General features: G+C 54.0%; 2 protein-coding genes across 2 annotated transcripts; both read right to left on the bottom strand.

Moving 5' to 3' along the window:
• Nucleotides 1–25,925: 25,925 nt before the first annotated feature.
• Nucleotides 25,926–30,939, bottom strand: LOC138398822 (neuroblastoma breakpoint family member 4-like). Its single transcript, XM_069493278.1, has 6 exons — nt 30,859–30,939; nt 29,715–29,883; nt 28,561–28,730; nt 27,907–28,146; nt 27,042–27,210; nt 25,926–25,983 (listed from the first exon to the last, which is right to left on the bottom strand). Exons 2-6 carry the CDS (start codon nt 29,789–29,791, stop codon nt 25,926–25,928), a joined length of 714 nt encoding a protein of 237 aa, XP_069349379.1. The 5' UTR covers nt 29,792–29,883; nt 30,859–30,939.
• A 28,011-nt stretch (nt 30,940–58,950) lies between these two features.
• On the bottom strand, nt 58,951–68,748 carry LOC138398821 (putative neuroblastoma breakpoint family member 5). The gene is made up of 7 exons (XM_069493277.1): nt 68,613–68,748; nt 65,333–65,533; nt 63,399–63,501; nt 62,257–62,471; nt 61,292–61,343; nt 60,038–60,195; nt 58,951–59,123 (listed from the first exon to the last, which is right to left on the bottom strand). The coding sequence occupies exons 1-7, from the start codon at nt 68,746–68,748 to the stop codon at nt 59,068–59,070; spliced, it is 921 nt and encodes a 306-aa protein (XP_069349378.1). The 3' UTR covers nt 58,951–59,067.
• Nucleotides 68,749–70,302: the final 1,554 nt, after the last annotated feature.

The raw sequence follows: 70,302 nt of genomic DNA, 5'->3' as shown, positions 1-70,302 counted from the left end.
CCTGGCTCCGATTCCCTGTTGTAGCAGGCAGGACTTGCAGGTCAGTCTGTGGCCTCAAACCTGAGCCCCTGACCAGAGGCGGCACCAGCATGGAACAGAGCATGGCATGAGCCCCAATTCTCTCCTCGGACATCGCAGCTCAGACCCTGGACCATCGCCTGGCATGGTTGGGTCCTTCCACGCATCATCCTGGAGCTGCACCCACCACGTGCAGGACCTGGGATGAACCAGGGGATGGGGAAGGACATCCTCAGGCTGGGAGAGTCCCTGGAGGTCAGCAGCTGGGGTGGATGGGGCCGCCTCAGAGCAAGACAGAACGAGGTCTGTTGCTACCAGCTGGGCCATCTCCCTGCTGTGACTCACCTGAGCGCCAGCCATGGCAGGGGACTGGGGCAGGTTTGTTCCCACAGACCCCAGCTCCACGTGACCCTGAGGAGTGACTGTGAACATGGGGCAGGGAGGACGGTGGAGCAGAGACCACGTGGAGCCTCCCCCGGGTGCTTCAGGGGACCCTGCAATACTCCGTGTCACACCCCTGGATGGTCATCCTCCTCCACAAATAGGAAGGGTGACAGCAACATCCAAGGAATCCAGCTTCTCAACTCCAGAGCCTCGCGCGGGTGGCCGGCTTGTCTCCTCCATCAGATGAGCACAGGGGGACGGACTCCTTCTGCCCCGGAGTGGAGCGGGAGGGAGCTGTCGCCTCAGCCCTCTGTGGAAAAGCCTGGAAATCCCACTGGGTTACACGGACCTTCTCTCTCCCGCCTCCCGCCGACACGGAGCTTTGTAAGATTTATTTATTTTTAAGGTTCAGTTTATGAAGCATTTACTTCTAGAAAGCACATTTCCCCCAATCTTTAAATGCTGCTATGCAACTAATAAATCAAACCACACAGTTCATGAAGCAATTGACTGCAGTGATTAAATGCTGATTTCACACTTAGGCAAGGTCTTTTTTTCATTGTGGGAAAGTATGCGTAATATCGATCGTGTGACCCATTTATATGTAAGTGTACAATTCCGTGACGTCAGAACATTCAGAACATGTTGAACCATCACCACTATCTGTACCCGAAATTGTTCGTCACCCGACACAAACTCCAGGCCCATCAAACACTAACTCCCCAGGGCCCCTCCCCCAGCCCGTGGAACCTCATTTCCACTTTCTGTCACTATGAATTTGCCTGCCCCAGGTCGCTCACAGAAGTAGATTCACACAGTATTTGTCGCTCGCTGTGTGCCTCACTGAAATGTGGCTTTTTGATGATCTTGGCCCTATGAGTAGAACATCACATTAACCACAAAGTGTCACATCACTGGATCCCATGGCTGAAGCCCTGCTGAACAGAGAGACCCTGGGGACGTGAGCCTAAGTTCCCTTCCGTCCTGCCCTGGACATGGCCTCGGCTCATGGCTTGTGTCCATGCGTGACACAGTCCCTGGGCCAGGCCTGTCTCCTGCCGAGCAGCCCTCCTGCCCTGCCCTGGCCCCAGCCCACTTTCCTGCCTTTTTTGCTATTTGAACTTGATTGGGCTCCACGGAGTTCCAGAAGCCCCCCTCAGTGATGGCAGAGACCCCTGACATCCTTGGGAGGATTAGCTCAGCGACCCACTGACCCTGAGCAATTAGGAGCATTTGCCCAGTCTGTGAACCCTCCCTCCCTCGGTGGACCCCGGAATCCGCTGAGGGCGCCCTTGGCTGCAGAGCCAGGTGGGATTTGGCTGTTCCTGGTGTGGCCTGGAGTGTGGCCTGTTCTAAGCACAAGGGACCTAGACAGGGTCCCTCTCTCCCTGTCCCCTGTGGTTCTTTTTCTTCCTCTCTGTGCTTGAGTTGGAAGGTTGCAGTTCACATTTGTGTGAAAGACCCATTTAGTTTTCTTCTTGTTTTTACTTGTGGGCAAAATAAGATTCTGCAAGAGCGCTGCTTTCCTCCCCGAGTAGCCTCCCTATGACCTTTATGGGTGCCCTTCCCTTAAGCGTGTGCAGGCGTGGTGGGCCAGGCTGCAGTGAGAGTGGGATGGAAACACTTCTTTGATATCGGAAGCCTGTTTTCAGCCTGCTGTTTTTTTTTTTCTTTTTTTTCAAACAGGATCTGGCTGTATTGTTGGGCTAGAGTGCAGTGGTGTGATCATAGCTCACTGCAGCCTCGAACTCCTGGGCTCAAGCGATCCTCCCGCGTCTGCCTCCCAAAGTTCTGGCATTACCGTCATGAGCCGCCATGCCCAGCCTGTTTTTGTCCATAAAATTGCATTGGTGCAGGGCCACATGCATTCATTTACATGTCATCCATGCCTGCTTTCTCAATACAGCAGCAGAGCCGAGTCATTGTGAATGTCCCATATTAAACCTCCTTCTGTTAAAAGACCTCAAATGGTTTCTGTTTCCCACCTTGATCTTTGGCTGATACGCTTCCTGATGACACATAATGAATTGATCCATCCAATTGCAGCCGCGCCAAAGCCGTGGTAGGCTGAATAATATCCCCTCAAAGACATCTATGTTCTACTCTTTGGAACCTGTGAATGTTATCTTACATGAAAAGGGACTTCGCAGATGCGATTACCTTAAGGATCTTGAGATAACGGGTCAAGAATTCTGGAGTATTGGATGCGTCCTAAGTGTAACCACAAGAGAGAAGCAGAGAGAAATTTGAGGAAGAACCAGGAGATGCGATAATACAAGTTAAGAGGGTTGCAACAGGAAAGGGTCATGAGCAAAGGACAGACACTTGGACAGGCAGGGACACAGATTTCCCTCTACAGTCTCCCGAAGGAAGCAGCCCTATTGACACCTTGATGTGAGCCCGACGACACTCACTTTGGACTTCTGGTCCCCAGAACTATGAAAGATGAATTTTGTGTTGTGTTAAGCCACCAAGTGGGTGGAGATGTTTTACTGAAGCCATTGGAAACAGACACAGCTGTCCTTTGCTTTTGGCACCAGCCTGATGTCTCTGCAGATGTCTCATCTGTGTGAGATGGCACCGTGATCCACTTAGCCATCCACGCCCCTGCTGGACACTTGCGGTGTCTCCCAGTGTCGCCTCATGTGACAATTAAAAGCGTTCCATCACAGTGTGGCATGAGAGTGTTCATTAACAGCATTTGTCTCTTTCCCACTTCATGACTGATTAAAAATGACTCATGGGCATTCCTGCTGAAAAGAACCGGGGGGATTATCTGGATGTCCCCACAACCCCACTCCACTCACACAGCAAGGCGGCTGTGGCCAGTCCCAGCCAGAGCCCCCTCCTCCTCTACGCTGCATTTCCTCCAAGACCAAGGCTGGGACAGTTCCCCAAAGGACCCAGGAAGCAGCTCACTCAGCAGATGTTTGGTGATTTCAGAAAACAAAAAGGGTCAGTGGGTCACGTCCATCAGCTTCCTGAAGAGTCCCCTAGGATGGCGCCTGCTGCCTTGCCTAGCCCAGCCAACACCATGGCGACATGGGCTCTCCACCTACATTGTCCTATTAATCACTTCCAGGGTGGGTTGGCTCAGCTTACAAACCACACCAATATTTTCCTGTCGGCATCAAACTTTCCCCCTGGGGAGCCGGAAGCCCAGAGCTGACCTCAGATGCGAGCCGTTGCGCCAGCCCCAGCTGCAGTGAGAGCCCGCGGGGAGCAGGAGGCTGTTAGGATCGTCACCCTCCACAGATCTGGCGTGAGGGACCGACAGCAGGGAAGGCGGAAGAAATGTGGGGTTCCCAGGGTCCCTGGGCAGTTGCTGAGCCAAAGCACAATTGCGATCAGGAGGCCAAATAAGATGTTTATTAAAGAGTTACAGCCAGGTGCAGTGGCTCACGCCTGTAATCCTGGCACTTTGGGAGGCTGAGGCAGGTGGATGGCTCGAGCCCAGGAGTTTTAGACCAGCCTGGGCAACATCATGAGACCCTATCTCTACAAATTTTATATTTTTTAATTAGCCAGGTGTGGTGGTGTGTGCCTGTAGTCCCAACTGCTTGGGAATTTGAGGCAGGAGGATTGCTTGGGTTCATGAATTCAAAGTTACAGTGAGCTATGATCATGCCACTGCACTCCAGCCTGGGTGACACAGAGAGACTCATCTCTTAAGGGAAAAATAAAAGGAATTACGAGGACCTTTGAAGCAAAATGATTTGTGAAATAACATGGTTCCCCTTGCATAGAGAGATAAATAGAGTTTCTCCTTTTGAAACGCCTGTGATCTGCCTGCTGGAGGGCAGACCCACGAGGGAGATGTCATAGCGACGGGAGGAGGGAAGGAACGCTCCAGTCGGCGTCTCGGTGCTCTGTGTGCATCCTGGTTTCCTGAGTGCGACCTTCCCTGCAATCCTTCCTTCACCCCATCCCCAGTGGTCCGACGCCAGGTGCTGTCTGGTCACCAGGGAAGCATCTACGTGAGACTTGGGCCCTCATAGCTGAAGATCCTGTTTCCAACTTAGGTGATGGTCACAGGTTCTAGGCTGGAGATAGGACATGGACATATCTTTTATGGGACATAATTCAACACACTACAGAGGCCAAGATTTCTGTCCCCTGCCACCCCAAAGGCACAAGGGAGGCCTGCCAGCTGTCTCTCATCCCACCAGGGAGGAACCGGCCACACGCCCAGTCTCCAGTGTAGAGTGTCCCAGGTGGACCCCCAGGCGGGACAGGAGTCCGTTAGCCGTGCTCAAGAGAACATCACCCTCGGGGCCGGCAGACCTGGGCTCAGATCCTGGCCCTGTCACTTGGCGCCGAGTGTCTCTGGGCTGCAGCATCCTCATCCTTGCTTGAAATGGCTATGAGAAAAGGAGGAAAAAAAACCTGACGTGATTCATGCCTAGTAAGCGGTCTCCACCCTTATTATGCTCAATACCGATAGCGTTGCTGTTGTGGGTCATTTTCACATCAGAGAGTTGGGGCGCTTTTCTGTGGTCGGCCAGGCCATGGTGGGTTTTGTCTGTCATCTGTCCTCACCCCACAAGCACCTTTGATAAACAGTGAAGACTTCCCCAGGAACGAACCTCAAAACGTTCCGCTGATCGGTGATGTGTAAGCCGGGCCCATGGACAAGGTCCTCATGGACTGGGACAAGGGCCCTGTCGATTTTATTTTAGTTTTTAATTCTTTTTAGAGATGCAGTCTCCCTCTGTTGCCCCAGGCTGGAGTGTAGTGGCAAGATCATAGCTCACTGCAACCTCGAATTTCTGGGCTCAAGTGATCCTCCCACCTCAACCTCCCCAGTAGCTGGGACTACAGGTGGTATGCAGCACCACATCTGGCTAATTTTTAAATTTTTTTGTGGAGATGGGGGTCTTGCTAAGTTGCCCAGGCTGGCCTCGAACTCCTGGCCTCAAGTGATCCTCCTTCCTCGGCCTCCTGAGCCACTGGGTTTACAGGTGTCCTCCCAGACTCAATTTTAAAAGTCAGAGAAAAATTGAAGAGGCAGCAACAAGGAGCAGGGAGCCACTCCAGTGATATGGGAGAAAATCCAAGAGTATTCAGGCCTGGAAGTCAAGTGATGAACACGTATCAAGGAAAAAGTGAGCTGTGTGTCCAACGCTTCTGGTAAATCAAATAAAACCAGCAAGCAAATGGATCATTCATTTTAAGAAATTGTCTATTGGTGAAATCAATGATGACATCAGATACAGGAAGTTTAAGAGTGAGGGCAAGAGCCTGATTGCGAAGGAATGAAGAGAGAAATTGGAGACACCAAGTCCGTCACCAGAAAAATAAGACAGACTCATGAGAAACCAAACCAAACCAAAAAACACTATGCTGGCCAGGCGAGGTGGCTCATGCCTGTAACCCCAGCATTTTGGGAGGCTGAGGTGGGAGGGTCACTTGAGCTCAGGATTTCGAGACCAGCCTGAGCTATAGCTAGACCACTGTCTCTACAAAAAATAAAATAATTAGCCGGGCGTGGTACCAACCTGTAGTCCCAGTCCCATCTACTCGGGAGGCTGAGGCAGCGGGACGGCTTAAGCCCAGAAGGTCGATATTGCAGTGAGCTATGATCATGTCACTGTACTGCAGCCTGGGTGACAAAGTGAGACCCTGTCTCTAAAAAGAAACAAACAAACAAACAACACTATGCTAAGTGAAAGAAGCCAATGACAAAAGGTCACATATTGCATCATACTGTTTAGGTGAAGTGTCCAGAACAGGCAAATCCATAGACACAGAAAGCAGATTAGTGGCTGCCAAGGGGCTGGGGGAGGGGGAGAGGGGAGTGACTGCTGATGGGAACGGGGTCTCCTTTTGGGGTGATGGAATGTTCTGGAACAGGATAGGTGGTTGCACAACCTTATTAATGGACTAAATGCCACTCAATTGTGCATTTTAAAAAGGTTAAAATGCTAATACGATTTTTTTCTGGATAAAAATGGAAACAAACAAAAAACTACTGGAGAGGCTTAAGGATCCGCCCTGGAGTGGAAACTTCGCTGGGGTAGAATTTCCATTCCTCAGGGACGGAGCCCGCCCTGCACAATTCCCTGCTGTCTGTCTCAGCGATGAGTGGAGCACCTCGGCACTTGAGTCATACTCTAGTCAAGGCTCCTTCGTGCTCACACCAAAGTCACGCCTCCCTCGGTGTGACGCACGTGTGATGACAGCTACTACGTGTGGCAGTCCCTGGGCACCCGGTGGGTGGACATCATCTCTCTGCAGTTCACATGGGGAGCCACACGTACCCCCTGTTCCTAAGACCATCCAACCGTGGGCTGTGCCCTTTCTGGGGGCTCACCTGCCAGCACCCACCTGCGAGCTCCCCCGAGGGGCGGAAGCCCAGTGAACCGCTGCGAGAAGCATCCTGCCGAATTACGTGACATCCTCACGGCGTTTTGCACCATCGTGTCCGTTGCACGGGTGAGGCTGGGCTCGTGCCAGGACCCCCATCCCTGCGACCACACAGGGTCAGCTCCGCGTCTCTGGCTCAGGGTCAGTCCCGACCTTCTCTCCGGCCACCCCACTCCTGTCTGCTTGAAACAGCATCACAGAGACCAGCCCCACCTGTGGCCCTTCGGACCAGCCTTCTGGGGGGTTGACAATGGGGACCGGGTCTCCTTTTGGGAGGGGTGAGAATGTTCTGGAACTCGATAAAGGTGATGGTTGCACAACTCTATAAATGTATTGAAAGCCACTGAATTGGACAGTGCCTACATGTGAGCTTTGTGGTATGTAAATTATATCTCAATAGAGCTATATATTTAAAAAAAGGAATGAAATTGTAAAGTAGTATAAAGAAAAGAGGTTGCAGGAGAGGCAGGGGGTGGGCGCTCTGCCCGGCAGACCCGAAGCCCAGTGGAGCTGTGGCAGGTGAGAAGCCGATGGCTGGGGAGGTGGGAATGGGCCAGCCAGGCTCACCAGGCAGTGGGACACTGTGTCCCGGGGTGGGACAAGCCTCGGACTTGATGCAGGGACTGGGGACCTGAGGTGGCAAGGGAGCCTTGGAAGGTTTGCATCAACAAATGATGAAATGTCTTCTCCTGTAAAATGTCTCTCCACGTGGGAGCCAGACCTTCCCGCCCCTGGGCTGCCTGGCCCCTGCGTCCCCAAGCTGTCCTCTGTGGTCCCAGGCTCAGGCCTGGCTTACATTGCAGGGTTCTGGTCCCCGCCACGGTCCTGCAAGGGTAGCCTTGCTGGCAGAGGTTCTGAACTCGCCTGGTTAGAACTGATCTTCCTAAACATTGTGAGCCACTGAAGCTGGGCCAGCCTGGAGTGCTTGGTTCGCTGGCCTGGTGGGCAGTGTCCGCAGATGCTCGGTGAGGGGAGGGAAGAAGGGAAGGAAGGGGTCGCCTCACCTGGGGGCCGTGTCCTGGTGCCCCTCTCCTGGGTCCTGTCTATGCCCATCCACTTCCCCTGGGGCCGTATCCCTGTCTACCTTACCTGGGGGCCACTGCCTGGGGACAAATGTTCCAGGCTTTGTTCCAGCAGACATGAGCATCCTGCAGGGGGACTGAGGGTGGCAAGTCCCCTCCCCAGCGCCCACCCCAGCATGTGCTTGGACCTGCTGGCAGCCCGGTGGCTATTCAGTTCTTTCGTGGCCCAGGTTGTGTCCAGAACATTCCTGGCACTGAGCTGGCATCTTCCCCGGGACAGACGAACCTGGCGGAGCCAAGGCGCACCAGGGCATTCAGTGTGGCACTCTTATTCCCAGTGTGTTACCCACACCCTGCCTGTCAGGGTGCCTATTGAATGGTCTGGCCATCAGTTTGTTCGTCTGGGTGCCGTCGGAGGCCTTGTCTCAGCTCAAAGTTCATGGCAGCCTCCATGAAGGAATGGTCGGGGCTGGGACGCAGCCTAAGGGACGGAAGCCGGTGCTGGCCACCAGACCCCAGTGCCTGGGAGTGTCTGACTCTGAGTTGCACCGAGGGCTCCGGTGGAGGTACAAAGGGCTGCAGAGGGCACCTGCGGTCCCCTCCCAGGACAGACACACACATACCCTGCCCTGCCCCCTTCCTTCCACCTGTGCTGGCCCTGGAGGGACCCAGTCCCCAGTTGAGGTAAGCAGGTGTAGACAGCCATCAGGTGGGGTGAGCAGGGACACAGCCCCCCAGGTGAAATGGGCCAGTGTAGACAGCCCTCTGAGGAGGTGGGCAGGGACATGCCCCCCAGGTGACATAGCCCCCAGATGAGGCAGACAGGTGAGGTATAGATGGACCCCAGGTGAGGTGAACAGGGACACAGCTCCCCCAGGTGAGGGGGACAGATGTAGACAACCTCCAGGAAAGTTGGACCCGTATAGACAACCGCCAGGTGAGGTGCGCAGACACTTGGCTTCCCAGGTGAATTACACAGGCCCAAGGCCAGAGGGGCGGCCACACAGCCTCCAGGTGAGCCAGGCAGGTGCGGACAGCATGTGTCTCAAGGATTCATCTGGTGGCGCAGTCACCCAGCCAAGGGAGCCCCTGAGAAAGGGCTTCACGAAGACGAAGCACCTAGAGGGGACCAGAAAGATGAAAAGGAGCCACCAGTTTGTGGTTCCACGAAGAATGGAGGGCCTCACCCTCAACATAAGAAAACATTGATGGGGCCGGTGGCTCACACCTGCTATCCCAGCACTCTGGGAGGCAGAGGCAGGAGGACCGCTTGAAGCCAGGAGTTCAAGACCAGTCTGGGCAACATAGCAAGACCCTGTCTCTTAAAAAACTACAGAGAACAGTAAGATATAGTAAAATAAAAAGGAAGTGATCAGTTTTGAGTACTTACATCACCTTACATTTCTCTTTTATAGCTAGATATTCCAACTCGTCCCTATAGGTACCAGGGTATATACAAACATGTTTTCAAACACATTTATTAGTTCATATTACATGAGAATTTCTTGCCAAACTCCTGTTTTCAATACACGTTGAGCATCCACAATGCAAAAAATCCTAAATCCAAAAGCGATCCAAAATCTGGAACATTTTGAGCCACAACAGGCCTCTCAAAGGGAACCCTCACTGGAGCATTTTGGATTTTTGGATTTGAGATATTCCACCGGTGAGTACAATGCAAATATTCCAAAATCTCAAAAAAATCCCAAATCTGAAACACTTGTGATCCCAAGCATTTCAGATAAAGTTTACTCAGCTGTATAATGTACTTAATTGCAAGGTTTGTGTAATTTAATTTTTAGTAATGGCTTTGTAAACCCCCCAGCTAGCATGATTCCTGGAAAAGTATCAACCGATTCTTCCAAGTGGTGGGTCTTCTCCCGCGTGTCGAGTGCTTTGAGCCAGGGCCCGGGGGGCCGGCAGGAAACCAGGCGCATACGCCAGCAGAGACAGACAGGAAGCAGGCGTGCACGGGGTAGTAAGATCGTGTTCCGTGTTTGGGCACCGTGCAGAGAGTTAAACTGGATGACAGGCTGTGCTAATATTCCTGCTTTCTCCTAACCACGCTCTTGGTGAAGGAGGAATCTCTGGCTTTCAATAGTGCAAGATGGGGCCAAGCACACGAAATGCCTGATGCTGGACAGATGCGATTGACATACCAGGTCTGTCTGGAAAGCATCCAGCCAAGTAATATGAAAAATTAGAGACATTGATTGAAGACGATATAAGATGCAAGAAACATTGTGCAAAGGAAAATGACACCTCAGTCCCCTTCAAAGTGAGCACCTGGGGACCTCACACAGTTCTCCCAGCGTCTCTTCACCTGACCCGCACGCGTTCAACATCCTCAGGTGGTCTGCTCGTGGCGGGCCTTCCAGGTCGTGGATCACTTTCAACAGATTCTCGACCCTCACTGAAGTGTTCGTGCCACACTTTGATCTGTGGCGCACTCATCGCAGCGTCCCCGAAAGCCTCTGAGTCATCCGAATGGTTTCTGCAGAGGAAGGTTCAAGCTTAATGCAAAATTCCATGCAGATTCGTTGCTCCACTCGCTGTCATTTTGAATGTGACAGCCACCCGGTGCACATGCTCACTCCACGGCGTCTAGCGCCCCACTGACTGGTACCGTGACGTCGCCATTGCTCAGACAGGCGCATCCCAGTCCACTCTCCTTGGCTGCCGGGTTACATCGACGTCACGCGAACTGTTCTCGTTCTATTAACAGTGGCTGGTTACTTTCCGGACAGATCTTGTGTCAGTCAACCTGCAGGGGAGGACACCACAGGCTGAGCAGGGGCACGGGGGAGTTGCACCAGGGAGCAGAGTGAACAAGCGGGGGCTTGGGAGGCCGGCTTTGTAGTAACAAGAGGGAGAGACGGCCCCTGGTGCCCATGGGAGGATGTGATTGGCCTGTTTGAGTAGCGTCTCAGCCGGCAGGGAAGTGCAACCTGGCAGCTGAGGGCCCTGTGTGGGGCAGCGGGTCTGGCTGCTGCAGGAGCGACCTGGGTGGGGAGCAGCTTCTCCTGCTGGGTGGGGGTCACATCTGGCCAGAGCAGGGAGACTCATGGTGAGGACTTAGTGGCTCTTTGAGGCTCAACGGTGTTGTCAAGGCAGCGCTTGAAACTGTAGGCCTTAGGACTCAGTCAGAGATGGCCCCTCTGAGCTAACGCCGAAGGTGGAGGGGAGGGTGGCCAGGGCTGGAGCATCTCAAGCAGAGGGGACAGCTGCCACCTTAGCCTGAGATGGTGGTGGCAGGAGGGGGTCCATGGAGCTGCAGAGGCCAGTGTGGCCAGAGCCGGATGACGAGGGGACAAGTGGAGAGGCAGAAAGCTGGCTTGTGGGCTGAGGAGTGGAATTGGCTTGTGTAGGAGCAAGGTTGGTTGCAGGCACTAGGCAGGGCAAACGCTGAGTATAAGGGGCTCGGTGCTCCCTGGGTGTCAGTGCTTGGCCCGAAGCCTGCGGGGAGGGCCCAGAGGCACCCGGAGGACCCCCATGCCTGGGAGCGGGGAGGGGCCAGGGAACCATCTCTCTAGTCTCCTGGAAGCATCCGAGTTGGCTGGTGAATGAGGTTAGCAGAGTGAAGTGAGAATTTAAGCAAAAGCAGGCAGTGGGGTGGAGACAGGGTGTCCAAGGAGCTAGGCTGAGGTCAGGGCCACCAAAGCCAGAGTTTGGACTTGGTCTCAATAAACAGAGAGCCCTGAGGATTCGGGGAACACCAGAGTTTTAGGAGAGTAGCCGGTAGCTGGGGGGAGGGGCGGAGGGTAGGGAAGGGAGGTTCCTGCTAGAGGGACCTAGGACAGCAGGACCACGGCTGAGGTGGAGACAGGTGGAGGGCAGAAAGAAAGGGGGGTGCCACCCAACCCCTGCATGCTGGAGGGTAAGGGGGATCCTGAGGCCCAGAGGGGGAGGGGAGGGACCTGGCTGAGGGGATCTGGATGAGTGGATGATTAGGGTGGGGAGAGGGGACAAGTGAGGACAGACAGTCTGGAGCCTGGAGCAGCTGTGGGTCTGGAAGGTCTGACTGAACGCCCCAGACTCAGTTTCCCCAAAGGGTCCTCCACTCCTCGGTCTGCTCACACTCCTCTGGATGCCAGGTCCAGGCCAGGGCCCGGGGAGATATGGGCCTTGCAGTGTCGGTGCGAAGTCGGTGCAGAGACTCAGAGGACCCTGGGATGAGGGGTCCCAGGAGAGGGCCCGGGGAGGGGCATTGCGGGTGGCCTCGCAGGTCAGGTCTGATGGGGGGAGGGAGGGAGAGGCCAGAGAGGGAAGGCTTAGAGGTAATGCGGGGGGGGGGGGGGGGGTGAGGTGGGGACAGGTGCAGGGCAGGTGGGAGGCAGGGATACCGGGGTGGGGAGTGGGCGGGGAGTACAGGGCAGGGATGGGAGTGGTCCCTGATGGGGGCGCGCAGGGCAGGTCCAGGGAGGGGACCGGGCGGTGGCGGGAGGTGGGCGGAGCCGTTGTCCGGAGGGGCGTGTCCAGCAGTTAGCCAGGGGGCGGGTGCAGGGACGGGGCTGGATCTGGGCTGCCCCAGCCTGGCCCAGTCTGGAGCAGGGCGCATGGCACTGGGCGCAAGGCAGGGGGGCTGGGGACACAGGGCCCCTGGCAGTGGCGGCTCGGGGACACCTGCGCTCCGAACTCGGCCCTGGCTGAGTCCGGCCCGGTCCCCTTCCCGGGCGCTGTGCCCCCACGGAGCCGAAAAGTGAAGGGGGCCCTGCTCAGGCCGCTGCTCAGGCTCCTGCTCCTGCTGCTGTCTCCGCTGTCCCCACCCAGCTCTTGCGCACTGCGCAGCCTCAGGCCCAGTGAGTGTCCCCGCGTGGAGGAGGAGGCTGGCAGTCTTCTGGCCTGGGAGTCACGGGGACTGGCTCAGAGAGTTGCTGCGACCTGCCCAAGGCCACACAGCCTCCGCCCTGGGCTGGACATGGAGTCTCGTTCCGGAATCGTACTGGGGAGGGGGCACCCTGAGGCTTCAGAAGTGGGCCTCTGGAGGTACAGGGGCTCCCCAAAGCTACAGTCTGCGAGGCCAGCCGCACCCCTCCCACCTCGCCCCCTTCTTATGACCCGGGCTGTCAACTTGGGTCACGATTTCCAGTTGTCCCAGGCATGGAGGTAAGAGGGCGTGTCTTAGCAGAGACCTGGGAGGAGTGTCCTGCTGAGCCTTGCCCTTGGGTGGGCTCGGGGAGGGGAGGAAGTGTTTGTTTTGCTTACACAGTTTTCTGGAGGTTCACTTACAGCGCTTCTGGTGGGTGGACACAGGGAGGCGGCCAATCCACTAGCTGCTGGGGACAGTTTCCCATTAGGTGGTGCAATTTCAGCGGTACTCCCATTCCTTGTCATCTATTCAGGTGGTAAACTCTTCTGTCCCTATCATCTACTGTGCAGTCGCTTTGGCCACAATGACAATTTGAATATCAGATTCAGGGCACAAATAATTAAGGTCTTGTAACGTTAATAAATAAATGGGGCCACATAAAAACCTTTTGGGAGTGTGTGTCCATTCTTCAATATTGTGTGTTGCTCACTTATGAAAAGGCAAGGGAACACAAAATTTGAGGTTTAGGGATAACTTCTAGTCTCAGTGTTCTTTTGTGGGTTTTTTTTTTTTGCCTCCTCTAAGCCTGCGTGAATATCAAGGAGGGTAAAAAATTCAGTGTTCTCAGTTCAGTGCCCAACCAACCTCTGTTTCCAGAGTAAAAATTGAGCATCCTATTACACCTTTATTTCCCTTTGGTATGCTAAGGCCCAACTCGGCAGAGAGGTCACTGTTTATTCTCTTTGCTAAGATCACATGTGCCATAGTCTGTCTGCTTTGTCTCCTTTAGGGGTAATCATCCAATCTTACCCGGGCCCCTCACATCCTCGTGACAGTAGGCCTCCTTGGTTTACTGAAATAGAAAAGACCGGCTCATCAGCAATGTTTGATCGGTTGCTTCAGAAACAAATGTTGTTCTGCTTTCTTTACTATGTTTTTTTTTTTTTTTTTCCTTCTTTCTTCCGTCAGACCCAATCCGATATAGGTGGGAGAGAAGGTAACCGGAGCCTCTTGAAAAACCGAAGTGAACCAAAGCGAGCTCACAGATTCAGATAGAAATCAGGAGGAAGAAAAATTGAGAGATAACATGGATTTTCTGTCTAGCGGGTGCTCTCTACTTAAGATTCCCTTTAAATCTTACGAGAAGCGTTAGGTAGAATGAAGATAATTGTGACAAACACTGTTCTCATTGGACAGATAAGGAGGCAGGCTCAGAGTGACAAGTAACCTGGGCCCAAATAAATCGCTAATAAGCATCATAGTCTGTTCCTTGATTACTCTGTTGTATGAAGCTCAAAAAGTTTAGGCTCTGTGTGTGTGTGTCCATGTGCGTACGCAATCGTAGGGGTTCTAATAAAACCGATATAAGGTAGGATTTCCCATGCCTTCAATGATTTCATGTCCTACAGGAACATAATGTTCCGGGATCAGGTTTTTATTCTGCCTTCTGTGCCGCATGTTCAACATGCCTGTGACTTTACAAGCGAGACTTGCTCAGGAGGAGCCTATTCTCATCTTCTGGAAGATTCTACTAATCTTTAAAAGACAAGGACATAGGAAGATGATCCTATGACAATGACTGTGACCATGATTAAAGGCTTAATGGGCCGGACATGGTGGCTCACGCCTGTAATCCTAGCATTCTGGGAGGCTGAGGCAGGAGGATTGCTTGGCTTCAGGGGTTCGAAACGAGCCTAAGCAAGAGCGAGACCCCGTCTCTACTAAAAATAGAAAGAAATTATCTGGACAACTAAAAATATATATATAAAAAATTAGCCAGGCATGGTGGCACATGCCTGTAGTCCCAGCTACTCTGGAGGCTGAGGCAGGAGGATCGCTTGAGCCCAGGAGTTTGAGGTTGCTGTGAGCTAGGCTGACATCATGGCACTATAGCCCAGGCAACAGAGTGAGACTCTGTCTCAAAAAATAAACAAAAATAAAAAAGAATATTAATATCATCTCACAAATACCCTCACAAGCAACATCTAGGTGGGTGTTTGACCAAAAATATCTGGGTATCATGGCCCAGCGAAGCTGACGCATGGAATTACCCACCACCGAAGGCTGAAGCTAAAACAGAACCAGCCATCTGGGGAGCTCTAAGTGGAAAGGGAGCACTTTGGTGAGACTTCAAATACAGGAGACGCAAGTCACGGAACCCCGCCTGCAGCTCTCTCTGCGGTCCGGCTGAGCCCTGGCACCTCCTCGCCACCTACATGAGAGAAACCTTGGCACAAATCCAGCTGCCTCTCCCTCCAGCTGGCGTGTACAGCTGGGGCCGGGAGCTCTCACAGGTCAGCCCGCAACTTTGTGATTTGAGGAACCGCGTCTGGCTCAGACTTACCTTGTCTACCGATCAGCAAACCACTCCAGAATCCGTGGGCACAATCACACCATGTTTTCTTAGCTTCTAGTGAGGCAGTCCCTGGTTTCCTTTGAATGAATTAGTAAATGACAAAGTGAAAGTTGATGAGTAGAACGAGCTGGAGAGAAAACAGAAAAAAAAAACTTGAACTCTTCTAGGATAGGATTCCAGCTCAGCTGCCACCAGCATGGGAACTGCCACCAGTTAAATGGTGATACCTGATCCTAGTCCAGTTATGAATAACTGAGACAAGCAGAGTTATTAACTGACTATTTCATTTCCTGCTTGTCAGTTGGCTAGAAACTGGGAGTCTTCTGTACACTTCTTAGAAACTGTCCAATTGAGGAGACATCCTTGTTCAGAAAAGGCTCACGTTACCTTTTGTTAGGTTAGCTGTGCATAATAGAAAGCCGAAAGTAATAGTGACTTTAACACACAGTGATATATTCTGCCATGCAAAATTCTGGACAAGGGAGCCCAAAGCTGGTACAGTGGTTTCATGAAGTCATCAGGTACTTTCTTTCCCATCATCCTCAGCACTTAACTTCCATCTTCATCATTACTGCAAGGTCCAAGGTGGCTGCTGGGGCTCCTGCCATCAAACCCGCCTTTGCAAAAATGAAATATAAGAGGGAGACTCCTATGGGAGTCTTCTCTAAATTGCTGCTCCCCTTTGAAGAAGGCTTCCTAGAAGTCCTTCTCAACAACTTTCACTATACGGTGTTGGCCAGAACTTAGTCACATGTCTACAACTAGCTGGGAGGCAGGCTGGGTATATTGCCACCTGAATGATGCAGGACTTGTGGTGTGGATATTGGGGAGCAGGTTGCAGTCTTGGTTGTACTTTTCTTCATCCTCTCTGACCCTACCCATCCTGTCTCCTGGGCCCACTGTACTAACTTACATTTCCACAACTTGAACCATCCTGTTAGTGAAATATTAAGGGTGAAATTACGATGCCAGAGATTTGCTTCAAAATAAACAGCTGAGGCTGGTTGTAGCTGGCGAGTGCACAGGAGCCACAAGAATCATGATCCAAGTGTATCATGGGGCCTTATTTTCTCCCTATTTTGTATATGTTTGAAATTTTCCATAATAAGGAGTTTTTCAAAATCACACACCTGCCAAGTTTTCTTGCTTTTATTCAGGCTCCACAACACTGCAAACCCCTACGCTATATAGAACTAAGTTCCCATCTGTTTTTGCTCCCTTTATACCGTAGATATTTGTGCAGTGAATGAAGGGATGCTGTTTCTTCTTCTTGGAAGTCCTTCTCCGCCTTCTTGCCCTGCTGAAATCCCTCATCCTCTAAGGCCGGGTGCAAACATCGCCTCATCTGTGCAGTCCTAGCCCATGTCCCTCCCTCCTCTTTGCTGGCCGGGCATGTTGTTATACATTGCTATGTCATTTATCACGTGGATTGTCATGATTAAGTCATTTGCTCATCATTTGATAGTCATTGATCATCGTCGGATTGCCATCGTTAAATCCGTTAGCTACTGTCTCTCTCCCCAGAAAGCCTGTGAATGCCTGGAGGGTGAACACCACTTCACAGCCACTTCTGTGCCTTCTCCGCCCACACAATACTCAGCACACACAGACATCCGTGCATAAACGCCTTCTCTAAAACCGGCTTGAAAGCAAAATCTCAGGTTTAATTGGGATTTAAGATCACTTTGTCCCATTGACAGACACAACCTATGTGTATTAACAGTGAGATTCAGAATTACAGTGCTGGGCCCAGAGGTCTCGCTGGTTTAGTTATAGACAATGAAATGATGCTGAAAGGAAAGGGAAAGGCCGGGCGTGGTGGCTCACGCCTGTAATCCTAGCACTTGGAAGGCCGAGGCGGGTGGGTTGTTTGAGCTCAGGAGTTCAAGACCAGCCTGAGCATGAGCGAGACCCCGTCTCTACTAAAAATAGAAAGAAATTAGCTGAACAACTAAAAATATATAGAAAAAATTAGCCAGGCATGGTGGTGCATGCCTGTAGTCCCAGCTACTTTGGAGGCTGAGGCAGGAGGATCGCTTGAGCCCAGGAGTTTGAGGTTGCTGTGAGCGAGGCTGACGCCACGGCACTCTAGCCCGGGCAACAGAGTCAGACTCCGTCTCAAAAAAAAAAAAAGGAAAGGGAAGCGGCGAGTGAGAGAGACTCAAAGGGGCGTCTTCTCATGTGACAAGTAGAGAACCTAAAGCATGGAAGTTCAGAGTCCTAGGGAAATCTGTGGCAGACCCCAGGTGTCTGCGGGGAAGGCTCCGGGCTCACCGGGACAGGCGGAGGAAGACGAAGACAAGACGGCAGCCCGGCATCCAGCTCCTGGCTCGGTGCCTTCCCCCCTCCTCCCTCCCTCCTCCCTCCCTCCTCCCTCCCAAGACCGGGAAAACTGACCTCTGCAGTGGGTCCGGCTCATCTGAGGTCAAGACAGTGGGGGTTCAGGGGGACCCGGTGGGATGTGAGCATCCACAGTGGGCACCGAAGTGAAGAACGGGAAGGGGGAAGAGGAGGAGGAGAGGTCACCATGGCCTTGCACCCGGCTGGGTAGGACTTTACCCCAGAGAGGAAGGGCGTCACCGAAGGGCTTTAAGCAGGAAAGTGACAACCCAGCAGATGTCTACCGGGACCTACTGCAGACAGGCAGGGCTGGGGCGTCGGGGGTGGCTCTGACTCATCTCGGAATGATTTTAAACCAGGATAAATGTGGATCTTAAGCAGAGCGAACAGGACTCAGAAAAATCCCACGTGACACCAGGGCCGAAGGGGTTTTAACACACGGGGCGGCTGCTGACCCCTGGTTGTGACTGACCGGGGGCCTGGGTGTCCCAGATCACACACCTGACGGCTCAGCTCCGCCCTTGCTCTGCTGGGTGTCTGCCGCTCACCTCAGCCATGAACCTCTCCAGAGCAGGGGTGACCCTAAACCTGCAATATTGTGTCCCCAAGCTTCCTGTGGTATCTGGAATATAGTAAGGCCGCAACATGAAATCAAACCATCTCCCCCAGCTCCTTTCCCTGTGGAAGACACTGCCACTCGGAGCTTGTGGACCCTGGGGACTCTGAGCCACACGCGCCTACAGGCTCACTGCTCCCTCTGCGTCTCGTCTCCAGGACTGTTGCCCGACAGGGCTTCTCCATATGCAGCTTCTCCATGTCCGGATCCCGCCCCGCAACACCCCTGGCGTCTCCTCTCCACACTGTCGTCAGCGGGCGCTTTGAAGCAAACATCGCTTAAAATCATCAACTGACTTCCATCTTAGGAAATAACCAAAAATGTGGACAGAAATGACTACAGAACAGTGTTATATCCAATATTCAATGTCAAATTTTGTGCTTTATGGTTCTGAGATATAAACCCCCAGCTCGAGAAAATTTCTAGTACCTAGCTAACTTGTGTGAATATTGCTGGGGGTGGGGACAGGGAAGGAAAGATGACCTAAGAGTTAATATGCTTTTGGCAGCAAGTAACAGACAGTTTGTCTCAATAGGGCTTAAACGGTAAAGGATTTTGTTGGCTCACGGAAGTGGAGATGCAGAAGTTTGGGCTTTGCGGTTTTCTCACTCTGTCCTCTCCTTTGGAGAGCTTTATTCTTACAGAGGCAGGGAGCTGCCAACAGAGACAATAGTCACAAAAAGTGGCAGAGAAAGTCTCTTATCTAACTGTAAAATTAAATTCCCCTATTCATTCTGATTGGAATCATTTAGTGTATGTACTTGTCCCTGAACTAAGAACTGTCACCACGGAAATGCCACACACTGATTGGCTTAAACCTGGGTTCCTAAAATAATTCCTAGCAGAGGAATGGAATTATCTGACTGGCTTAGGCTGGATCTGGAGTCAATTCCCAAAACCACACTGTTCCTGCTCTACAGAGGAACGAGGAGACAGATGTTCACACACAAAGAGAACTGCGGAGAGGCGTCTAGTCCCTCACTTGGATCAAAGTAGTGTGAAAGATTAAAAAACATTCACAAGACAAAAAGTTGGAACTGACATTTCAGTAGAAGTGAGAAGTCCAAGCCAGAAATCCTGAGGAGGTCCCTGAACTTCCCATAGGATGTAGGAAGAGGAGTTTTGAGTTGATTTTATCAAAGCCACAAAGAACAGGACAGAGTGACCCAGCTTTATCTGGGTAACACACATAGAATAAGTAACGATGCCTAACAATAACTAGGCAAGGAGGGGGGGACAGTGAGGAGGAAGTATAATTGCACAAATGCAAATGCTGGGGTGAAAATACTGAAATATAATAGTCTCTGCCATTGGATAAGGGAACTGTGATTGTTTTCCTCTTTTCTAGTTTTCCAGTTTTTCCAATATTCTTATAATGAGAATATATTAATTTTACGATTAGAAAGTATTAAAATAAATGGTTGTTAATGGTGGTTTCCAGATGTAACTTACCCTGAGACGTGTCATTCCCATGACCCATTCTTTATTCGCCATCCACAAAAGCCAAATGCACAGTAATAAATTTTCTGATATTTGTTATGCACTGAATTGTTAAGCTCTTGGAGGCCTGGCAAGATAGAAGTCCCTAGTTAACAAGTACTCAAGGGCTGACACATCACGTGTTGAAACTGTGGCATATTTGTGGTTGGAGGCTACGCTTATGTTAAAAAGTTAATTGTTGCTGAGTCAATAAGAGATAACTCTGGCTCCAGCAGAGAAACTGATTAAACTGGGAAGTGTCAGCAGAGTCCCTGCTGCAAGGAGAAGCACATTCTTGTCTCCAGGCGACTTTCCAGGAGCAGCAGGGTAAGTCCTTGGGAGGCAAGAATTCCGTGCAGTGACCATGACACTGGCATGCACACACAGGGGCATAATAAAATCTCTTCTTGATACAGATAAAAACCAACAAACTCTCGTGGCACAAACTCACTTTAATCAGCTTCATTATTTTCTCTATTTTGTACTATTTGAATCATCTTGGTTTCTCTTCTCTCCTTTTTTTTTTATTTCTTTTTCACATTAACGGGATTTTGATTAGCAAGGATTTCACTCACTGAACTGCCCCTGTGTCAGAAAGTGAGAGATTTTCTATCCTCCTGGAAACCCTTTATTTACGATGGACTTGGCCGCCACGCTCAGGCACCAGAGCTGTCTCTTCTTTCCTCGTCTCTGCGTGGACGCGGCTGACCGGCTGCTGGCCAGGAGGACACGGGCTCGCCCAGGTCAGGCCTCCAGACTCACGCCCAGCCCCACGGTCTCAAGACATAACTTTCTCTACTTGGAGTTTGGTGAGAACTGTGAATTTCTTAACCTCCTATTGATTTTGGTTAAAATAAAAAATCCTAAGTCTGTAAAGGTCAACCAACAGTGAAGAGAATTTTGATTATCTTAAAATTATAGAGAAGAGACAGTAGAGATTTCTTGGTTTCAGCTCCTGGTGAGGTTGAAAACATTCAAAGCCAGAGAAATTAAAATCATCCTCCAAATGTACACAGTGGGTCCTGGCAAAGGCAGGGTGAGGATTCACGGTCCTGGGACCCTGGTGATACCATGTGTTCCTCTCGGCTCTGCGCCAGGCAGCCCCTCCTGGTGGCATTGCCAACACACGCTGCCCTAGACCAACCACCCTCATTGAAATCCCAGATGTGGGCATAACACAAATTGTATGCAAGAGAAAAGGAAATGTCCCAAAATATAGACAGTGCATGTCAGAAGAACAATGAAAGTCAAAATCAGAGAGTGTCTTATGGCATCCTGGGGCACAACTACCCACGAAAATGCCTTTGGGGAGGGAGAGGGACAGAGTGGGGAATGAAATCACGTTCTGGGCACCCATTCTACTGCTTCGGGAAATGCCTCAGAGTAGTTGCAGTTCTATGTGGAACATCGCTACAGAGGGCCACGCTGATTATCGTAATAATTTTAACACAAGGTTCTAAAAATGGCTTCCTGTACCCTGTGCTCTACATTGTTCCAATTGTCCAAATGCAACCTGAATTCTGTTAATTTTGCTAGAAAAGGGAGCAGGTGGAAACAACATAAGTCTGCCATTAAAGGGACATCCAGCCTCTAGCTCAGCCAGCTGCCTCTGTGCATGAGCAAGGCACCGTTTCCCTCAGTGGAAGCACCCTCTCTCCCCAGCGCAGCAAGACCCAGGGGAGAGTCTAGGCAACGTCTTGTCTCACCCTGTGCATAGTCAGACACTGGCAAAAATAGTATAGGTTACTGCCACTACCGTACATTTTACCACCAGAATCCCTGGCTGCTAAACCTGTTGTGTTCTCCACCTACACGATAGTGTATAGGCTCCACCTCTCTTTACCCAAAATAGACAGGAGCAATGGACTGTGTCGGCCCTAGCAGCCCCCGCCTCCCGGTCTCACATTAGTCTAGTCGGCAGGCCCCAAGCAAACCACCTCCCCGTGCTCACGGACCTGTGCAACGCCTTCCCCCACCCACAAACATTGTCTCTGGGCTTGCTTTGCCCCACGGACCTTACCAAGTGGGATGCAAACAGAGGCTTGGGAAGCCCTCGCACACCGGAGCTGTCTCTCTGGGCACACTCCCCGGTGAGGTCTGGCTAGTCTCCACGCTGCAAGGAAAGTCAGTCTAGACTACTGAAGATGAGGGTGCACAGGCACAGAGCCCCAGACAGAGAGACCTAAAGGTGGGAGCCTTCAAAGGGCCCACCAGAGTCAGACTCCCCGCTGCACATCCCTCAACCACATACGTACACATGGGGCAAAAGAACTGCCTGGCAGAGCCTGGTCTCCCCACGGGATCACAAGAAGGAATAAATAGCTGCTGCTCGAAGCCGCTACACGTTGGGGTGGCTTGTTATTCAGAACTAGGCAACTGAACTAGCACCAACCCGCTACTGGGGGGTGTAAGGGGCTCTTCTATATCCTCTCCATACAGGGGCAGAGAGGGAGAGGGGAAATTAAGGCTGAAACAATATCCTCAAGGAGTAAGGGTTCTACCACGTCCTCAGGCAAAGTCCCTTAGCAAATTAGTCTCTTTGTTTCTCCCTCTACTATATAAGGATAACAGCAACCGATCCTATACATGCCCAGCATGTGTCGTGTGGGGTTAGAAGGGATGATGCGTTCATTCATTCATTTATATCACAGCTTGGTCGAGAGAAGATTTAGGCAGGTTAGGGCAATAGATGAAATGTTTTTCATGTCCCATAAGTGAAGGTGGTTCATAAATTTCAGATAGTATAATATTTACCAAAATATTTTCTCCACCTATCAACTCACTCTTTTTCCTAGTCTTCTCTACCAACATTTTTATAAGGAACATTTGTATTGTTTTACCTAAATAATTATTAGCCTAATTAATGATTGATCACCTTCAACTTTTTCCACTTTGAAATAGAAACACTTGGCTTTCAGCAGGACCTGATCAGTTTTGGGGGTGAAGGTGAGGCGATTTAGACAAGGGGCAAGGGTAAGGAAAGGGCGGCTGAGTCGGAGATCTGGACCAAGTAACCATGTGGCCAGGCCACAGTGGCCTAACTTTGGGTGGGCTCTCGGGCCCACGGGGCCCACCATAAAAATTATTCAAAGCTGTCACAAAAGTAAGAACTACTCATATAATGACCCTGCTCTCATTCCCACCCCTTAGACTGAAATAAAGTGACAAAGAAGGTAGATTTTTTATTTGTGCAAAGTTATGGGGTACATGAGAAATTTTGTGACATGTACATAACATGTAATAATCAAGTCAGGGTATTCAGGGTGTGTGTCATCCAAGGACAGTACACTTTTGTTGAGTATAGTCATCCTAATCTGCCATCAAACACTGAATTTATGCCTTCTATCCTACTGTACGTTAGTGCCCTTTAGCTCACTGCTCTTCAGCCTTCCCCACCCCCCTCCAACGCTTGGAGTCTGTTGTCTATTTTTCTACTCACTACCTGCATGTATTCAAAATTTTTATCTCCCACCTATAAGTGAGAACATGCAATATTTGTCTTTTTGTGCCTGGCTTATTTCATTTAAGATAATGACCTCCAGTTCCATCTATGTTGCTGCAAATGACATGATTTCCTTCTTTTTATGATTGAATAGTATTGCGTTGTGTACACATACACCACATTTTCTCTATCCATTCATTCACTGATGGACACTTAGGTTGGTTCCACGTCCTTGCTGTTGTGAATAGTGCTGCAATAAGCGTGCGAGAGCAGGAGTCCCTATGATACATTGATTTCTTTTCCTGCGGGGAGGTACCCAGTAGTGAGATTGCTGAATCAAATGATAATTCTATTTTTAGTTTTTTGAGAAATCTCCGTTGTGCTTTCCATAGTGGCTGTACTAGTTTACATTCCCTCCAACAGTGTATACGGGTTTCCTTTTCAAGGAGGTAAACTGTGTAGATAAATTAAGTGCATTGAAAATCCACTTATCAGTGACTGTGTGTGGGTGTGTCTGGTTTTAGATCATTACTGTGCAATAGTAACCGTGTGCAGGCCTCCTAACTTTGTGCTCTGGCCTGAGATTTCATTTCAGAATGACCATTGGGAACCCCAGAGGATCGAAGAGAGGGAAGCACACAGGGGAAGAGGATCAGAGTGGGAGGAAGAAGTTTGGAGATTCTGGATGACTTTGGGGGGAGGCGGTTCTGTTTTCCTTTTTTTTTTTTTTTTACCAATAACTTTTGATAAATAAATGAGTCAAGCCAATCTAACTATTGCAGTTGTTATTGCTGTGGTTGATGACGTCGCAGACGTCACAGAGTTCTAAGTTTCTATTGAGCACCTCTCGAGATATGTGAGCAGATGCAAAATGGAACCCTGGACTGGCCGGCTGGGTTTTGCATAGTCTAAGTCTATGACAAATTGGAGAGCAAATAACAGTCAGCCTTTCTGATTTGCATGGTAAGATGTCAGTTTTTCTAATTGCTCCTGAAGCACGTGACTCTTTTCCACCAGCTACATGACAATTTGGTGCTTGTCTTGAAGCCCAAACTGACTATTTATCCAGCATCTGTCAAAGAGAGATTGATGCACGTGGTATCTCCAAAAGTTTGTGTACTAAGGGATATACTAGAATGTCCAAGTTCTATTTGTGCTTTAAGTTGGGACTATAAGAATACATATCCTCAGGGGAATACTTTTCACAGTAACAACCAGTGTATGCCGAATTGCTATTACACCTCTAGCTAATTGACAGGAAATGTTTTTTTTTTTAAAAAAAAAAAAAAAAAGCCATATGGAAAATGTTTCTCCATCTTGTGCAAAGCCAGGCATTTTTGGTACCCAAATTCAAAGCAACAAAACAGAATCCCCTCGCAGAGATTCCAGAAAGCAACACAGCCCTGCTGACACTTTGATTTTAGTGCGGTGAGACCCATGTCAAATTTCTCGTCTCCAGAATATAAAGCAATATATCTGCGGCTGGAGTCAGGCTCAGCAGTGGGATGGCCCAACCTCATGGGGTCCAGGCTGCATGTCCCTTTCATGGGGGACATTCTTATGCTTGGGTCTCTACAGAACCACAAGGTGAGAGTGTGGCCAGTGGGGTACTGGCGAGGTGGGTGGTAAAGGGGACAGCTCCGTGCATAAAGTAGAAAGTGCCCTAAGCCTGGGGAGTCCCCATGGAAGAGTCCCCAGAATCAGGGAAAGGAGGAGGGGTGAGATGCTGCTCTTGTGGGAAGACAGAGGCTGCAGGGGGAGGGGCCAGGGTGAGCTGTGAGCAGAGAGTGGGATCTAGGGGTGACCTAGAGAGAGGGGCTGCCATGCTGGGGCCAGGGAAGAGAATCACCTGTTGTTTGGCTCACATTTCCCCTCCTCCTCCTCCTCTCCCCCTCCTATGCCCAAACCCTCCCTGTCCATCCCCCTCTGGCTCCCCCTCCATCTCAGGATGCCACACGGGGAACTATGGTCCGAATGCCCAGGTCCCCCCATTCCTTATGTTGAAATCCTAACCCCCAAGGTGATGATAATATTAATAGAAGGTGGGACTTTTGGGAAATGATTCGTTCCTAAGGGCAGAACCCTCTTGAATGGGACGAGTGCCTGCATAGAAGACCCCAGAGAGCTGCCTTCTAGCACGTGGGGACACAGAGAGAAAGGGCCATGGACGAATCAGGAAAGGGGTTCTCGCCAGACAGCGAGCCTGCTGGTCCCTCTTGGACCTGTCAGCCTCCGACCTGGGAGAGAACGAATTTCATTTGCTCATAAGCCCCCGGTTCATGGGTTTTGTCACAGCAGCTGGAATGAGCTAGGACGGGGCCACAGGCACTGGCACAATAGGCTCACAAGCACATTGTAATTTATTTTAAATAACTTTATTTGAGGTCAAAGAAAATGTTTTCACAAAAAATATTATGCTTTCTCTTTATGATAAATACAGGGTAAAATATGGGAAAGGGTACTGTATAGAAATAAATAGGGAAATGAAACTATTTATTCCGAATGATATCCATGTCAACTGTTATAGTTTTTTTTTTTCAAGTAGAGATGGTACATTTTATGAAACACGTTCAGTTTTTTCATAGTTCCAACAGTACTTGGTATCTGCAAAAAGAAAAAAACCCAATGAGAGTCTGTCAGTCCTGCTGGTGGCTCAGTCCGGAGTGGCAGCTGAGAGGGACAGACCCAGGGCCACACTGCACTCCTGTGGGAGGCTGGGCTGAATTGGACAGTGACAGCCACAGGGGAGAAGAAAACCTTCCTGAACTTAAGGTCACCCTGAGGGGCAGGATATGGGCACTCTGTCCGTGCCCAACCAGGACCTGGTTCAATCAGCCACTTTTCTCCTTTGTTTACAGAAAAGTGATGGCATTTCACACCCGCTTGTGAGGGACATGCTTAGTGTCAGCTACCACACTCAGAGACAGACACCTGCAAGGGGAGAGGTCCTTCGCAGAGAAACAGGCCCTCTTATAACCCCACGTCCCAGACTTTCAAGGAGGGGTGGTTGGCTGGGGGAAGACCCCTGGCTATGAGAGACAGCAGGGACCTCAGACTCATCCACGTCCAGTCCCCCTTGGTCTGACGAGGAGAGCGTGGTGCCCAAGGGCTGAGGCTCCACTAAAGCCACGTGACCTGTTACTGACAACCCCGCAACGAGAACCCAGGCCTCTGGCCCTTTCCACACTGTTTGGAAGGAGGAGAGAAAGGGTCCAATGGAGAAATCAATAAGCCACTGGAGGCCGTGGGACACCCTGGCTGGGACAGGGATCAGGATTTAGAAACAGTGAAAGTATTTTCCTAGAGAGGGTCGGCAAAGAAAGGAAGAAGGAGAGATTCCACATGGAATTGCACGGAGAGAGCAGGGACTCTTGCCTGGACCTGCAGAGGTAGAAACGGGAATGAAATGCAGAGAGAGCAGATGCCTCAGCACCCCATGGTCTACGAGGATTGATGTCCTGCCCTGCGCAACTATTTCTGCACTGACGTCACTTGAGGGCGCCTTCAGTGTTCTTCAGCTAATATTGGCTCAAATGAGTCCACAGTGCCTGGACACTGAGTCCCTGGAAACGCCACCCCTGTCACCCAGCCCTGCACCTCTGGGGCTGGACACAAATCTCACAAGGCCAGTGCAGGTCTCCTGCCTGGGACCAGGTTCTAAGTTATTTTTTGCCATGAGCAAAAAATGAATTCATTTGTCACTGTTCAAATTCACAGGTACCAGTGAATCACAGCAGGGACCATTCCTAGGGAGCTACAGGTTCCCAAGGGTGGAAAAGAAGGAAAATTCTTGAGTTCTGCCAGGTGCATTCCAGGCACCTGGCTGGCCTTGCAAAGTCAATGATCAACTTGACCATCGAGACCAGACGGAGGTTACAGCGGCTGTTGGAGGGAACACACGTGGCAGAGAAAGAGCAGACGGAGACGACCTGTCACCTCGCACAGAGAGCAGCAGGAGTGCCTGCGTGTGAGACCGCAGGTGGAGTTACCTCTGCACCCGCAGCCGCAGGCCTGGGAAACAGCATGCAACTCTCCACTTGCTCAACAGCAACTTTCTCTCACTCATCCTCGGCTTGAGGCCACTCGGGCCAGCGAGCAGGGGGCAGACTGCCTGCGCCAGCCGGGCGAGTCTTGGCTGGGCTCCTGGGAATCCAAGAACTGGAAGACAGACCAGAGGGAAGAGCAGAGGCTTAGATGATACAAGTTACCAGGACACGAGTCTGGGATTCACGACGTGTGAGCACTGAGCCCTTCACAGGAGCCCTCCCCAAGGGGCCAGACTGGGGCTCCTGACCGCTCATGACCCTCATGGAGTCCTGGATACCTGGGGCTTGTCACCTCTCACATGAAGGCATCACCCGACAGAGGAGCCCCAGGCAGCCCCACAGGCTCCAGGGGGAGATGGAGGGGGACAGAGAGCAAGGAGGGACAGGACAGGATGTGGGGGCTGGGAGCTCTGTGTTAAGACAGTCTGAGCAGAAGTGGGTCCTGCTGAGAAGGAAACTGAGGCCTCGGCCCTGCCATGCCTGCAGGTGATGAACTAGATGGACAGACACAGGGGAGACTGATTTGCACAGTTTACAAAAAGGTTGTCCTTTATTTCCAAAAGAGGATTAAAGAACCGGAATAAAACCTGGATATCTCAGGAGACTGACCTGTGGGCCCAGGATCAACAATGTTAAAAAAAATCCCTGTGAAATCACTATGCAAGTCATAAATAACCGAAAGATATAAGGACTATACATGACATGGTCACAGCTTTCATTGAACAATTGGGCCCCACTGTCCCCTCCTCCCCCCGCATGGTGACAGCAATCCCCACATCAGAGCCTCCTGCTCCCCTGTCCTGCCCACCTGGGAGGATTAGCCACTGGTGCCCAGAGTCAGCGCTGGCTGCGAGGATCCAGGGCTCGCAGGGGAGGCTCCATGTGGCCAAGCCACAGCCACGACCCCACTGCTGGTCCAGCGGCAGCCGCAGACAGTCGCTCACCAGGGTGCTTGGCTGCAGCTGTGTGTCTGCAGCTTGCACCTGTGACACGCAGGGGCTCAAGTCTCCACTCCAAGGCCCTTGGGGACAGGCCTCCTGCGTGGGGGCTGAAAGCAGAAGAGGCTTCAGTGGGAGCAATCCTAGTGCTCTCTTTGCTACGTCCTCCCAGAACACCCATCTCTCATGTCCCTGCGGGTCAGTGAGACCACCCAGTGACCGTGGCAACGCAGAAAGACATGGAGTATATGAAGGAGATGTCACCTGTCAGGTGTGTGCCTGGGGAAGCAGAGATCCCAGGTGCCCGGGCTGGCAGAGAAACGGTCAGGGGCTGGGCAGACGGCAAAGCTCCCAGACCCACCTCCCCTCTGTGCGGAAAATTCTGCCCAAGCACCTGACGGGAACCAACCCTGTCTCCAGGGTCGGCCTGCAGGGACATCGCTCAGCCCAGGCAGAGGACTGAGCACAGCGAGGCCACCTGGGACGCCAGTGAGACTGACCAGCTTTATCACGGGAGGACTCACCCGCTCCATCCAGAACAGAGCCGACCTCATGCTGGGCAGACAGGGAGGTGGCGCTTCTGATTGGCTCTTGGCATTCAGACAGGTCAGCACCACCAGGAGGGAAATCCTGCTCCGTCAGTGCCTGTGACAGTCCTTCAGTCCCTGCGTCCTCTTGCAGCTCCCTGGGCACACTGGGGAGAGGAAGAACCAAAGAGGAAGGCAGGAGGGATGAGACCTCGCACTCATCCACGTCCAGTCCCCCTTGGTCTGACGAGGAGAGCGTGGTGCCCAAGGGCTGAGGCTCCACTAAAGCCACGTGACCTGTTACTGACAACCCCGCAACGAGAACCCAGGCCTCTGGCCCTTTCCACACTGTTTGGAAGGAGGAGAGAAAGGGTCCAATGGAGAAATCAATAAGCCACTGGAGGCTGTGGGGCACCCTGGCTGGGACAGGGATCAGGATTCAGAAACAGTGAAAGTATTTTCCTAGAGAGGGTCGGCAAAGAAAGGAAGAAGGAGAGATTCCACATGGAATTGCACGGAGAGAGCAGGGACTCTTGCCTGGACCTGCAGAGGTAGAAACGGGAATGAAATGCAGAGAGAGCAGATGCCTCAGCACCCCATGGTCTACGAGGATTGATGTCCTGCCCTGCGCAACTATTTCTGCACTGACGTCACTTGAGGGCGCCTTCAGTGTTCTTCAGCTAATGTCAGCTCAAAGGAGTCCACAGTGCCTGGACACGGAGTCCCTGGATACTGCACCCCCGTCACCCAGCCCTGCACCTCTGGGGCTGGACACAAATCTCACAAGGCCAGTGCAGGTCTCCTGCCTGGGACCAGGTTCTACATTCCTTTTGGTCAGGAGCCAAAGATGTGCTCACTTTGAACTGTTCTCATTCAGAGGTTGCAGTGAGTCACGGCGGGGACCATTCCTAGGGAGCTACGGGTTCCCAAGGGTGGAAAAGAAGGAAAATTCTTGAGTTCTGCCAGGTGCATTCCAGGCACCTGGCTGGCCTTGCAAAGTCAATGATCAACTTGACCATCGAGACCAGACGGAGGTTACAGCGGCTGTTGGAGGGAACACACGTGGCAGAGAAAGAGCAGATGGAGACGACCTGTCACCTCGCACAGAGAGCAGCAGGAGTGCCTGCGTGTGAGACCGCAGACGGGGTTACCTCTGCACCCGCAGCCGCAGGCCTGGGACACTGCACGCCACTCTCCACTTGCTCAACAGCAACTTTCTCTCACTCATCCTCGGCTTGAGGCCACTCGGGCCAGCGAGCAGGGGGCAGACTGCCTGCGCCAGCCGGGCGAGTCTTGGCTGGGCTCCTGGGAATCCAAGAACTGGAAGACAGACCGGAGGGAAGAGCAGAGGCTTAGATGATACAAGTTACCAGGACACGAGTCTGGGATTCACGACGTGTGAGCACTGAGCCCTTCACAGGAGCCCTCCCCAAGGGGCCAGACTGGGGCTCCTGACCGCTCATGACCCTGATGCAGTCCCGGGTACCTGGGGCTTGTCACCTCTCACATGAGGGCATCGCCCGACAGAGGAGCCCCAGGCAGCCCCACAGGCTCCGGGGGGAGATGGAGAGGGACAGAGAGCAAGGAGGGGCAGGACAGGATGTGGGGGCTGGGAGCTCTGTGGTAAGACAGTCTGAGCAGAAGTGGGTCCTGCTGAGAAGGAAACGGAGGACACGGCCCTGCCATGCCTGCAGGTGACCAACTAGGTGGGACGGTCCCAGGGCAAACTGATTTGGACAGTTCACAAAAAAGGTGGTCCTTTATTTCCAAAAGAGCATTAAAGAACTGGAATACAACCTGGATATGTCGGGAGACTGACCTGTGGGTGGGCCCAGGAGCAACATTGTTAAAAAAAAAAAAAAAAAAAAAAATCCACGTGAAATCGCTATGTAAGTGACAAATCACCGGAAGATAGAAGGATTAGATATGACATGGTCATAGTTTTAGTTGAACAATTGGTACTGAATCAGCCACTTTGGAAATTGTGTTAATGATCACATAAACAATTAAATATCGACATTATGTTTCAGGGCTCTCAGGTGTGTGAAGTGAAATGTGAAGACCTGAGAAGACAGGTGACATAGCCACGGTGAACAACCAAGAAGTGTCATGCCAGGACCTGAGGGCAGGTCTGAGCCAGAACCCAAGACCTTGCTCTTCTCCCAATGGGAGAGCACCGTGGATTTCCACTTGGCCCTGAGTGAGCATGGAGGGGCCCCGCTATCCCTTCCCCGCCCCCCGGCATGGTGACAGCAACCCCCACATCAGAGCCTCCTGCTCCCCTGTCCTGCCCACCTGGGAGGATTAGCCACTGGTGCCCAGAGTCAGCGCTGGCTGCGAGGATCCAGGGCTCGCAGGGGAGGCTCCATGTGGCCAAGCCACAGCCACGACCCCACTGCTGGTCCAGCGGCAGCCGCAGACAGTCGCTCACCAGGGTGCTTGGCTGCAGCTGTGTGTCTGCAGCTTGCACCTGTGACACGCAGGGGCTCAAGTCTCCACTCCAAGGCCCTTGGGGACAGGCCTCCTGCGTGGGGGCTGAAAGCAGAAGACGCTTCAGTGGGAGCAATCCTAGTGCTCTCTTTGCTACGTCCTCCCAGAACACCCATCTCTCATGTCCCTGCGGGTCAGTGAGACCACCCAGTGACCGTGGCAACGCAGAAAGACATGGAGTATATGAAGGAGATGTCACCTGTCAGGTGTGTGCCTGGGGAAGCAGAGATCCCAGGTGCCCGGGCTGGCAGAGAAACGGTCAGGGGCTGGGCAGACGGCAAAGCTCCCAGACCCACCTCCCCTCTGTGCGGAAAACTCTGCCCAAGCACCTGACGGCAACCAACCCTGTCTCCAGGGTCGGCCTGCAGGGACATCGCTCAGCCCAGGCAGAGGACTGAGCACAGCGAGGCCACCTGGGACGCCAGTGAGACTGACCAGCTTTATCACGGGAGGACTCACCCGCTCCATCCAGAACAGAGCCGACCTCATGCTCGGCAGACAGGGAGGTGGCGCTTCTGATTGGCTCTTGGCATTCAGACAGGTCAGCACCACCAGGAGGGAAATCCTGCTCCGTCAGTGCCTGTGACAGTCCTTCAGTCCCTGCGTCCTCTTGCAGCTCCCTGGGCACACTGGGGAGAGGAAGAACCAAAGAGGAAGGCAGGAGGGATGAGACCTCGCACTCATCCACGTCCAGTCCCCCTTGGTCTGACGAGGAGAGCGTGGTGCCCAAGGGCTGAGGCTCCACTAAAGCCACGTGACCTGTTACTGACAACCCCGCAACGAGAACCCAGGCCTCTGGCCCTTTCCACACTGTTTGGAAGGAGGAGAGAAAGGGTCCAATGGAGAAATCAATAAGCCACTGGAGGCTGTGGGGCACCCTGGCTGGGACAGGGATCAGGATTCAGAAACAGTAAAAGTATTTTCCTAGAGAGGGTCGGCAAAGAAAGGAAGGAGGAGAGATTCCACATGGAATTGCACGGAGAGAGCAGGGACTCTTGCCTGGACCTGCAGAGGTAGAAACGGGAATGAAATGCAGAGAGAGCAGATGCCTCAGCACCCCATGGTCTACGAGGATTGATGTCCTGCCCTGCGCAACTATTTCTGCACTGACGTCACTTGAGGGCGCCTTCAGTGTTCTTCAGCTAATGTCAGCTCAAAGGAGTCCACAGTGCCTGGACACGGAGTCCCTGGATACTGCACCCCCGTCACCCAGCCCTGCACCTCTGGGGCTGGACACAAATCTCACAAGGCCAGTGCAGGTCTCCTGCCTGGGACCAGGTTCTACATTCCTTTTGGTCAGGAGCCAAAGATGTGCTCACTTTGAACTGTTCTCATTCAGAGGTTGCAGTGAGTCACGGCGGGGACCATTCCTAGGGAGCTACGGGTTCCCAAGGGTGGAAAAGAAGGAAAATTCTTGAGTTCTGCCAGGTGCATTCCAGGCACCTGGCTGGCCTTGCAAAGTCAATGATCAACTTGACCATCGAGACCAGACGGAGGTTACAGCGGCTGTTGGAGGGAACACACGTGGCAGAGAAAGAGCAGATGGAGACGACCTGTCACCTCGCACAGAGAGCAGCAGGAGTGCCTGCGTGTGAGACCGCAGACGGGGTTACCTCTGCACCCGCAGCCGCAGGCCTGGGACACTGCACGCCACTCTCCACTTGCTCAACAGCAACTTTCTCTCACTCATCCTCGGCTTGAGGCCACTCGGGCCAGCGAGCAGGGGGCAGACTGCCTGCGCCAGCCGGGCGAGTCTTGGCTGGGCTCCTGGGAATCCAAGAACTGGAAGACAGACCGGAGGGAAGAGCAGAGGCTTAGATGATACAAGTTACCAGGACACGAGTCTGGGATTCACGACGTGTGAGCACTGAGCCCTTCACAGGAGCCCTCCCCAAGGGGCCAGACTGGGGCTCCTGACCGCTCATGACCCTGATGCAGTCCCGGGTACCTGGGGCTTGTCACCTCTCACATGAGGGCATCGCCCGACAGAGGAGCCCCAGGCAGCCCCACAGGCTCCGGGGGGAGATGGAGAGGGACAGAGAGCAAGGAGGGGCAGGACAGGATGTGGGGGCTGGGAGCTCTGTGGTAAGACAGTCTGAGCAGAAGTGGGTCCTGCTGAGAAGGAAACGGAGGACACGGCCCTGCCATGCCTGCAGGTGACCAACTAGGTGGGACGGTCCCAGGGCAAACTGATTTGGACAGTTCACAAAAAAGGTGGTCCTTTATTTCCAAAAGAGCATTAAAGAACTGGAATACAACCTGGATATGTCGGGAGACTGACCTGTGGGTGGGCCCAGGAGCAACATTGTTAAAAAAAAAAAAAAAAAAAAAAATCCACGTGAAATCGCTATGTAAGTGACAAATCACCGGAAGATAGAAGGATTAGATATGACATGGTCATAGTTTTAGTTGAACAATTGGTACTGAATCAGCCACTTTGGAAATTGTGTTAATGATCACATAAACAATTAAATATCGACATTATGTTTCAGGGCTCTCAGGTGTGTGAAGTGAAATGTGAAGACCTGAGAAGACAGGTGACATAGCCACGGTGAACAACCAAGAAGTGTCATGCCAGGACCTGAGGGCAGGTCTGAGCCAGAACCCAAGACCTTGCTCTTCTCCCAATGGGAGAGCACCGTGGATTTCCACTTGGCCCTGAGTGAGCATGGAGGGGCCCCGCTATCCCTTCCCCGCCCCCCGGCATGGTGACAGCAACCCCCACATCAGAGCCTCCTGCTCCCCTGTCCTGCCCACCTGGGAGGATTAGCCACTGGTGCCCAGAGTCAGCGCTGGCTGCGAGGATCCAGGGCTCGCAGGGGAGGCTCCATGTGGCCAAGCCACAGCCACGACCCCACTGCTGGTCCAGCGGCAGCCGCAGACAGTCGCTCACCAGGGTGCTTGGCTGCAGCTGTGTGTCTGCAGCTTGCACCTGTGACACGCAGGGGCTCAAGTCTCCACTCCAAGGCCCTTGGGGACAGGCCTCCTGCGTGGGGGCTGAAAGCAGAAGACGCTTCAGTGGGAGCAATCCTAGTGCTCTCTTTGCTACGTCCTCCCAGAACACCCATCTCTCATGTCCCTGCGGGTCAGTGAGACCACCCAGTGACCGTGGCAACGCAGAAAGACATGGAGTATATGAAGGAGATGTCACCTGTCAGGTGTGTGCCTGGGGAAGCAGAGATCCCAGGTGCCCGGGCTGGCAGAGAAACGGTCAGGGGCTGGGCAGACGGCAAAGCTCCCAGACCCACCTCCCCTCTGTGCGGAAAACTCTGCCCAAGCACCTGACGGCAACCAACCCTGTCTCCAGGGTCGGCCTGCAGGGACATCGCTCAGCCCAGGCAGAGGACTGAGCACAGCGAGGCCACCTGGGACGCCAGTGAGACTGACCAGCTTTATCACGGGAGGACTCACCCGCTCCATCCAGAACAGAGCCGACCTCATGCTCGGCAGACAGGGAGGTGGCGCTTCTGATTGGCTCTTGGCATTCAGACAGGTCAGCACCACCAGGAGGGAAATCCTGCTCCGTCAGTGCCTGTGACAGTCCTTCAGTCCCTGCGTCCTCTTGCAGCTCCCTGGGCACACTGGGGAGAGGAAGAACCAAAGAGGAAGGCAGGAGGGATGAGACCTCGCACTCATCCACGTCCAGTCCCCCTTGGTCTGACGAGGAGAGCGTGGTGCCCAAGGGCTGAGGCTCCACTAAAGCCACGTGACCTCTTACTGACAACCCCGCAACGAGAACCCAGGCCTCTGGCCCTTTCCACACTGTTTGGAAGGAGGAGAGAAAGGGTCCAATGGAGAAATCAATAAGCCACTGGAGGCTGTGGGGCACCCTGGCTGGGACAGGGATCAGGATTCAGAAACAGTAAAAGTATTTTCCTAGAGAGGGTCGGCAAAGAAAGGAAGGAGGAGAGATTCCACATGGAATTGCACGGAGAGAGCAGGGACTCTTGCCTGGACCTGCAGAGGTAGAAACGGGAATGAAATGCAGAGAGAGCAGATGCCTCAGCACCCCATGGTCTACGAGGATTGATGTCCTGCCCTGCGCAACTATTTCTGCACTGATGTCACTTGAGGGCGCCTTCAGTGTTCTTCAGCTAATGTCAGCTCAAAGGAGTCCACAGTGCCTGGACACGGAGTCCCTGGATACTGCACCCCCGTCACCCAGCCCTGCACCTCTGGGGCTGGACACAAATCTCACAAGGCCAGTGCAGGTCTCCTGCCTGGGACCAGGTTCTACATTCCTTTTGGTCAGGAGCCAAAGATGTGCTCACTTTGAACTGTTCTCATTCAGAGGTTGCAGTGAGTCACGGCGGGGACCATTCCTAGGGAGCTACGGGTTCCCAAGGGTGGAAAAGAAGGAAAATTCTTGAGTTCTGCCAGGTGCATTCCAGGCACCTGGCTGGCCTTGCAAAGTCAATGATCAACTTGACCATCGAGACCAGACGGAGGTTACAGCGGCTGTTGGAGGGAACACACGTGGCAGAGAAAGAGCAGCCGGAGACGACCTGTCACCTCGCACAGAGAGCAGCAGGAGTGCGTGCGTGTGAGACCGCAGGTGGGGTTACCTCTGCACCCGCAGCCACAGGCCTGGGACACTGCACGCCACTCTCCACTTGCTCAACAGCAACTTTCTCTCACTCATCCTCGGCTTGAGGCCACTCGGGCCAGGGAGCAGGGGGCAGACTGCCTGCGCCAGCCGGGCGAGTCTTGGCTGGGCTCCTGGGAATCCAAGAACTGGAAGACAGACCGGAGGGAAGAGCAGAGGCTTAGATGATACAAGTTACCAGGACACGAGTCTGGGATTCACGACGTGTGAGCACTGAGCCCTTCACAGGAGCCCTCCCCAAGGGGCCAGACTGGGGCTCCTGACCGCTCATGACCCTGATGCAGTCCCGGGTACCTGGGGCTTGTCACCTCTCACATGAGGGCATCGCCCGACAGAGGAGCCCCAGGCAGCCCCACAGGCTCCGGGGGGAGATGGAGAGGGACAGAGAGCAAGGAGGGGCAGGACAGGATGTGGGGGCTGGGAGCTCTGTGGTAAGACAGTCTGAGCAGAAGTGGGTCCTGCTGAGAAGGAAACGGAGGACACGGCCCTGCCATGCCTGCAGGTGACCAACTAGGTGGGACGGTCCCAGGGCAAACTGATTTGGACAGTTCACAAAAAAGGTGGTCCTTTATTTCCAAAAGAGCATTAAAGAACTGGAATACAACCTGGATATGTCGGGAGACTGACCTGTGGGTGGGCCCAGGAGCAACATTGTTAAAAAAAAAAAAAAAAAAAAAATCCACGTGAAATCGCTATGTAAGTGACAAATCACCGGAAGATAGAAGGATTAGATATGACATGGTCATAGTTTTAGTTGAACAATTGGTACTGAATCAGCCACTTTGGAAATTGTGTTAATGATCACATAAACAATTAAATATCGACATTATGTTTCAGGGCTCTCAGGTGTGTGAAGTGAAATGTGAAGACCTGAGAAGACAGGTGACATAGCCACGGTGAACAACCAAGAAGTGTCATGCCAGGACCTGAGGGCAGGTCTGAGCCAGAACCCAAGACCTTGCTCTTCTCCCAATGGGAGAGCACCGTGGATTTCCACCTGGCCCTGAGTGAGCATGGAGGGGCCCCGCTATCCCTTCCCCGCCCCCCGGCATGGTGACAGCAGCCCCCACATCAGAGCCTCCTGCTCCCCTGTCCTGCCCACCTGGGAGGATTAGCCACTGGTGCCCAGAGTCAGCGCTGGCTGCGAGGATCCAGGGCTCGCAGGGGAGGCTCCATGTGGCCAAGCCACAGCCACGACCCCACTGCTGGTCCAGCGGCAGCCGCAGACAGTCGCTCACCAGGGTGCTTGGCTGCAGCTGTGTGTCTGCAGCTTGCACCTGTGACACGCAGGGGCTCAAGTCTCCACTCCAAGGCCCTTGGGGACAGGCCTCCTGCGTGGGGGCTGAAAGCAGAAGAGGCTTCAGTGGGAGCAATCCTAGTGCTCTCTTTGCTACGTCCTCCCAGAACACCCATCTCTCATGTCCCTGCGGGTCAGTGAGACCACCCAGTGACCGTGGCAACGCAGAAAGACATGGAGTATATGAAGGAGATGTCACCTGTCAGGTGTGTGCCTGGGGAAGCAGAGATCCCAGGTGCCCGGGCTGGCAGAGAAACGGTCAGGGGCTGGGCAGACGGCAAAGCTCCCAGACCCACCTCCCCTCTGTGCGGAAAACTCTGCCCAAGCACCTGACGGGAACCAACCCTGTCTCCAGGGTCGGCCTGCAGGGACATCGCTCAGCCCAGGCAGAGGACTGAGCACAGCGAGGCCACCTGGGACGCCAGTGAGACTGACCAGCTTTATCACGGGAGGACTCACCCGCTCCATCCAGAACAGAGCCGACCTCATGCTCGGCAGACAGGGAGGTGGCGCTTCTGATTGGCTCTTGGCATTCAGACAGGTCAGCACCACCAGGAGGGAAATCCTGCTCCGTCAGTGCCTGTGACAGTCCTTCAGTCCCTGCGTCCTCTTGCAGCTCCCTGGGCACACTGGGGAGAGGAAGAACCAAAGAGGAAGGCAGGAGGGATGAGACCTCGCACTCATCCACGTCCAGTCCCCCTTGGTCTGACGAGGAGAGCGTGGTGCCCAAGGGCTGAGGCTCCACTAAAGCCACGTGACCTCTTACTGACAACCCCGCAATGAGAACCCAGGCCTCTGGCCCTTTCCACACTGTTTGGAAGGAGGAGAGAAAGGGTCCAATGGAGAAATCAATAAGCCACTGGAGGCTGTGGGGCACCCTGGCTGGGACAGGGATCAGGATTCAGAAACAGTAAAAGTATTTTCCTAGAGAGGGTCGGCAAAGAAAGGAAGGAGGAGAGATTCCACATGGAATTGCACGGAGAGAGCAGGGACTCTTGCCTGGACCTGCAGAGGTAGAAACGGGAATGAAATGCAGAGAGAGCAGATGCCTCAGCACCCCATGGTCTACGAGGATTGATGTCCTGCCCTGCGCAACTATTTCTGCACTGACGTCACTTGAGGGCGCCTTCAGTGTTCTTCAGCTAATGTCAGCTCAAAGGAGTCCACAGTGCCTGGACACGGAGTCCCTGGATACTGCACCCCCGTCACCCAGCCCTGCACCTCTGGGGCTGGACACAAATCTCACAAGGCCAGTGCAGGTCTCCTGCCTGGGACCAGGTTCTACATTCCTTTTGGTCAGGAGCCAAAGATGTGCTCACTTTGAACTGTTCTCATTCAGAGGTTGCAGTGAGTCACGGCGGGGACCATTCCTAGGGAGCTACGGGTTCCCAAGGGTGGAAAAGAAGGAAAATTCTTGAGTTCTGCCAGGTGCATTCCAGGCACCTGGCTGGCCTTGCAAAGTCAATGATCAACTTGACCATCGAGACCAGACGGAGGTTACAGCGGCTGTTGGAGGGAACACACGTGGCAGAGAAAGAGCAGCCGGAGACGACCTGTCACCTCGCACAGAGAGCAGCAGGAGTGCGTGCGTGTGAGACCGCAGGTGGGGTTACCTCTGCACCCGCAGCCGCAGGCCTGGGACACTGCACGCCACTCTCCACTTGCTCAACAGCAACTTTCTCTCACTCATCCTCGGCTTGAGGCCACTCGGGCCAGCGAGCAGGGGGCAGACTGCCTGCGCCAGCCGGGCGAGTCTTGGCTGGGCTCCTGGGAATCCAAGAACTGGAAGACAGACCAGAGGGAAGAGCAGAGGCTTAGATGATACAAGTTACCAGGACACGAGTCTGGGATTCACGACGTGTGAGCACTGAGCCCTTCACAGGAGCCCTCCCCAAGGGGCCAGACTGGGGCTCCTGACCGCTCATGACCCTGATGCAGTCCCGGGTACCTGGGGCTTGTCACCTCTCACATGAGGGCATCGCCCGACAGAGGAGCCCCAGGCAGCCCCACAGGCTCCGGGGGGAGATGGAGAGGGACAGAGAGCAAGGAGGGGCAGGACAGGATGTGGGGGCTGGGAGCTCTGTGGTAAGACAGTCTGAGCAGAAGTGGGTCCTGCTGAGAAGGAAACGGAGGACACGGCCCTGCCATGCCTGCAGGTGACCAACTAGGTGGGACGGTCCCAGGGCAAACTGATTTGGACAGTTCACAAAAAAGGTGGTCCTTTATTTCCAAAAGAGCATTAAAGAACTGGAATACAACCTGGATATGTCGGGAGACTGACCTGTGGGTGGGCCCAGGAGCAACATTGTTAAAAAAAAAAAAAAAAAAAAATCCACGTGAAATCGCTATGTAAGTGACAAATCACCGGAAGATAGAAGGATTAGATATGACATGGTCATAGTTTTAGTTGAACAATTGGTACTGAATCAGCCACTTTGGAAATTGTGTTAATGATCACATAAACAATTAAATATCGACATTATGTTTCAGGGCTCTCAGGTGTGTGAAGTGAAATGTGAAGACCTGAGAAGACAGGTGACATAGCCACGGTGAACAACCAAGAAGTGTCATGCCAGGACCTGAGGGCAGGTCTGAGCCAGAACCCAAGACCTTGCTCTTCTCCCAATGGGAGAGCACCGTGGATTTCCACCTGGCCCTGAGTGAGCATGGAGGGGCCCCGCTATCCCTTCCCCGCCCCCCGGCATGGTGACAGCAGCCCCCACATCAGAGCCTCCTGCTCCCCTGTCCTGCCCACCTGGGAGGATTAGCCACTGGTGCCCAGAGTCAGCGCTGGCTGCGAGGATCCAGGGCTCGCAGGGGAGGCTCCATGTGGCCAAGCCACAGCCACGACCCCACTGCTGGTCCAGCGGCAGCCGCAGACAGTCGCTCACCAGGGTGCTTGGCTGCAGCTGTGTGTCTGCAGCTTGCACCTGTGACACGCAGGGGCTCAAGTCTCCACTCCAAGGCCCTTGGGGACAGGCCTCCTGCGTGGGGGCTGAAAGCAGAAGAGGCTTCAGTGGGAGCAATCCTAGTGCTCTCTTTGCTACGTCCTCGCAGAACACCCATCTCTCATGTCCCTGCGGGTCAGTGAGACCACCCAGTGACCGTGGCAACGCAGAAAGACATGGAGTATATGAAGGAGATGTCACCTGTCAGGTGTGTGCCTGGGGAAGCAGAGATCCCAGGTGCCCGGGCTGGCAGAGAAACGGTCAGGGGCTGGGCAGACGGCAAAGCTCCCAGACCCACCTCCCCTCTGTGCGGAAAACTCTGCCCAAGCACCTGACGGGAACCAACCCTGTCTCCAGGGTCGGCCTGCAGGGACATCGCTCAGCCCAGGCAGAGGACTGAGCACAGCGAGGCCACCTGGGACGCCAGTGAGACTGACCAGCTTTATCACGGGAGGACTCACCCGCTCCATCCAGAACAGAGCCGACCTCATGCTCGGCAGACAGGGAGGTGGCGCTTCTGATTGGCTCTTGGCATTCAGACAGGTCAGCACCACCAGGAGGGAAATCCTGCTCCGTCAGTGCCTGTGACAGTCCTTCAGTCCCTGCGTCCTCTTGCAGCTCCCTGGGCACACTGGGGAGAGGAAGAACCAAAGAGGAAGGCAGGAGGGATGAGACCTCGCACTCATCCACGTCCAGTCCCCCTTGGTCTGACGAGGAGAGCGTGGTGCCCAAGGGCTGAGGCTCCACTAAAGCCACGTGACCTGTTACTGACAACCCCGCAACGAGAACCCAGGCCTCTGGCCCTTTCCACACTGTTTGGAAGGAGCAGAGAAAGGGTCCAATGGAGAAATCAATAAGCCACTGGAGACTGTGGGGCACCCTGGCTGGGACAGGGATCAGGATTCAGAGACAGTAAAAGTATTTTCCTAGAGAGGGTCGGCAAAGAAAGGAAGAAGGAGAGATTCCACATGGAATTGCACGGAGAGAGCAGGGACTCTTGCCTGGACCTGCAGAGGTAGAAACGGGAATGAAATGCAGAGAGAGCAGATGCCTCAGCACCCCATGGTCTACGAGGATTGATGTCCTGCCCTGCGCAACTATTTCTGCACTGACGTCACTTGAGGGCGCCTTCAGTGTTCTTCAGCTAATGTCAGCTCAAAGGAGTCCACAGTGCCTGGACACGGAGTCCCTGGATACTGCACCCCCGTCACCCAGCCCTGCACCTCTGGGGCTGGACACAAATCTCACAAGGCCAGTGCAGGTCTCCTGCCTGGGACCAGGTTCTACATTCCTTTTGGTCAGGAGCCAAAGATGTGCTCACTTTGAACTGTTCTCATTCAGAGGTTGCAGTGAGTCACGGCGGGGACCATTCCTAGGGAGCTACGGGTTCCCAAGGGTGGAAAAGAAGGAAAATTCTTGAGTTCTGCCAGGTGCATTCCAGGCACCTGGCTGGCCTTGCAAAGTCAATGATCAACTTGACCATCGAGACCAGACGGAGGTTACAGCGGCTGTTGGAGGGAACACACGTGGCAGAGAAAGAACAGCCGGAGACGACCTGTCACCTCGCACAGAGAGCAGCAGGAGTGCGTGCGTGTGAGACCGCAGGTGGGGTTACCTCTGCACCCGCAGCCACAGGCCTGGGACACTGCACGCCACTCTCCACTTGCTCAACAGCAACTTTCTCTCACTCATCCTCGGCTTGAGGCCACTCGGGCCAGCGAGCAGGGGGCAGACTGCCTGCGCCAGCCGGGCGAGTCTTGGCTGGGCTCCTGGGAATCCAAGAACTGGAAGACAGACCAGAGGGAAGAGCAGAGGCTTAGATGATACAAGTTACCAGGACACGAGTCTGGGATTCACGACGTGTGAGCACTGAGCCCTTCACAGGAGCCCTCCCCAAGGGGCCAGACTGGGGCTCCTGACCGCTCATGACCCTGATGCAGTCCCGGGTACCTGGGGCTTGTCACCTCTCACATGAGGGCATCGCCCGACAGAGGAGCCCCAGGCAGCCCCACAGGCTCCGGGGGGAGATGGAGAGGGACAGAGAGCAAGGAGGGGCAGGACAGGATGTGGGGGCTGGGAGCTCTGTGGTAAGACAGTCTGAGCAGAAGTGGGTCCTGCTGAGAAGGAAACGGAGGACACGGCCCTGCCATGCCTGCAGGTGACCAACTAGGTGGGACGGTCCCAGGGCAAACTGATTTGGACAGTTCACAAAAAAGGTGGTCCTTTATTTCCAAAAGAGCATTAAAGAACTGGAATACAACCTGGATATGTCGGGAGACTGACCTGTGGGTGGGCCCAGGAGCAACATTGTTAAAAAAAAAAAAAAAAAAAAAAATCCACGTGAAATCGCTATGTAAGTGACAAATCACCGGAAGATAGAAGGATTAGATATGACATGGTCATAGTTTTAGTTGAACAATTGGTACTGAATCAGCCACTTTGGAAATTGTGTTAATGATCACATAAACAATTAAATATCGACATTATGTTTCAGGGCTCTCAGGTGTGTGAAGTGAAATGTGAAGACCTGAGAAGACAGGTGACATAGCCACGGTGAACAACCAAGAAGTGTCATGCCAGGACCTGAGGGCAGGTCTGAGCCAGAACCCAAGACCTTGCTCTTCTCCCAATGGGAGAGCACCGTGGATTTCCACCTGGCCCTGAGTGAGCATGGAGGGGCCCCGCTATCCCTTCCCCGCCCCCCGGCATGGTGACAGCAACCCCCACATCAGAGCCTCCTGCTCCCCTGTCCTGCCCACCTGGGAGGATTAGCCACTGGTGCCCAGAGTCAGCGCTGGCTGCGAGGATCCAGGGCTCGCAGGGGAGGCTCCATGTGGCCAAGCCACAGCCACGACCCCACTGCTGGTCCAGCGGCAGCCGCAGACAGTCGCTCACCAGGGTGCTTGGCTGCAGCTGTGTGTCTGCAGCTTGCACCTGTGACACGCAGGGGCTCAAGTCTCCACTCCAAGGCCCTTGGGGACAGGCCTCCTGCGTGGGGGCTGAAAGCAGAAGAGGCTTCAGTGGGAGCAATCCTAGTGCTCTCTTTGCTACGTCCTCCCAGAACACCCATCTCTCATGTCCCTGCGGGTCAGTGAGACCACCCAGTGACCGTGGCAACGCAGAAAGACATGGAGTATATGAAGGAGATGTCACCTGTCAGGTGTGTGCCTGGGGAAGCAGAGATCCCAGGTGCCCGGGCTGGCAGAGAAACGGTCAGGGGCTGGGCAGACGGCAAAGCTCCCAGACCCACCTCCCCTCTGTGCGGAAAACTCTGCCCAAGCACCTGACGGGAACCAACCCTGTCTCCAGGGTCGGCCTGCAGGGACATCGCTCAGCCCAGGCAGAGGACTGAGCACAGCGAGGCCACCTGGGACGCCAGTGAGACTGACCAGCTTTATCACGGGAGGACTCACCCGCTCCATCCAGAACAGAGCCGACCTCATGCTCGGCAGACAGGGAGGTGGCGCTTCTGATTGGCGCTTGGCATTCAGACAGGTCAGCACCACCAGGAGGGAAATCCTGCTCCGTCAGTGCCTGTGACAGTCCTTCAGTCCCTGCGTCCTCTTGCAGCTCCCTGGGCACACTGGGGAGAGGAAGAACCAAAGAGGAAGGCAGGAGGGATGAGACCTCGCACTCATCCACGTCCAGTCCCCCTTGGTCTGACGAGGAGAGCGTGGTGCCCAAGGGCTGAGGCTCCACTAAAGCCACGTGACCTCTTACTGACAACCCCGCAATGAGAACCCAGGCCTCTGGCCCTTTCCACACTGTTTGGAAGGAGGAGAGAAAGGGTCCAATGGAGAAATCAATAAGCCACTGGAGGCTGTGGGGCACCCTGGCTGGGACAGGGATCAGGATTCAGAAACAGTAAAAGTATTTTCCTAGAGAGGGTCGGCAAAGAAAGGAAGGAGGAGAGATTCCACATGGAATTGCACGGAGAGAGCAGGGACTCTTGCCTGGACCTGCAGAGGTAGAAACGGGAATGAAATGCAGAGAGAGCAGATGCCTCAGCACCCCATGGTCTACGAGGATTGATGTCCTGCCCTGCGCAACTATTTCTGCACTGACGTCACTTGAGGGCGCCTTCAGTGTTCTTCAGCTAATGTCAGCTCAAAGGAGTCCACAGTGCCTGGACACGGAGTCCCTGGATACTGCACCCCCGTCACCCAGCCCTGCACCTCTGGGGCTGGACACAAATCTCACAAGGCCAGTGCAGGTCTCCTGCCTGGGACCAGGTTCTACATTCCTTTTGGTCAGGAGCCAAAGATGTGCTCACTTTGAACTGTTCTCATTCAGAGGTTGCAGTGAGTCACGGCGGGGACCATTCCTAGGGAGCTACGGGTTCCCAAGGGTGGAAAAGAAGGAAAATTCTTGAGTTCTGCCAGGTGCATTCCAGGCACCTGGCTGGCCTTGCAAAGTCAATGATCAACTTGACCATCGAGACCAGACGGAGGTTACAGCGGCTGTTGGAGGGAACACACGTGGCAGAGAAAGAGCAGCCGGAGACGACCTGTCACCTCGCACAGAGAGCAGCAGGAGTGCGTGCGTGTGAGACCGCAGGTGGGGTTACCTCTGCACCCGCAGCCACAGGCCTGGGACACTGCACGCCACTCTCCACTTGCTCAACAGCAACTTTCTCTCACTCATCCTCGGCTTGAGGCCACTCGGGCCAGCGAGCAGGGGGCAGACTGCCTGCGCCAGCCGGGCGAGTCTTGGCTGGGCTCCTGGGAATCCAAGAACTGGAAGACAGACCAGAGGGAAGAGCAGAGGCTTAGATGATACAAGTTACCAGGACACGAGTCTGGGATTCACGACGTGTGAGCACTGAGCCCTTCACAGGAGCCCTCCCCAAGGGGCCAGACTGGGGCTCCTGACCGCTCATGACCCTGATGCAGTCCCGGGTACCTGGGGCTTGTCACCTCTCACATGAGGGCATCGCCCGACAGAGGAGCCCCAGGCAGCCCCACAGGCTCCGGGGGGAGATGGAGAGGGACAGAGAGCAAGGAGGGGCAGGACAGGATGTGGGGGCTGGGAGCTCTGTGGTAAGACAGTCTGAGCAGAAGTGGGTCCTGCTGAGAAGGAAACGGAGGACACGGCCCTGCCATGCCTGCAGGTGACCAACTAGGTGGGACGGTCCCAGGGCAAACTGATTTGGACAGTTCACAAAAAAGGTGGTCCTTTATTTCCAAAAGAGCATTAAAGAACTGGAATACAACCTGGATATGTCGGGAGACTGACCTGTGGGTGGGCCCAGGAGCAACATTGTTAAAAAAAAAAAAAAAAAAAAAATCCACGTGAAATCGCTATGTAAGTGACAAATCACCGGAAGATAGAAGGATTAGATATGACATGGTCATAGTTTTAGTTGAACAATTGGTACTGAATCAGCCACTTTGGAAATTGTGTTAATGATCACATAAACAATTAAATATCGACATTATGTTTCAGGGCTCTCAGGTGTGTGAAGTGAAATGTGAAGACCTGAGAAGACAGGTGACATAGCCACGGTGAACAACCAAGAAGTGTCATGCCAGGACCTGAGGGCAGGTCTGAGCCAGAACCCAAGACCTTGCTCTTCTCCCAATGGGAGAGCACCGTGGATTTCCACCTGGCCCTGAGTGAGCATGGAGGGGCCCCGCTATCCCTTCCCCGCCCCCCGGCATGGTGACAGCAGCCCCCACATCAGAGCCTCCTGCTCCCCTGTCCTGCCCACCTGGGAGGATTAGCCACTGGTGCCCAGAGTCAGCGCTGGCTGCGAGGATCCAGGGCTCGCAGGGGAGGCTCCATGTGGCCAAGCCACAGCCACGACCCCACTGCTGGTCCAGCGGCAGCCGCAGACAGTCGCTCACCAGGGTGCTTGGCTGCAGCTGTGTGTCTGCAGCTTGCACCTGTGACACGCAGGGGCTCAAGTCTCCACTCCAAGGCCCTTGGGGACAGGCCTCCTGCGTGGGGGCTGAAAGCAGAAGACGCTTCAGTGGGAGCAATCCTAGTGCTCTCTTTGCTACGTCCTCCCAGAACACCCATCTCTCATGTCCCTGCGGGTCAGTGAGACCACCCAGTGACCGTGGCAACGCAGAAAGACATGGAGTATATGAAGGAGATGTCACCTGTCAGGTGTGTGCCTGGGGAAGCAGAGATCCCAGGTGCCCGGGCTGGCAGAGAAACGGTCAGGGGCTGGGCAGACGGCAAAGCTCCCAGACCCACCTCCCCTCTGTGCGGAAAACTCTGCCCAAGCACCTGACGGGAACCAACCCTGTCTCCAGGGTCGGCCTGCAGGGACATCGCTCAGCCCAGGCAGAGGACTGAGCACAGCGAGGCCACCTGGGACGCCAGTGAGACTGACCAGCTTTATCACGGGAGGACTCACCCGCTCCATCCAGAACAGAGCCGACCTCATGCTCGGCAGACAGGGAGGTGGCGCTTCTGATTGGCTCTTGGCATTCAGACAGGTCAGCACCACCAGGAGGGAAATCCTGCTCCGTCAGTGCCTGTGACAGTCCTTCAGTCCCTGCGTCCTCTTGCAGCTCCCTGGGCACACTGGGGAGAGGAAGAACCAAAGAGGAAGGCAGGAGGGATGAGACCTCGCACTCATCCACGTCCAGTCCCCCTTGGTCTGACGAGGAGAGCGTGGTGCCCAAGGGCTGAGGCTCCACTAAAGCCACGTGACCTCTTACTGACAACCCCGCAATGAGAACCCAGGCCTCTGGCCCTTTCCACACTGTTTGGAAGGAGGAGAGAAAGGGTCCAATGGAGAAATCAATAAGCCACTGGAGGCTGTGGGGCACCCTGGCTGGGACAGGGATCAGGATTCAGAAACAGTAAAAGTATTTTCCTAGAGAGGGTTGGCAAAGAAAGGAAGGAGGAGAGATTCCACATGGAATTGCACGGAGAGAGCAGGGACTCTTGCCTGGACCTGCAGAGGTAGAAACGGGAATGAAATGCAGAGAGAGCAGATGCCTCAGCACCCCATGGTCTACGAGGATTGATGTCCTGCCCTGCGCAACTATTTCTGCACTGACGTCACTTGAGGGCGCCTTCAGTGTTCTTCAGCTAATGTCAGCTCAAAGGAGTCCACAGTGCCTGGACACGGAGTCCCTGGATACTGCACCCCCGTCACCCAGCCCTGCACCTCTGGGGCTGGACACAAATCTCACAAGGCCAGTGCAGGTCTCCTGCCTGGGACCAGGTTCTACATTCCTTTTGGTCAGGAGCCAAAGATGTGCTCACTTTGAACTGTTCTCATTCAGAGGTTGCAGTGAGTCACGGCGGGGACCATTCCTAGGGAGCTACGGGTTCCCAAGGGTGGAAAAGAAGGAAAATTCTTGAGTTCTGCCAGGTGCATTCCAGGCACCTGGCTGGCCTTGCAAAGTCAATGATCAACTTGACCATCGAGACCAGACGGAGGTTACAGCGGCTGTTGGAGGGAACACACGTGGCAGAGAAAGAGCAGCCGGAGACGACCTGTCACCTCGCACAGAGAGCAGCAGGAGTGCGTGCGTGTGAGACCGCAGGTGGGGTTACCTCTGCACCCGCAGCCGCAGGCCTGGGACACTGCACGCCACTCTCCACTTGCTCAACAGCAACTTTCTCTCACTCATCCTCGGCTTGAGGCCACTCGGGCCAGCGAGCAGGGGGCAGACTGCCTGCGCCAGCCGGGCGAGTCTTGGCTGGGCTCCTGGGAATCCAAGAACTGGAAGACAGACCAGAGGGAAGAGCAGAGGCTTAGATGATACAAGTTACCAGGACACGAGTCTGGGATTCACGACGTGTGAGCACTGAGCCCTTCACAGGAGCCCTCCCCAAGGGGCCAGACTGGGGCTCCTGACCGCTCATGACCCTGATGCAGTCCCGGGTACCTGGGGCTTGTCACCTCTCACATGAGGGCATCGCCCGACAGAGGAGCCCCAGGCAGCCCCACAGGCTCCGGGGGGAGATGGAGAGGGACAGAGAGCAAGGAGGGGCAGGACAGGATGTGGGGGCTGGGAGCTCTGTGGTAAGACAGTCTGAGCAGAAGTGGGTCCTGCTGAGAAGGAAACGGAGGACACGGCCCTGCCATGCCTGCAGGTGACCAACTAGGTGGGACGGTCCCAGGGCAAACTGATTTGGACAGTTCACAAAAAAGGTGGTCCTTTATTTCCAAAAGAGCATTAAAGAACTGGAATACAACCTGGATATGTCGGGAGACTGACCTGTGGGTGGGCCCAGGAGCAACATTGTTAAAAAAAAAAAAAAAAAAAAAATCCACGTGAAATCGCTATGTAAGTGACAAATCACCGGAAGATAGAAGGATTAGATATGACATGGTCATAGTTTTAGTTGAACAATTGGTACTGAATCAGCCACTTTGGAAATTGTGTTAATGATCACATAAACAATTAAATATCGACATTATGTTTCAGGGCTCTCAGGTGTGTGAAGTGAAATGTGAAGACCTGAGAAGACAGGTGACATAGCCACGGTGAACAACCAAGAAGTGTCATGCCAGGACCTGAGGGCAGGTCTGAGCCAGAACCCAAGACCTTGCTCTTCTCCCAATGGGAGAGCACCGTGGATTTCCACCTGGCCCTGAGTGAGCATGGAGGGGCCCCGCTATCCCTTCCCCGCCCCCCGGCATGGTGACAGCAGCCCCCACATCAGAGCCTCCTGCTCCCCTGTCCTGCCCACCTGGGAGGATTAGCCACTGGTGCCCAGAGTCAGCGCTGGCTGCGAGGATCCAGGGCTCGCAGGGGAGGCTCCATGTGGCCAAGCCACAGCCACGACCCCACTGCTGGTCCAGCGGCAGCCGCAGACAGTCGCTCACCAGGGTGCTTGGCTGCAGCTGTGTGTCTGCAGCTTGCACCTGTGACACGCAGGGGCTCAAGTCTCCACTCCAAGGCCCTTGGGGACAGGCCTCCTGCGTGGGGGCTGAAAGCAGAAGAGGCTTCAGTGGGAGCAATCCTAGTGCTCTCTTTGCTACGTCCTCCCAGAACACCCATCTCTCATGTCCCTGCGGGTCAGTGAGACCACCCAGTGACCGTGGCAACGCAGAAAGACATGGAGTATATGAAGGAGATGTCACCTGTCAGGTGTGTGCCTGGGGAAGCAGAGATCCCAGGTGCCCGGGCTGGCAGAGAAACGGTCAGGGGCTGGGCAGACGGCAAAGCTCCCAGACCCACCTCCCCTCTGTGCGGAAAACTCTGCCCAAGCACCTGACGGGAACCAACCCTGTCTCCAGGGTCGGCCTGCAGGGACATCGCTCAGCCCAGGCAGAGGACTGAGCACAGCGAGGCCACCTGGGACGCCAGTGAGACTGACCAGCTTTATCACGGGAGGACTCACCCGCTCCATCCAGAACAGAGCCGACCTCATGCTCGGCAGACAGGGAGGTGGCGCTTCTGATTGGCTCTTGGCATTCAGACAGGTCAGCACCACCAGGAGGGAAATCCTGCTCCGTCAGTGCCTGTGACAGTCCTTCAGTCCCTGCGTCCTCTTGCAGCTCCCTGGGCACACTGGGGAGAGGAAGAACCAAAGAGGAAGGCAGGAGGGATGAGACCTCGCACTCATCCACGTCCAGTCCCCCTTGGTCTGACGAGGAGAGCGTGGTGCCCAAGGGCTGAGGCTCCACTAAAGCCACGTGACCTGTTACTGACAACCCCGCAATGAGAACCCAGGCCTCTGGCCCTTTCCACACTGTTTGGAAGGAGCAGAGAAAGGGTCCAATGGAGAAATCAATAAGCCACTGGAGACTGTGGGGCACCCTGGCTGGGACAGGGATCAGGATTCAGAGACAGTAAAAGTATTTTCCTAGAGAGGGTTGGCAAAGAAAGGAAGAAGGAGAGATTCCACATGGAATTGCACGGAGAGAGCAGGGACTCTTGCCTGGACCTGCAGAGGTAGAAACGGGAATGAAATGCAGAGAGAGCAGATGCCTCAGCACCCCATGGTCTACGAGGATTGATGTCCTGCCCTGCGCAACTATTTCTGCACTGACGTCACTTGAGGGCGCCTTCAGTGTTCTTCAGCTAATGTCAGCTCAAAGGAGTCCACAGTGCCTGGACACGGAGTCCCTGGATACTGCACCCCCGTCACCCAGCCCTGCACCTCTGGGGCTGGACACAAATCTCACAAGGCCAGTGCAGGTCTCCTGCCTGGGACCAGGTTCTACATTCCTTTTGGTCAGGAGCCAAAGATGTGCTCACTTTGAACTGTTCTCATTCAGAGGTTGCAGTGAGTCACGGCGGGGACCATTCCTAGGGAGCTACGGGTTCCCAAGGGTGGAAAAGAAGGAAAATTCTTGAGTTCTGCCAGGTGCATTCCAGGCACCTGGCTGGCCTTGCAAAGTCAATGATCAACTTGACCATCGAGACCAGACGGAGGTTACAGCGGCTGTTGGAGGGAACACACGTGGCAGAGAAAGAACAGCCGGAGACGACCTGTCACCTCGCACAGAGAGCAGCAGGAGTGCGTGCGTGTGAGACCGCAGGTGGGGTTACCTCTGCACCCGCAGCCACAGGCCTGGGACACTGCACGCCACTCTCCACTTGCTCAACAGCAACTTTCTCTCACTCATCCTCGGCTTGAGGCCACTCGGGCCAGCGAGCAGGGGGCAGACTGCCTGCGCCAGCCGGGCGAGTCTTGGCTGGGCTCCTGGGAATCCAAGAACTGGAAGACAGACCAGAGGGAAGAGCAGAGGCTTAGATGATACAAGTTACCAGGACACGAGTCTGGGATTCACGACGTGTGAGCACTGAGCCCTTCACAGGAGCCCTCCCCAAGGGGCCAGACTGGGGCTCCTGACCGCTCATGACCCTGATGCAGTCCCGGGTACCTGGGGCTTGTCACCTCTCACATGAGGGCATCGCCCGACAGAGGAGCCCCAGGCAGCCCCACAGGCTCCGGGGGGAGATGGAGAGGGACAGAGAGCAAGGAGGGGCAGGACAGGATGTGGGGGCTGGGAGCTCTGTGGTAAGACAGTCTGAGCAGAAGTGGGTCCTGCTGAGAAGGAAACGGAGGACACGGCCCTGCCATGCCTGCAGGTGACCAACTAGGTGGGACGGTCCCAGGGCAAACTGATTTGGACAGTTCACAAAAAAGGTGGTCCTTTATTTCCAAAAGAGCATTAAAGAACTGGAATACAACCTGGATATGTCGGGAGACTGACCTGTGGGTGGGCCCAGGAGCAACATTGTTAAAAAAAAAAAAAAAAAAAAAATCCACGTGAAATCGCTATGTAAGTGACAAATCACCGGAAGATAGAAGGATTAGATATGACATGGTCATAGTTTTAGTTGAACAATTGGTACTGAATCAGCCACTTTGGAAATTGTGTTAATGATCACATAAACAATTAAATATCGACATTATGTTTCAGGGCTCTCAGGTGTGTGAAGTGAAATGTGAAGACCTGAGAAGACAGGTGACATAGCCATGGTGAACAACCAAGAAGTGTCATGCCAGGACCTGAGGGCAGGTCTGAGCCAGAACCCAAGACCTTGCTCTTCTCCCAATGGGAGAGCACCGTGGATTTCCACCTGGCCCTGAGTGAGCATGGAGGGGCCCCGCTATCCCTTCCCCGCCCCCCGGCATGGTGACAGCAACCCCCACATCAGAGCCTCCTGCTCCCCTGTCCTGCCCACCTGGGAGGATTAGCCACTGGTGCCCAGAGTCAGCGCTGGCTGCGAGGATCCAGGGCTCGCAGGGGAGGCTCCATGTGGCCAAGCCACAGCCACGACCCCACTGCTGGTCCAGCGGCAGCCGCAGACAGTCGCTCACCAGGGTGCTTGGCTGCAGCTGTGTGTCTGCAGCTTGCACCTGTGACACGCAGGGGCTCAAGTCTCCACTCCAAGGCCCTTGGGGACAGGCCTCCTGCGTGGGGGCTGAAAGCAGAAGACGCTTCAGTGGGAGCAATCCTAGTGCTCTCTTTGCTACGTCCTCCCAGAACACCCATCTCTCATGTCCCTGCGGGTCAGTGAGACCACCCAGTGACCGTGGCAACGCAGAAAGACATGGAGTATATGAAGGAGATGTCACCTGTCAGGTGTGTGCCTGGGGAAGCAGAGATCCCAGGTGCCCGGGCTGGCAGAGAAACGGTCAGGGGCTGGGCAGACGGCAAAGCTCCCAGACCCACCTCCCCTCTGTGCGGAAAACTCTGCCCAAGCACCTGACGGGAACCAACCCTGTCTCCAGGGTCGGCCTGCAGGGACATCGCTCAGCCCAGGCAGAGGACTGAGCACAGCGAGGCCACCTGGGACGCCAGTGAGACTGACCAGCTTTATCACGGGAGGACTCACCCGCTCCATCCAGAACAGAGCCGACCTCATGCTCGGCAGACAGGGAGGTGGCGCTTCTGATTGGCTCTTGGCATTCAGACAGGTCAGCACCACCAGGAGGGAAATCCTGCTCCGTCAGTGCCTGTGACAGTCCTTCAGTCCCTGCGTCCTCTTGCAGCTCCCTGGGCACACTGGGGAGAGGAAGAACCAAAGAGGAAGGCAGGAGGGATGAGACCTCGCACTCATCCACGTCCAGTCCCCCTTGGTCTGACGAGGAGAGCGTGGTGCCCAAGGGCTGAGGCTCCACTAAAGCCACGTGACCTGTTACTGACAACCCCGCAACGAGAACCCAGGCCTCTGGCCCTTTCCACACTGTTTGGAAGGAGGAGAGAAAGGGTCCAATGGAGAAATCAATAAGCCACTGGAGGCTGTGGGGCACCCTGGCTGGGACAGGGATCAGGATTCAGAAACAGTAAAAGTATTTTCCTAGAGAGGGTCGGCAAAGAAAGGAAGGAGGAGAGATTCCACATGGAATTGCACGGAGAGAGCAGGGACTCTTGCCTGGACCTGCAGAGGTAGAAACGGGAATGAAATGCAGAGAGAGCAGATGCCTCAGCACCCCATGGTCTACGAGGATTGATGTCCTGCCCTGCGCAACTATTTCTGCACTGACGTCACTTGAGGGCGCCTTCAGTGTTCTTCAGCTAATGTCAGCTCAAAGGAGTCCACAGTGCCTGGACACGGAGTCCCTGGATACTGCACCCCCGTCACCCAGCCCTGCACCTCTGGGGCTGGACACAAATCTCACAAGGCCAGTGCAGGTCTCCTGCCTGGGACCAGGTTCTACATTCCTTTTGGTCAGGAGCCAAAGATGTGCTCACTTTGAACTGTTCTCATTCAGAGGTTGCAGTGAGTCACGGCGGGGACCATTCCTAGGGAGCTACGGGTTCCCAAGGGTGGAAAAGAAGGAAAATTCTTGAGTTCTGCCAGGTGCATTCCAGGCACCTGGCTGGCCTTGCAAAGTCAATGATCAACTTGACCATCGAGACCAGACGGAGGTTACAGCGGCTGTTGGAGGGAACACACGTGGCAGAGAAAGAGCAGCCGGAGACGACCTGTCACCTCGCACAGAGAGCAGCAGGAGTGCGTGCGTGTGAGACCGCAGGTGGGGTTACCTCTGCACCCGCAGCCACAGGCCTGGGACACTGCACGCCACTCTCCACTTGCTCAACAGCAACTTTCTCTCACTCATCCTCGGCTTGAGGCCACTCGGGCCAGCGAGCAGGGGGCAGACTGCCTGCGCCAGCCGGGCGAGTCTTGGCTGGGCTCCTGGGAATCCAAGAACTGGAAGACAGACCAGAGGGAAGAGCAGAGGCTTAGATGATACAAGTTACCAGGACACGAGTCTGGGATTCACGACGTGTGAGCACTGAGCCCTTCACAGGAGCCCTCCCCAAGGGGCCAGACTGGGGCTCCTGACCGCTCATGACCCTGATGCAGTCCCGGGTACCTGGGGCTTGTCACCTCTCACATGAGGGCATCGCCCGACAGAGGAGCCCCAGGCAGCCCCACAGGCTCCGGGGGGAGATGGAGAGGGACAGAGAGCAAGGAGGGGCAGGACAGGATGTGGGGGCTGGGAGCTCTGTGGTAAGACAGTCTGAGCAGAAGTGGGTCCTGCTGAGAAGGAAACGGAGGACACGGCCCTGCCATGCCTGCAGGTGACCAACTAGGTGGGACGGTCCCAGGGCAAACTGATTTGGACAGTTCACAAAAAAGGTGGTCCTTTATTTCCAAAACAGCATTAAAGAACTGGAATACAACCTGGATATGTCGGGAGACTGACCTGTGGGTGGGCCCAGGAGCAACATTGTTAAAAAAAAAAAAAAAATCCACGTGAAATCGCTATGTAAGTGACAAATCACCGGAAGATAGAAGGATTAGATATGACATGGTCATAGTTTTAGTTGAACAATTGGTACTGAATCAGCCACTTTGGAAATTGTGTTAATGATCACATAAACAATTAAATATCGACATTATGTTTCAGGGCTCTCAGGTGTGTGAAGTGAAATGTGAAGACCTGAGAAGACAGGTGACATAGCCACGGTGAACAACCAAGAAGTGTCATGCCAGGACCTGAGGGCAGGTCTGAGCCAGAACCCAAGACCTTGCTCTTCTCCCAATGGGAGAGCACCGTGGATTTCCACCTGGCCCTGAGTGAGCATGGAGGGGCCCCGCTATCCCTTCCCCGCCCCCCGGCATGGTGACAGCAACCCCCACATCAGAGCCTCCTGCTCCCCTGTCCTGCCCACCTGGGAGGATTAGCCACTGGTGCCCAGAGTCAGCGCTGGCTGCGAGGATCCAGGGCTCGCAGGGGAGGCTCCATGTGGCCAAGCCACAGCCACGACCCCACTGCTGGTCCAGCGGCAGCCGCAGACAGTCGCTCACCAGGGTGCTTGGCTGCAGCTGTGTGTCTGCAGCTTGCACCTGTGACACGCAGGGGCTCAAGTCTCCACTCCAAGGCCCTTGGGGACAGGCCTCCTGCGTGGGGGCTGAAAGCAGAAGAGGCTTCAGTGGGAGCAATCCTAGTGCTCTCTTTGCTACGTCCTCCCAGAACACCCATCTCTCATGTCCCTGCGGGTCAGTGAGACCACCCAGTGACCGTGGCAACGCAGAAAGACATGGAGTATATGAAGGAGATGTCACCTGTCAGGTGTGTGCCTGGGGAAGCAGAGATCCCAGGTGCCCGGGCTGGCAGAGAAACGGTCAGGGGCTGGGCAGACGGCAAAGCTCCCAGACCCACCTCCCCTCTGTGCGGAAAACTCTGCCCAAGCACCTGACGGGAACCAACCCTGTCTCCAGGGTCGGCCTGCAGGGACATCGCTCAGCCCAGGCAGAGGACTGAGCACAGCGAGGCCACCTGGGACGCCAGTGAGACTGACCAGCTTTATCACGGGAGGACTCACCCGCTCCATCCAGAACAGAGCCGACCTCATGCTGGGCAAACAGGGAGGTGGCGCTTCTGATTGGCTCTTGGCATTCAGACAGGTCAGCACCACCAGGAGGGAAATCCTGCTCCGTCAGTGCCTGTGACAGTCCTTCAGTCCCTGCGTCCTCTTGCAGCTCCCTGGGCACACTGGGGAGAGGAAGAACCAAAGAGGAAGGCAGGAGGGATGAGACCTCGCACTCATCCATGTCCAGTCCCCCTTGGTCTGACGAGGAGAGCGTGGTGCCCAAGGGCTGAGGCTCCACTAAAGCCACGTGACCTGTTACTGACAACCCCGCAACGAGAACCCAGGCCTCTGGCCCTTTCCACACTGTTTGGAAGGAGGAGAGAAAGGGTCCAATGGAGAAATCAATAAGCCACTGGAGGCTGTGGGGCACCCTGGCTGGGACAGGGATCAGGATTCAGAAACAGTAAAAGTATTTTCCTAGAGAGGGTCGGCAAAGAAAGGAAGGAGGAGAGATTCCACATGGAATTGCACGGAGAGAGCAGGGACTCTTGCCTGGACCTGCAGAGGTAGAAACGGGAATGAAATGCAGAGAGAGCAGATGCCTCAGCACCCCATGGTCTACGAGGATTGATGTCCTGCCCTGCGCAACTATTTCTGCACTGACGTCACTTGAGGGCGCCTTCAGTGTTCTTCAGCTAATGTCAGCTCAAAGGAGTCCACAGTGCCTGGACACGGAGTCCCTGGATACTGCACCCCCGTCACCCAGCCCTGCACCTCTGGGGCTGGACACAAATCTCACAAGGCCAGTGCAGGTCTCCTGCCTGGGACCAGGTTCTACATTCCTTTTGGTCAGGAGCCAAAGATGTGCTCACTTTGAACTGTTCTCATTCAGAGGTTGCAGTGAGTCACGGCGGGGACCATTCCTAGGGAGCTACGGGTTCCCAAGGGTGGAAAAGAAGGAAAATTCTTGAGTTCTGCCAGGTGCATTCCAGGCACCTGGCTGGCCTTGCAAAGTCAATGATCTACTTGACCATCGAGACCAGACGGAGGTTACAGCGGCTGTTGGAGGGAACACACGTGGCAGAGAAAGAGCAGCCGGAGACGACCTGTCACCTCGCACAGAGAGCAGCAGGAGTGCGTGCGTGTGAGACCGCAGGTGGGGTTACCTCTGCACCCGCAGCCGCAGGCCTGGGACACTGCACGCCACTCTCCACTTGCTCAACAGCAACTTTCTCTCACTCATCCTCGGCTTGAGGCCACTCGGGCCAGCGAGCAGGGGGCAGACTGCCTGCGCCAGCCGGGCGAGTCTTGGCTGGGCTCCTGGGAATCCAAGAACTGGAAGACAGACCAGAGGGAAGAGCAGAGGCTTAGATGATACAAGTTACCAGGACACGAGTCTGGGATTCACGACGTGTGAGCACTGAGCCCTTCACAGGAGCCCTCCCCAAGGGGCCAGACTGGGGCTCCTGACCGCTCATGACCCTGATGCAGTCCCGGGTACCTGGGGCTTGTCACCTCTCACATGAGGGCATCGCCCGACAGAGGAGCCCCAGGCAGCCCCACAGGCTCCGGGGGGAGATGGAGAGGGACAGAGAGCAAGGAGGGGCAGGACAGGATGTGGGGGCTGGGAGCTCTGTGGTAAGACAGTCTGAGCAGAAGTGGGTCCTGCTGAGAAGGAAACGGAGGACACGGCCCTGCCATGCCTGCAGGTGACCAACTAGGTGGGACGGTCCCAGGGCAAACTGATTTGGACAGTTCACAAAAAAGGTGGTCCTTTATTTCCAAAAGAGCATTAAAGAACTGGAATACAACCTGGATATGTCGGGAGACTGACCTGTGGGTGGGCCCAGGAGCAACATTGTTAAAAAAAAAAAAAAAAAAAAATCCACGTGAAATCGCTATGTAAGTGACAAATCACCGGAAGATAGAAGGATTAGATATGACATGGTCATAGTTTTAGTTGAACAATTGGTACTGAATCAGCCACTTTGGAAATTGTGTTAATGATCACATAAACAATTAAATATCGACATTATGTTTCAGGGCTCTCAGGTGTGTGAAGTGAAATGTGAAGACCTGAGAAGACAGGTGACATAGCCACGGTGAACAACCAAGAAGTGTCATGCCAGGACCTGAGGGCAGGTCTGAGCCAGAACCCAAGACCTTGCTCTTCTCCCAATGGGAGAGCACCGTGGATTTCCACCTGGCCCTGAGTGAGCATGGAGGGGCCCCGCTATCCCTTCCCCGCCCCCCGGCATGGTGACAGCAACCCCCACATCAGAGCCTCCTGCTCCCCTGTCCTGCCCACCTGGGAGGATTAGCCACTGGTGCCCAGAGTCAGCGCTGGCTGCGAGGATCCAGGGCTCGCAGGGGAGGCTCCATGTGGCCAAGCCACAGCCACGACCCCACTGTTGGTCCAGCGGCAGCCGCAGACAGTCGCTCACCAGGGTGCTTGGCTGCAGCTGTGTGTCTGCAGCTTGCACCTGTGACACGCAGGGGCTCAAGTCTCCACTCCAAGGCCCTTGGGGACAGGCCTCCTGCGTGGGGGCTGAAAGCAGAAGAGGCTTCAGTGGGAGCAATCCTAGTGCTCTCTTTGCTACGTCCTCCCAGAACACCCATCTCTCATGTCCCTGCGGGTCAGTGAGACCACCCAGTGACCGTGGCAACGCAGAAAGACATGGAGTATATGAAGGAGATGTCACCTGTCAGGTGTGTGCCTGGGGAAGCAGAGATCCCAGGTGCCCGGGCTGGCAGAGAAACGGTCAGGGGCTGGGCAGACGGCAAAGCTCTCAGACCCACCTCCCCTCTGTGCGGAAAACTCTGCCCAAGCACCTGACGGGAACCAACCCTGTCTCCAGGGTCGGCCTGCAGGGACATCGCTCAGCCCAGGCAGAGGACTGAGCACAGCGAGGCCACCTGGGACGCCAGTGAGACTGACCAGCTTTATCACGGGAGGACTCACCCGCTCCATCCAGAACAGAGCCGACCTCATGCTCGGCAGACAGGGAGGTGGCGCTTCTGATTGGCTCTTGGCATTCAGACAGGTCAGCACCACCAGGAGGGAAATCCTGCTCCGTCAGTGCCTGTGACAGTCCTTCAGTCCCTGCGTCCTCCTGCAGCTCACTGGGCACAGTGGTGTGACTAAGAACCAAAGGTGAAGGCAGAAGGGATCAGACACCTGAGCACCCTGCGGGGCCTGATGGGTAGCAGAAGGTGGCAGTCTAATGACGTGTGGCCTCCCTTTGCAAAGGAGGTAGGATTCCTCCCCCTCTGTCTTGGGCACAGCTCGGCTGATTTGAGCATCGGGGTGACAGACAGACAGAGACAGAGAGAGACAGATAGAGAGACAGAGACCACGCGGCAGTGCAAAGTGCACTGACAAGATGTGGATCTAAGGAGGAAGAGACCCCAGACGCCCTGTCAGGTGCAGGCAGGACACACAGCACACAGGGACCCATAACCCTGGCTCAACCCTGGGGACAGATGATGGTCAATTTCACACACAGCAGTGCAGGGAACATGGGGCCTGAGGTGCTATACACTCTCTGAGATCTTGTGTGTTCTGGGACTCGTGTTTGAAACTTGTGCCATGGGAGACTGTTTCCGAGGACATTCCTGTCAATGACCCAAACCACAGTGTAGACAGCAGACATGCACGCCCTGCCAGTCACAGCCTCACGCAGGAGAACCCGGGATCTATCCAAGGGCAAGACGCCCCTGAGACCGGTCAGTTCCCTCGGTCAGACTCAGGCTACTAGTGCCATGAAGTAGAGGGACCACGGGGGAGGTGACGCCTTGCTGCAGGGCCCTGCCAGCTCCGGGGCAGTGAATGTGTCAGTACAACCAGTGGGCTGGGTTTGCCTCGAGTGTGAAATCTTGGTGACTTTGGCCTCACGTTCTGTCCTTAGACACCACCCTGCCCTGCCATGTCCTACCCTTGCTTCTAGCCCCTGATAATTCATTGTCACCTGGAGGCCAGTGATTCTAGATCTTCTTTGTCTTCCTCATGGGCATAGTTCTCTGCAAACAAATTGAGAAATGTCCAGACATTAAATAGTGCCATTCCCACCATGACACACGCTGGGCCCATCTGGGCCTGGAGACAGATGACCCGTGTGACCTCAGACACCCTTAGAGAGCTGTGCCCATCTCGTCTGCGGACGTTGAGGCACTGGGGAGGGACCACGTGCTGATCCGTCCTGTAAAACACCCCCAGCGTGGCGGGTGATTGTCATGGTGAGGTCTGAACTTACTGGGAAAAGTTAAAACATATTTCGATCTCAAGGTCACAGGACACTTGCACGGTTTCTTCTGGATTTCTCTAGCTATGTGCCCCATCTCTCTTGATATCAAGGACAACTGCAGATGTGGCCATGACAGGTTTAATTCCTCTGGTATTCCGACACAGGCTTGGCAAGGATCAGTTGAATTAGAGGGGACAGAGAGATTGCGCCTGGAATCCAGGAACTACAGTAACATTTACACAGACACAGGCAAGACCACCAACCTACTGGGACAGTCACTGGTGCTTTTGTAACAATTATCAGAACCTGCAGGACAAATCACAAGTCCCAACATGAAAGAACGGGCTCGTGCAGACCCCTGCCATGCACAGGCATCAGCGGTGGCTGAGAGTCGGTTACAGTTCCTTCAATTCCCCCACTTTGCTTAGCTCTGGTGTGCCCACTGTGACCTTGTCGTGGTGTCCCCTGGGTAAGTGTTTGGCCCGGGATTCGGGAGTTGCCTGGCTGCCTGACACACCTGATGTCTGTGCCTAACGCTCAGGCGGCCACCCTCATCCAAATCAGTGTGTTTCCGGGGCCTGCTGGCATCTCTCTACCTGGCGAGAGGTGAGGGGCACAGAGAACATGGAGGCTCCCTGGGAGGACACTTGGACTCATCTACTTTATACCGGACACACTCACTAGCTGTACCTGGGCAGGCGCAGACGTCTCCCGCATCAGGCAGCAGGGCAGCACTGTTGGAAGGGCGGCGGGACTCAGAGAGGTCCTGGCCACTGCGGACAGTGACATGCTGCTCCCGCAGTGAGGTCTGCTGGGTGGGATTGACCTCCTCCTCCTCCCCGCTGAGCCTGGGGGTGCACAAGAGAGAATGTTAAGCTCAGAGAGATCAGGCACCACGGCTTCCCTGGCTGGTCCTGATCAGGAGACACAGGCAGAGGTCCCAGAGGCAGCAAGGCCACCCCTGAAACAGGAAGAGGAAAACAGCCCTCCTGTATCCAGCACACTGGAGCTGCCCTGCTCATCAAACAGGATGGCACCAGTGCAGGCAGGCTGGTCAGTGTCAGCCAGGTCATGGTGACTGGCTGAAGTCAGGTGGTCTTCACCCAACTGGCCCTGAAGGACTCCATTCGCCTTCTCCTTCTCCTGCTCCTCTCTGCTCAGCCTGGTGGCATAAAGAATAGAACCGAACCAAGAGGGACTGGACACCAGATCCAAGGCGGTGCTGATGAGAGCCATGAAGGACCAGCCACAGAGTGCAAGGGGCTGTCATTTAGAAAAGAAAGAAAACTATGCTCTTATGAGAAAGGAAGAATGTGGGTGCCTCGAGGGCAGGCGTGAGAGAGGAGCAAGTGCTCTGTGCACTGGCCACGTAAGGAGCTTCTGAGGAAGGGGACACAACTGTCCCCTTTGTACAGTGTTGGCAGACAGCACACACAGAGAACCACGAAGTGGCTCAGTCTCCTGCGTGGACCGTGCTGACTGTTCCCGCAGCGGCACAGTGAGCACAGGCTCCTGAGAGTGTAGGTCCAGGAGCTCTTGTGTCTTCTAGGACCCCGTCTAGCAATGCAGTGACATGGTGGAAATATTTCAGTCTGCTCATATCCCCTGCTATGGGGTCACTTCCAACAAGCGAAGGCCAACCACGCAGAAAGCAGATGGGCATCTCGTACTGAGTTCAGCCATGGGAGGGAGAACAGGTAGATTCCATGATTGTAGAAATCCCTAAGACTGACTTGTTCTAGTTACTGGGAAGTGCCTTGAAGACAGTGAACAACCTTGTTAATGGAAGGAATTTTTCACTGGTTCCGTGAATGTCATCAAAGAACAAACAGTTTTCATGCACCTTTGCTGTGAAATCTGTGGCTACTTTCACATCTTGGCCAGTGCAACTGGGCCTCCCCTATTTTACCCACCCTCCTCCAAACCCTGCTTGCTCATTGCTACCTGGGGGCTGGTGGTTCTTCTTCCTTCTCCTCCTCCTGCTCTTCGTGGTTTTCTGCATAGAATTTCAGAAATGTCCAGTCAGACATTGAGTAGCTCCACACCATCCCTACGAACACCGGCACAGATCTCTACATGTGGACCATTTCTATGGTAAGAAAATCTAAGGCATAATTGACTAATTGCTGGAGTATGAGTCTGCAGAACTTTGAGAAATAAAAAAATAGGCCGTTGCAGTCATAGAAGTGCCCAAACCGTCAGAAGTGTACTCCCACTGAGCATCACACTGGAAGGTCTAATTTTTTCAATAAGATGAGGAAAGGAAATAAAAGCTAATGTCTATATAAAAAATCCCAAAGAATTAGCAATGAGGGCACCAACAAAATGCTTCTGGAATGAATAAGCCATTGGTAGCAAGGTTGCAGGATACAGAGCTAATATATGCAATCAATTGATTAATTAAATATCAGCAATGAAGAGCTGGAATTTGAAATTAATACACAATGCCATTTAAGGTAGCTCAAAAAAGACATTCTTAAGTATGAAGCTAATTAAATATGCATAAGGTCCACTGTGGAGTGGGGAACCTTGGGCCTTGGGGCCACATGTGTCCTTCTGGATCCCTGAGTGTGGCCTTTTGACTGAGTGCAATTTTACAGAACAAATCCTTGGGCTTGGTCACCTAGATTTGGGACCTTGGACACAACACACAAAAGCAAAACTCATGAAAAAAGAATTGATAAATTCAAGGCCATGATGCATCAGGAGGAAGGACAGAGTGGGGACATTGGGACCCCCACCCTGAGCATTCTGTCCTCTGCTCCCACTGGCCAGCCCTGTTCCTGTCATGGCCATAAATGTGACGTGCAAACCAGGACAGCCGGGTAAAGAGCCACATTGTGAGTGGAGTGTCCTGTGAGCCAGCACCTGGGAGCACCTCAGAGTCCCAAGGGCCCGTGGCCACTCACCTGGGCTGAGCGTGTGGACGAGGTGCTCTGCCAGCCTGTGCCCCTCCGCCAGGTGTTCACGGAGGCCCTTGCCCTGGCAGCTGTCAAGATTGTCCTGCAGGAGGAGGGCCTGCAGGTGCTGCTGGAGGAGAAACGAGCCATCTCTCCCCTCTCTCAACACCTGCCTCAATAGGGTCAGCTCTCGGGCCTGCTGTTCAATGACCCTATTGGCTTCCCTATGGTGGGAGAAAAAGCAAATATGAAAAGGCACAGTTGACAATAGATTATATGGGCCGTGGCAGACATTTCTGGAAAGATGTCCCCAGGAAGCCTTCCAAGTGCAATTCTAGCACGTATTAGGTGACCTGCTTGTGGCAAAGAGAGAGAAGAATGTGCAGGGAAAGCCTCCCGTGCATCACAGACTGCCCCTGTGAGATCCTTGACGCTCCCTTCCTGTTTCTCCTGTAAGAGGAGCCAGGTGTCTTCCCGAATCGGCTTCACAACGGTGTCCCTCCGTCCCTCACTGTGGCCAAGGCCTTTTCCACATGAAGACACACCCAGCACGTTCTGGAGCGACTGGACATGCAGCCACAGGAAGCAATGTGGCAGGTCCAGCTGGGGCCAGTCGAAAGCATGAAAGACACAGGATGACCAGGCCAAGGGGACAACATTCTTTGGGTAACAGACTCAGAAGCCACATTCAGTCAGGGTGAGTGTGATTCAGAGTAAATGGGACGGTGACTGCACAACACGGTAAAGTTTTACTTGTATGACTGTGAGGGGTCCAAGTGCAGTGTTGTCACAGGCATATATCGCTCAGTGTGGAGTCGGGGCTTTTAGTGTTTCCATCACCTGAATGCGCAGTGTGACTACACTCAATGCTGCTGAGTTGTCACTGTCCTTGGTTAACTTTATGTTACGTGACTTTCACCTTAACAATTTCTTGTTTGAAAGGAGAAAACATGGCTCTGAGTCACGGCTGTGGGCCAGAATACATCCTTAGTTTTGTTTTCATCTTGTTTTATTAATATCTGTGAAAAACGTGCCAGCCTCATCCATTCCTGCCATTCTCTTGGCCCAGGTGGGCTCTTAGATGTCCCAGCTGAGCTGCCCACGTCAGAGACTCACATGTCCCCTGCCTGCCCCGCACACAGCACCCTTACCTGAGCTCGTCCTCCAGGGTCGGTGTCTCTGCCCGCTCCTCCTCCCAGAAGTCCAGCCTCACCCCCAGCACGGACTCCAGGACGTCCCTGAACTCGCCACACTCTGAGAAAGACACACACACCGGCTCAGTGGGAAGCTGTGGCCACTGCCCACAGGGGAGGTAGCAGGGTCCCTTCCAGGGACCAAAATATCCCCAGTCCCAGGTCCTATGTGGGGATTTCTACACCTTTAATTCTCACCCTCCCATCTCCATGGCCTTGAGAATCCCTATTGCAAGATGAGGAAGGAGAAGCTGAAAGGCACATAAAGGTACTTGGCATAAATCGAATTGGGATTTAGGAGAGTCAGAGTTCGTATCCCCGAAGGTCTGACTCTAATCAGGGGCCACGTGACCAAGGTGCAGCCTGTGACGCAAATCACTGCATGGGGCGTGATGCAGTGATGCCTGCACAGCTAGGAAGGCCCCCAGGACCCCAGGACTGGTCGGGCCCTCGTGCTGGGAATGCAAAGAGCGCACCAGCCTCTCACAGGTAGATATTGCGTCTGGATGCACCTGTGGGAAACATCAGGCATTAGACCACGAGGACCCGAGAGAAAATTCCCACACGCTAGTGAGGCTCGGGTCACACTGGAAGTGAGAGAACTGGGAGCTCACAGTGGCTCCTCTTCTCAGGCTCTGCTGTAAAAGCGACACAGGAATTAATGAATGTATCATTGCAACTCCAATTAATAGGTGCTACAATAGCACCGTGTAAACAGAGGAGGAAACTGAGGCACAGCGTAGACAAACAACTTGCATTGGCACCTGGAGACATTCCCAGGGTCCCTGCTCTACACACGGTCTTCAGCCTTCTTCCATCTTCTTCCTCTTCCCAGTATTTCATATGCTTATGTTATTAGATGGAAAGGTGTTAATAAAACACAGTTTGTCCTTTCCCAGAACTCATCTCTTCACTTCCATAACAGGCTTCAATTTTTATTCTTCTCTTTCATTCCTTTTGATTAAAAATAATCCTCTGATTTATTGGAAAATAATTTGTAGGAAAAGGATGCAAGTTCAGCCTCAGAGTTGCGAGATTCCTTCCAATCCTGCTGTGCACGTGCCCTTGTCCCAGGACCCCTCAGTCGCTCGGGCTTCTCTTCCTGAGCAGGACAAGGGCTGGCAGTGGCCAGGCGCACTGGGGTGGGGGTGGGGTCCATCCCACACACTGGTTTGCTTGTCATAGGGGCTGCTGCTGTCCTCCTCGTCCCTTGTTCACACGCGGGCCAATGTCTCCTAGCTCAGACTGTCACGGTCCACCTGCACCTGCTGGCCGTCCTGTGTCCCTGAATGTTCCCCAGCTCAGGGGACACACAGGGGTGGGAAAGCTTCTCTCCCACCAGAGTCAGCCCCCTGGACAGGGTCACTAAGGAATGTCACAACTGCCGTTAGGAGCACACTCCTCTGGAAGCTCCTCTGAAGCAGGGGCTGTGTCCATCCCAACCTTCCCCAGGGGGCAGCTCAGTGCTTTCCTGTTGGGCCTCAACACAAGCCTGAATTGAATGGAAGCTCATCAGTCCCAGAAATTACAACCACAGTGACGTTATGTGACTGCAGGATTTGGTACAGTGCACAGGCTCCTGAGACAAACCGGTGTAGCCTGTGCCCAAATCACAGGCACTTCCTTGGCAGCTGCAGGAATAAATAACTGACATTTTACCTCATGCCCCACCCTACTCCTCACCTGGAATCGTGGCCAAACTCTGTGTGCCTCAGTTTGTCCATCCTCAGAAAAATAGGGTTAAAATACCCCCTTTTCCCTTCCTGGGAATATAATCAGGATGGAATTTATTTTGATAAAGGGAAGAGAAGCACCAAGTCTAGAGACTTTATTTTCTCAGAGAGAACACACACAACCGTTCCTCACTGAGCATGTGAACCTATAGAACTTACTATATTTCCGCAGCTGGTTGGCCAGGGAGAAAGCGGTTGATTCTGATGTATATAGTTTCTCCCTGAGGTCCAGAATCTTCTCCTTTGCATCCACCAGCTGGGAGCGCAGTTCCCGGCTGTCCATCTCTGCCCTCTGCCTGGACCGGGGGCAGAGGGACCCTGCCATGCTGGCCAGTGTGGCAGGAGAGGCACAGCCAGGGACTGGGGGGAGAAACCCAAACACATGGTGGGTGAGGAACAAATGAAATCCAACAGGTTTCATCGGGACTGAGGGAGGACCAGCACTGGACTTCTTCACTTACTGTCAGAAAAATGTGATCCGCCAACAGCACTTGAGACTTAATCAGGCTCACAACGCCGGAGCTCAGCGCTGAAGTCACCTCCAGCAGCTCACAGTCCAATGAAACTGAGCCAGTGGAGCTCAGTGAGCCAGGTAACGGTCTTCGGTCGTCATAACAGAATTCTGTGCGGGTGCATGGAATGTTAGGAGCCCTGCCCCCCAGGTGCCTGGGCCATGCGGATGCATAAGTCAGGTGGTCTGGCCTAAAGGGGACACCACTCATGGGGACACCTCCCGATCGGCCATGCTCCATAGTGGTGTAGACATGTACTTACGCCATAGACCCCTTCATTTCTCAGTAAATCTAAGCATGTTCCCTCTTGTCCATTTCTGTGTCTGTATGGAAATATCTAGGCAGAAACAGTTTCCCGACGAGTTTTGTTTTTCATGGTTGTGAAGTAGTCATCCCACCATTTCTTCACCATGAAAACACATCTTAGGATTTTTCCTAAATTAAATAATGTCAAACTTTTGCAATGTAAAAATGTAGATCTCTCATGACTTTCTTCTCTGTATCTTCTCCCGTCCCTCCAAATCCATTAGAAAGTATAGAACAAAATGCAGTTTGTAACACTAAGTGAACAAATACTTAGTTTTTCCATGTGGTTTCTGTCCTGTCTGAGTGTCCCTGCTGCATCCCAGGGTTGCGTTGGCTTCAGTCCTCTCCCAGGGGGCTGTGTCTCTGCTTGTACCTGTGTCACGTGTGACCTCCCACCACCTACGTCCTCCCCTCTGTGCGGGCTGCTTCGGGTTGTTCCTTCCTGTCACTGAACATTAAACTTCATACTTGCTGCTAATGGATTTCTTTCTACTCCCTCGTGTTCCCTTTCCCAGCCGTCACAGTGATTAAACTAGTCCATGTGCAGGTCCTTGAATACACGACGTGACCATCTCTATTGAAAAGACTTGTCAACCTCATGGCAGGTTTTACATTTCTGGTCATTTCATTCACATGCTGCACAGGACAGGGATCCAGAGCACCTTTACGAAACCTTGTTCCGTAGATCTGTGTGTTGACCTGAAACCGCTGAGCTGTGGTTGTGTTCCACTAACCAAACATGGGAAGGTCAAGGTCATGACTCTGGGTGATGAGGCTCCATGGTGCCCATGTGCAATGTGGTTTAGGGACACAACAGGTGAGGCTGAGCTGAGAGGGACAGGCAGACATGGGAGAGGGGCCCCCGAGCCATCTCCTCATGTTCTTGGCTTCCAGTCCCACCCCGGTGTGACACCGGGGAGACGCCTTGTGGCCCAGGTCTCTGCAGTTCAACTGCTGGGCCTGCCTGAGTTGAGGGTGGAACTCGTGTCATCGTGGACCCCGAGCGTTCGTGTCAGAGTGAAGGAGGGAGGACTGCTCGGCCACGTTTGACAGTGTGTCCCTCCACCCTAAACCACCCCCACACTACGCTGTGGAATGACGTCAGTTATGAGACGTATGTTAAGCCCCAGTGGCCACTGGGTCCCCATTTTCACCAAACACATTTTTGAAAAGCTAACATTTCTGTTTCTCTAAGCTCACTCACAGCTCCACAGCAGGCAGCCAGTTCACGTGCTGTATTGTGGCCACTGTCCTAAGTTCCATCTCCTTCCTCCTGTGTCACCCCAAGGGGATCCATGTCATTCCTTGGCCATAGAGGCAGAGCCATTTTCCCAGCTGATTTGCTGCATTAAAGACCTTCTGATCTGGTGTACAGGGCCAGCATTTCGGGCAAGTGGAGAATGTTTTTGCTCCAGAAGTCACCAGGTGCTGCCAGATGCAGTCAGGTGTCTCCCACCACAGGACACTGGACCCAGCTCATCCATGTGTTCCCCAAAGCGTCACTTTCTGAGCAGGTTCTTGACCTTTGTAGAGACCCGTTGCCCGACTGGACATCGTCCAAGGATTTCCAGTCCGTCACTGCGCTGTTTCTCTTCTTGTTGCTACAATCTAGATATGATCTGTGACCTAAACACATGCAGAGGAGCCATGCTGAGGATGTGTGGCACACGACTGTGACACAGGAAGCTGGGACACTCTCTGCAGGACGTTCTCCACATGGTGTGGACATGAGTCAGGAGGAGGTGCATAAAGCCCAGGGTTGTCACTGTTCCTCATCATCCTTTTCCTCATCGGCAGGGGAGCGAGTGGGGTGAGCTATTGATTCCCACCTACACAGACCCCTGGCTGAATTCAGAGCAGACGGCTCTCAGCTCCTTTCAGTGGGGACCGGAGGTCCTGTCCTCTGCTCCCCAGTGTGACGAGCACAGGACACTACCCACAGGGATCATGAACTGCTCTCACTGAGCTCAACTGACTTAGCTCAATGACCCTAGGTAAGCACAGATGTCAGATTTTACAGATGGGGACAGGGTGGACAGAGAGTGAAACAAGGGTGTGGGATGTTTCTGTGTCTCTGAGCACAAGAGTCACGATGTTCCCCGAGCCCATGAATGCAGAAAGCCAGTCCAGCCCCAGTCCCTGAGTGTTCCCTGCGAACACGGAAACTGTTTTATTCCCTCCACATTCATTCTTTAATGTGAGATCCGAGAGCAAATTATGAGCTACTGAAATTCTAAAAATAGAGTCATCGTTTAATTAATTTTGATGTGACGGGAGGTTAGGAAAGTATGGAAAAATCTGATTATCCGCAAGAACAGGGACCAGCGTACCCTTTCTGGCAGACATGGACTTATGGGTCCGACTAAACTTGCCTCATGGTGTCTCCAGGTGGCCATGACGGAGTCAGCAGTTCTCCCTGGAGACCTTGGCAGCGTTGACCTTGACATGACCTGGAGGGTAGATGCCTCGTGTCCTGGGAGGTCAGGACTGTTGTGTCCCACAGGCTCCACCCAGCTGTTAGAAACAAACAGAAGGGGGACCAGGACAGCCACTGAGGTCACCCCCACACCCCATGGGCCCCTCCCTCACCGTCACCACACTTGCCACGATGCACAGCCTACCGGCCTGAGAGCTCCGCGGACACTGGGACACGGTGTCATCATCTCCGTGTTCACGGTTCCCACTCGGGCCCGGCACCAGGGGGCTCCCCGCAGTGGTTGTCAGCGACGGAATAAAAGTGGTTTCTGACTCCAGCATCCCGTCTACACTCCTTCCCCGAGTGTCCTGTGAGGGACACGATGCTTCCTGCCAGGGAGCTGCATGTCTCCTTCTGTAGAGAGACCCCTGCCCTACAGTATCCGAACTCAGGGACAGTCCCCTGTGGGGGTCTGGTGACACCGGGACTGCTCTCAGGAATTCCCTTCCTGTTCACTGCGTCATGGGGACGACGCGTCTGTGACCTCTCCTCCCGTTCCCTGGGCTGCCACCAGACCTTTCTGAACTGAAAGGGACAGAGAATAGACAAGTGTCACTACTTCATGTGCAAGGGTCCCCTGTCCCCAGGTCACTGGCCTAGAGCAGCATGTCCACCCTTCTCCTGCTCAGCCCACCCTCACCTGGAGGACGTCCACTGCCAGGACAGCCCTGAGGACGAGGCTGCTGGAGCTGGGCAGGGCCTCACGGTCACTTCCTCCTCCGCTTGGGGTTGGTGCTTCCCTCAGTGTGAACCAGCTCTGAGTCCAGACTGTGGGTGTCCTTGGCCAGGTGTCCAGGATACCTGTGCCCTGAGCTCCTCTCTCATCCCCACTGCTCCGCCCAGGTGGAGGAGGGTTTGGGTGATGACAGATGTCTCTCATTGACCCCTGATCTCTGAACCCAATTTGTCCTCATTCTCACCCCCTGTATGTCCACCTGCTCCATCGTTCCCATGTCCTTGTTTTGGTCATTCTCATCCCCCAAACCTGCCAGCTCCCCTTCTTCCATCTGCTCCCTCCGTTCTGAGTTCTCAGGGTGTGGCCTCAGCCCAGGGTCCTGCAGGGGACAGTCACAGTAAGAACCAAGGTCAGGTCTCTGCTGTGGGTCCCAGGGCACCTTTATCACACAGCTCAGCCCCCAGAGACTCAGAGCAAACCCAGCAGGAAGGACCCTGGGAGAGGTGCAGTAGGAACCTTCACTTCCTGATGGGGAAACTGAGGCCCAGAAGGACTAAGAGATTGTCCCCAGCTCCCTCACCCCTTGGTGGCAGCAGGGCCACCTCACAAGCCTGGGCCTCAGCTTCCCTGTCCAAAGCACCGAGCTCTCCCACCAGGAACTCGCATCTCAGTTTCTGGGATTTGGGATCCAACATGGCTATTTCCACTGTTAAAACATCTCAGATGGCTCCGTCCTGGGACATATCTTTTATCACAATTCTATAGTTCTTAGTCCTGTGTTTTCTTCTTGAAGAAGAGGGTCTTGCTCTGTCATCCAGGCTGGAGTGCAGGGCCGTGAACACAGCTCACGGCAGCCCCAGACTCCTGGGCTCAAGGGATCCTCCTGCGTCAGCCTCCTGAGTAGCTATGACAGCGGGTGCACACCAGTACCCAGAGCTCATTTATCATTATTGTTAATATTATTTGTAGAAATGCTGTGGTACTATGTTGCCCAGGCTGGTCTTGAACTCTTGGCCTCAAGTGATCTATCTCCTAGACCTCCCAAAGTGCTGAAATTACAGGCTGGATCCACTATGCCTGATCCAGTTCTATTATTTATACTCAGTTTTCAATCAATGACTGGTCTCAGGTGACAAAGGAACACAAAGGATAAATTACA

This window comes from Eulemur rufifrons, chromosome 18 (assembly GCF_041146395.1).
Source record: "Eulemur rufifrons isolate Redbay chromosome 18, OSU_ERuf_1, whole genome shotgun sequence".
Lineage (NCBI taxonomy): Eukaryota > Metazoa > Chordata > Mammalia > Primates > Lemuridae > Eulemur > Eulemur rufifrons.
This window is presented reverse-complemented; position numbering and strand designations above follow the sequence as displayed.

Bases quoted from the DNA above. Each gene is read 5' to 3' on its own strand.
- LOC138398822 (XM_069493278.1), bottom strand. From the start codon at position 29,791: ATGAGTGAGAGAAAGTTGCTGTTGAGCAAGTGGAGAGTGGCGTGCAGT. The intron at 27,211-27,906 runs GTGGGCAGGACA...TCTGTCTTCCAG, and splicing joins CCAGTGGCTAATCCTCCCAG to TTCTTGGATTCCCAGGAGCC. The intron at 25,984-27,041 runs GTAACTCCACCT...CTCCCCTTGCAG, and splicing joins CTGCGGCTGCGGGTGCAGAG to GTGTCTGTCTCTGAGTGTGG.
- LOC138398821 (XM_069493277.1), bottom strand. From the start codon at position 68,748: ATGCTGGAGTCAGAAACCACTTTTATTCCGTCGCTGACAACCACTGCG. The intron at 62,472-63,398 runs GTAAGGGTGCTG...CTCCCACCATAG, and splicing joins ACCCTGGAGGACGAGCTCAG to GGAAGCCAATAGGGTCATTG. The intron at 61,344-62,256 runs GTGAGTGGCCAC...AATTCTATGCAG, and splicing joins CGTCCACACGCTCAGCCCAG to AAAACCACGAAGAGCAGGAG.